Source organism: Primulina tabacum, chromosome 3 (genome assembly GCF_025594145.1).
Source record: "Primulina tabacum isolate GXHZ01 chromosome 3, ASM2559414v2, whole genome shotgun sequence".
Taxonomy (NCBI): domain Eukaryota; kingdom Viridiplantae; phylum Streptophyta; class Magnoliopsida; order Lamiales; family Gesneriaceae; genus Primulina; species Primulina tabacum.
The window spans coordinates 21,042,287-21,114,375 of record NC_134552.1 but is presented as its reverse complement, the minus strand read 5'-3'; the positions used below and the strand labels follow the sequence as shown (position 1 = coordinate 21,114,375).

Here is a 72,089-nt window from a genome sequence, read left to right as displayed (position 1 = left end):
TGAATAACTGAAAAAAAGTAGATTAGTTTTTGCATTCATCAGTTCAGTTACGTTGACAACTGAACTGACGGATACTCTAACTGATCCAAACAATTTGAAAACAGCAGTTAATCAGTTAAATAAACAAGATATTTTTATGGATGTTCGGAGACTTCAACTGCTCCTACGTCACCCCTTCTACCTCCACGGGTAGGATCCACTAGAAGACTTTGATTTATACAACTACTTGTACAAACCCACTCAGCTAGGACTTACACTACTGTTTAAACTGAACTCCTAGCTACGACTGAAGGCAGCACTTTCCAGCCAACACTTCTTTAATGTCTATGTGTCAAAGACTACATAAACAAGTTTAACATCTTTGTGCAAGACTGTATTTGAGTGGTGGTATGTGTGCGTGTGTGTAAGAACTGAACAATGAATACACCAGAAAGATGTTCTCACACACTGAGGGAAAATAGCTTCTATACTAAGCTGATAAATCTTGAAGTGTTCCCTCGCAACTGGGCGTAATGCTTCTGAAAGCTGATTTGCAATGTGCGTGCCCTTCTTATTTTTCCACACTCTCTAAATCTCTGTATGTTGAGTCTTCACTGATCTTCTCTTTATGTAGGCGGAAAAACTGATCGTACAGTGAGACTCAATTATTGTATCTGTTGCATCTTGAATTCGTTTCTTGGACTTTGTGTCTCGACTTTCCGACTGCCCTTCTGAAACGTTTGTCTTTAATGCTCTGATGCAACGTCCATTATTGTCCTTTGACTGGACAATTACTTTGTACCTTTGTGTATAGCTGGAATCCACTAGAAAGAGCTTGTCTTGATCTACAATTGAAAGATTCTGACTGATGCTTCTAACTAGTCAGCTGAACTGATCTTCAATTGGACTGGTGAAATCAGTTGACTCGTCAGTTGAACTGATTTCACTCTCGTTCAGTTGAACTTATCAGCTGAGTTACTTCATCAGTTGAACACTCATTCGGCTTGCCAGGCTTATGAGATTCTCCTGCTGAACCACCTATCAACTGGACAATCAGCTGGACTGCTCAATTGACGTAACAGTTAAACTGATTCAGTTTGTGCGATCAGTTGGGTCTTCAGTTTGCGATGTAAAATAGCTCGAGACTGATCCTAGCCTCTGCACACTAAGGTAGAATATTAGTAACACAAAATAACATTTTTTATTAACATCAAAATCAAGATTGCGAACTTGAAAAGTTCCAGCATGTAACAATGATGATGTATACCATGTAATTTCCTTTTCGATATGTTTCTTTTCTCCCCTTAACATTGGGAATATTTCCTCATTAAAATGACAATCAGCAAAACGTGCTGTAAACACGTCGCATGTCTGAGGCTCAAGATATCGAATGATTGATGGGCTATCATAATCGATATAAATTCCGATGTTTCTTTGAGGTCCCATTTTTTTCGTTGAGGCGGCGCAATAGGCACATATACCATACATAAAAAATTCTTAGATGAGAAATGTCTAGTTCTTTACCAAAGGCAAGCTACAATGGGGAGTATTTATGATATGCACTTGGTCTGATGTGAATTAATGCAGCAGCATGTAAAATTGCATGTCCCCATATAAAAATAGGGAGTTTTGTTTTCATAATCATTGGTTTAGCAATCAGTTGTAGACATTTAATCAATGATTCAGCTAATCCATTTTGTGTATGTACATGAGCAATAGGATCCTCAACAGTGATTCCCATTGACATACAATAATCATTGAAAGTCTGGGAAGTAAATTCATCAGCATTATTAAGTCTAATTTTCTTGATTGTATGATCGAAAAATTGATTCCACAATTTTATTATTTGAGCAAGTAATCTTGCAAATGCCATATTCCGAGTTGATAATAAACATACATGTGACCGTCTGCTGGAGACATCGATCAATACCATAAAATATTTAAATGGTCTACATGGTGGATGAATTGGCCCTCAAATGTCACCATGAATACGTTCAAGAAACATGGGTTATTCAGTTTGAATTTTAGCTGGTGATGGTCTTATAATAAGTTTTCCGAGAGAACATGCTTTGCATTGAAACTTATTGCTTTGAAAGATCTTCAGGTTTTTTAGCGGATGACCATGTGTATTTTCTATAATTCTTCACATCATTGTTGAACCAGGATGTCTTAATCGATCATGCCAATTAATGAGTATTGAAGAATTGTCAACTACCAGGTTTGATTCAATTGGACTTATATATGTATAATGCAATCTAGTAGAGAGCATTGATAGTTTTTCAACTACATATTTCTTCCTGATTTATATGTAGTAAGACACATATTTCTCATTTCCTTCATTTATTGTCTGAGTATCATACCCATGATAATATATGTCATTAAAACTCAACAAATTTCTTTTCGATTGTGGTGAATACAAAGCATCATTTATCAGAAATTTTGTACCATTAGATAACAAAAAATGTGCTTTATCACAACTTTTTATCAAGTCTACAGAACCTGATATTGTATTCACCATTGTTTTTGTTGGTTTTAGTTCCAAGAAATATCTTTTATCTCGGAGAATAGTGTGCGTTGCACCACTATTAGGTATACAAACTTTCATGAAATTAGTTCCTTGTTTAGCTTTGTTCATAACATTTTTCAAATTTGAACTTAAAAAAAATATATGCAATGAAAATTACTGACAATATATATGTAGTCAAACACATATCATAATTATACAATAAAACATTAGTATATGAGCACATGAAAAATAAAATATTTTACATTTTTATTCCACAATATATTGATCATTTTCAGAAAAATCATTAAGAAAATCTGCAGCATCAAAATGAGTTGAATCACTCAAACGGTCACTGTGTTCAATGAAGTTGGTCTCTTTTTCTTTCCTCTTTATCGATTCTTTAGAGAGCTTATAAAGGTGCTTGGGGGCTCGACAAATACGAGACCAATGTCTTGGAGTGCCGCATCTAAAACAAGAACTTTCAAATCGTTTTGAGTGATTTTCATTAACACTCATGTTCTCATGATGTTTTTTTAGTGGGTGGTTCGTGATGCCCTTTTGAGATGAGTTATAGAAGTAAATATCTCGATTGTTTTCAAAATCACGTCCGCGACCACGACCACGACCACGTCCACGTCCACGACCACGACCACGACCACGACAACGACCACGATCTCGACTTTGACCAAAACCTTGTCTCTGAATTTGATTTTGGTTTTCAGGTTTAAATTCATTTTTACTTTCAACATTTACTTCTGGAAATGCAGTTGATCCAGTGGGTCATGAGTGATGATTTCTCATTAGCAGCTCGTTGTTTTTTCCGCCACAAGAAGACATGCGATAAGTTCAGAATATCTCGCAAATCCACATACTCTATATTGTTGTTGTAGAGTTATATTTGATCCGTGAAAAGTGGAAAATGTTTTTTCAAGCATTTACAATTCCGTAATCTCATGTCCAATAAATTTTAATTGCGAGATTATTCGATACATCGCCGAATTGTAATCACTAACTTTCTTAAAATCATGGAATCTTAACGTATTCCATTCATCACGGGCGGTCGGAAGTATAACTTCTCTTATATGTTCAAATCTTTCTTTTAATATTTTTCATAAAGCCATGAGATCTTTTTCAATGAGATATTCACATTTTAATCCTTCATCAAGATGTCGACGCAAAAATACGATAGCTTTTGCTTTTTCTTTTGATGATGAGATGCCATTTTCTTTAATGATCTCACTTAGACCCAATGACTCAATATACATTTCTACATCGAGAGTCCATAGCATATAATTTTTTCCTGTAATGTCGAGAGCAACAAATTCGAGTTTTGCCAAATTTGACATGGTGGTACTAGAAAAATAACAATGCATTTTATTAGTTAAGTTCTAAATCTATTAATATGACAATAAAAAGTAACGGATAAATTATAAGTACAAGCATTCTTAAAAATAAAGAAAAACGCGAGGCGGATATTCTCCAATAAATACAAGATTAGTGAGTATAATAACCAAAATAATTGTACAAAATAACCTTGAAAGAACCATCTTTTTCTTCTTCGAAAATTTTGATGAAGAAATTTTTTTAGGGAGGAAGAGTAAGTTTGGAGTTATTGAATGTGTTTGTAAAATCATATTTATAGTGTAAAAACTACCCGTTTATGACCGTTACAAAATCTTAAAAAATTAAATGTATGTATATGTAAATTTTATGGTAATAATATGATATATAATGTTAATCATGTTTAAATAATTATGTATATTACATCACAATATTATAATGAGGTGTCAGAGAGTCCTTTTATATAATAATGTGACATTATACAAATATATATATATAACTATTATATAACACAATAAAATATATAAACAATGAAATAATCACATCACTTATTATAATGAGGTGTCATAGTCTCTTTTATATAATAATATGATATTATTCAAATATATATACAATAAATAAACAGTAATACAATAAAATTATATAAGCAGTTTAATAATATAATCACATCACGTTATAATTATAATGAGGTGTCATAAACTTCTTTTATATAATAACATTATATTGTATATTAAATATATACACAATAAAAATAAACAGACAGTAAAATAAATATTCTTACTTTTGAATATTGTTACTTTTTTCTTGTGTTTTGGAGCTTGGAAAAATATAGAGAACCGAACCTTCGAGTATCGTGCTGATAACGTGTTAAAATTAAAGATTTACGGTAAAAATCTCAAACTTACAAAATATATTAAACTACACACTTTATAAAAAAATTTCTACTCAATTGTGTTCTTCTTCACAAATTGAGAGACATATTTATAATTTTTTTTTTGAAAATAATCCAAAAATAAATATATCATTACGTACATCATCACACATTAATTTTCAATATTTACAACTCTTATTTTAAATATTCAATAATTTCAACTTTTTATTTTCAACCATTATAACCATTTTTCTCAAAAGAGGCCTCGTCTATTTTCATCTATTTTTTTTAAAAAAAATTACTATTTTAACTTTCGTTCAAATATTCACAAATGTACTAGAATTGCAAAATGCATGTACACAAGATAGGAAGGAAATATCCACATCTCCATTGTATAAAAAAAGATGGAGTACCTGTTTCTATATTAGAAGTTATGATTAAATGATAAAGATTTTAAACAATATCTAAAAAGGCTTGAAACTTCTGTTGTAGCCACCAACTCTACAAGAAATAAATAAATAAAATTTCACCTCCTGAATTTTTAGAGTTCGTGCTGTGCCTGAAATTAGAAACTGATATGGCTGCAATGGGTCAGACAAGAAGCTGCATGCCATGCTACTTCGACAAGATTATAACGTAAATCAAATTTCATCACCATTAAATTGTCTGAGAATGAAAAAAATCTTGCAACTTCAAGATGCTAAGCAAACCTAAAAACACATGAAAATATAGGATGGGAGGGCCAAAAAAAAAATCTCTCTCTCGCCATCGAAAACCCGACACAAGAACTAGTAATGATCTAAAAGTTAGGGGCGGACGATCTTCTTGAATGAAAGAAATGAAATTTTGAATGAGGTTTCTCCAAAGGTTTCTTTAAAAATGCTCACTCGACAGGATCCGTAGGTCGTTCCCGGCCAGCTTCAAGTTGGTTTCAAATTGTGAAACATTGTTTTCCACTTGATCTCTTCAACTGCAGGAGACCAATATTCGTCATAATCTCCATCCACTTTCTCATCATCCTTTTGAAAGTCATGATACACCGTAGGGCTCGAGAAGCTGTTGATTCTTGGAGTAGCCAACAATAGGGGGCTCCCATTCGTGAGCAAAAGTGGAGCCCGACCCGTCGTATTACTAGTCGCCGCCAGCCTTCTGTTCCTCTTGAGCTTGAAATCCTTCCACCTTGCACTATGAGCTCGACAAGGCACTAGGGCGAGTGCCGGTTCCTTGTGATGCATCCAGGTGCGCAAGTACTTGGAAAAAGAATTCTTCGTCCGCTTGATCGCGATCAAAATCCTTGACATGGGATGTGGGAAGTTGCCATTTTCTTTGCTAGCAATCTTGAGAATTTCAAGCCTGTGTTTCGCTATGGAAATTCCCATACTTTGGAGGAATTCGTGATTGAAGTAAGGTATATCTTCTTGTTCTAGCTCATTTTGCGCAAACGCTAGGCCATACTCGTAGACCAAGGACGGATCTAGGCTTGTTTTCGAGAGCCAAGAAAACCAATCCATGGCCTGATATGTGTGTGAAAGGTGATTGAGTGTGTTCCAAAATATGATGCCCAAATGTTTTGTGGGCATATATATATGTAGTAAGTGTAAAGGGATTTTTGCAGTAATTTGACTTTTTTTTCTTTTGTTTAATGGGGATGGTAGTTGAAACTCTCTTTTTTGTTTTTGAAACTTACGGTAGTTGAAACTTGAATGTGACTAAAAGGAAAAAGGAAAATTGGGGATGTGGGGACTTAAAGTTAACAGTTATGGTTCCATACAATAATCACATATAATGTGAATCAAAACTTTATATATGAGTAGGGATTAAGAAATCTTGGATGTGAGAATTGCCTTGAATCACGCTTCGAAATATAATGGGTCATCCTTCACCTTTTGTTTTCTGGTCTGCGTGTGGCTAGGGACGACAATTTCATCCGAATTCGAATGAGGAATGAAGGAGGATGTTGAGGATTTTTGGGTACGAGGATGAAAACAAATCTTAAATAAAATTGAATATCCGATGGAGATGATGATATGGAGACGGAGATCAAAAAATCTTACTCGAATCCTACATATTGTCGTCCATATGTGTGGGGCAATGTCCAGAAATTCTTTCATGGCATCAAACATATATCACATTATATAAATATAATATCTCAAATCTTATAAATTTATTTTAATCTATATTTTTTTACGATCTTGCAACCACTATATTTTTATACGTATTGAGTGAACGAGCTTATAAATCATACAAGTCAGATAAATCATACAGAATCAAACATATATTAATCTATATCTTTCAACATAAGCAATCGTTTCTGGTTCGATTCACACCCTTTCCATAAATATTCCCATTATTATATAATATTTTATTTCTTTACATTACTTTTTAATTTTTAGAAGTTCTCGTATTAAATTAAATTACTAAATATATATGGTGTCACATCACTAATCCAATTAATTACATGACACAAACCGAATTTTTTTCTCAAGTTACTCCGAAAACAGCATCAAAGATTACCTATCCTATTTCTAGAAAAGGTCTAGTGGAGGCTAACGGGACAATTCTTTTCCTCTTTCAAAAAATAAAATAAAATAAATACAATATAATGTTACAAAATAATATAAATTGAGTATAACACTAAAATATAAGATCGTAACGCTCCCACGCGAAAATGCCTCGGGTGCTTCTTAGTTTTTGTTTGTGTGTGCAGACCCGATCCGACTTATCCCACCATTATTGTAGCCGAGATGACAATGGGTTTGGGTTGGGACGGGTTTGGCCAAACTTGGGACTCGTTCCACAAACGCGGTAAGTCCAATATAGTTTAGACCCGCAAAAAAATATAATTTTATATTTATTCTATAAAAATTTTAAAAATTAGCGAATCATTAAACATATATGTCCAAATTTATATTAATAATATTTACGACAAAAACAATATTATCATAAGTTAAAATATATCGATTTGTATTCAATTAATAACAAAAAAAAAATTGTAATGATATATTTTCATATTAAACATATAATGATAAAATAAAACAATTTCAATCCCAACTATTATAAACTAAAATTATAGATAAGATATTATTAATTAGCAAAAATAATATAATTATATCATTGATAATATATATACATATATATTTTATATTTTTAAACATATAGCATATTTTGACGGATGGATCCAATGTGGGTTTGACCAAAGCCGAGACCCACCCTGGATCCGCTTTTAGACTCGCTAGGCCGGGTCTAAACCCATCTTGATGGGACGAATTTAATATGAGACAGAGTTTGAATCCTACCTGTGCCATCTCTACCCCAGACTGAACCCGACAAAATATATATAACATCAATGAAGACCCAACTTGGCTCATTCCACACATCATATGCTCGGAATACTTTGCATCTACTGAAAATTTTGATCTATAGAACGTATATTTACCGACAAAAGACAAATCAATTTACAATTTAGCTGTAATAAACTCTTGGTCATCTACTTTGTCTGAGATTTAATGAAAGATCCACTACTCGGTTTCTTAAAACGTGCTAGAAATTTTTTTTTCCTCCTTAATCTCCATAATTCGAAATATACATATACATACTTTAAAATAGCTTGACACCATTTTAAAAATAAAACAATCAACTAACGTTTAAAAATCAAAGGAAAATAGTTTGAATCATAAAATCGTTAAACGTTTTACTCAATCCTAAAACATTATTTGAAAAGTATAGCCAATACTATAACATCTCAAAAACTCTCATAACCTAAATAAAAAGTCATCAAATATCTTTAACATAATCTTAAAATCATAAATCATAACTAGTGCGGAAAACTAGCGTTGGTTCTCGGGTTATGTGCACCTTCAGTCCAGCAAAGTCAACCATCAAGACCTCCAATAATATTATTATCATAATCACCAGTATCAATCACACCTAGTGAGTCTAATGACTCAACACACCATAATCTTGATACAAATACTACATAAATAGATCACATACAACAGTGAAAATACTTGTACTTAAAATATCGTTTTCATGAAGATACATAAACTTTAAACATGAACATTTCGTAAACATTTTCATAATGCATAAACTTTGAATAAAAACATTTTAATATCACCATAAACATATGTATATTCATCGTATTCATATTCATATTCGTATTCATATCCATCATAAACATTTTCATATTCATATTCGTGTTTGTTGAATTCAGATTGTGATTGTGACTCGTATTCGTATTGGGCGATGAATCCAACCACAGTATTAGGCGGCGGGGACATCAGCGACACTCTCACCCGTCAACTGAGCTTTGGCCAACGTATTAACATATTAACGTATTTGAATCCATAGAAACACGATCGTCGGGCTCCCACTGAGACCTTAACCCTCACGATATATCCAACATATCATCTTATTAGTCACAATCCCTTCACATCCTTCAACAATTCGTATTTTCATCACTTTACAAAAATTAAACATGCATATAACATTTTCTTTTAAATCAAGCATGCAACAAGTCTTTTAGCGTTTTCGTTTAATCATAAATCTCATAAACATTTAAAATAATAAATCATAACATATTAAATCATAAAATCCATAAACATTTAAAACCAACATTTTAACATATTAAAACATAACAATTCCATAAACATTTAAAATCAACATTTTAGCATATATAAATCCATAAATATTTTAAAATAAACATTTTGGCATATTAAATCATAAAAACATCCATAAACATTTAAAAATCATAATTTAACAGATAAAAATTTGTAAACATTTAAAATAATCATATTAGCATATAAAACAGCATTCAGGACACTGTCATGACGTTTACTAATTTTCGGGTGTAAAATTATCGTTTTGCCGCTAGACGTAAAATTTCACGTTCTTGACATTTTGTTAATTCTGTCGACTTTAGATCATCCGAAATAATTATTTAAGCTTACATAAATTTTTCCATATTTTTATTTAGATTAAATTGAGGACTTTTACATTAATCTTTAAATGTAACGTATTAATACGTTCTAATCCTAAATTAAACCAAACTTTAATATAAAATTTTCATATTTAAAACTTAGACTTTTTATAATATTTGGCCCTCGTGAACCATGACTCGACCCCGTGATCCATGTTTCGAATTATTAGTTCATTGAAAACCGTAACTTGACCCCTACATGTTGACCTCGAGCCATCTCGATTTTTAATCGAGCCACCTTCGAGCCATCTTGTGCCAACATCAAACCAGACCTCCTATGGACCCTACTGGAACCTTATCACCCTTAGGATTCAACCCAAGCTCCAAAACCGAACACCCAACTCAGCAGCACATATGGCTGAGAACTCCTACAAGGCAAGGACTCTTGTTTTCTTGCTTAACCACTTACCCAACGAGCCAGCCCTTGAACCAGCCCCTCCTGCACCCTCCTAGAACCCTAAGGACCTAACCTAGCCCAGCCCAAATCCCTCTGGCCGAGCCATCTCTCCTTGCCCAGTTGCTGAACCCTGCGCATATTCCATGAGGCTCACGGGTTGAAGTCCTAGCTTGCTAGGACTCCTTCTAGGACTCCTTCCCAGCCCTGGGGTCCTAGCGTGGTTAGGACTCTCTCCCTGACTCAATCATGACCCTAGCCCAGCCCTGGTCCCATCTGAACCCAAGCCAAGCAACAATTCCCAAAAAAACCGAGCCCCTTGATCACCAAACATAAAATTTCGGTTCCAGCTTTTGTTCTCTACGTGTGAAGCCGGTTGTGGTGTTCTAGGACTCTTATAAACCATATAAAACATGTCACTAATAAGTCCTAATCATGACAGCCCCTTTAACAACAATTTAAACAAGTTTTTGAATCCAATATCAAGAGTTACACACATGCATATGCATAGTTACGAAAATTGTGAGTTGTGTGACTTGTTTTCATTCAAAACATGATCAAAGAAATACTATGGTGTGATAGATGATTTGAATGAAGAATATGGCATGCTTTTGCGTGTTTAACGCACGATTGACGGATCGAAGAACGACGACGAACAACCTAGGCTTGAATTTCCTTGCAAATTTCGAACTTCCTCCTTGATGATGCTTGTGTGTGTGTCGTGTATTTGTTGGAAAAGAATTGTGTTGCTTTTGGGGTAGGGGAGGTGTGTGAATTGTGTGAATTATGGGGTAGGATAATAATTAAAACACTAACAAAGATTTAGGCCCATTAGAAAAGTTAATTAGGCCCAATAGTCCATTAGTGCTTATTTAAAAATATTATCTTAATAAAATTTGTGAATTTATTTGTCGACTTGCCAAAACGTTCGTGTTTTTGTTGAAAATACAACACCAATAAAAATTACGTCCCGGCGTATAAAATCAACTCAAAACTCTTTATTTTCAAAAATAAGAAAAAGCATCGCCCATCATTTAAATAATTAAAAACAATTATATAATAAAAACATTTTCTATATTTCAGCACTCGGTCTCTGTTCCTCGATCGCAACTCGAATAACCTTTAAAAATATATTTTAATGCAACCATGTAGAAAAATATATTTTAAACATGTCAAAATGCACAACATATTTAACCTATGCAATTAAAACATTTAATTAAAATACAAGAGAATTTAATAGCTTACACGCATGTGGTTTACGTGGACCTTTAAATTTTCGGGGTGTTACAATCTTCCTCCCTTAAATTGAATTTTGTTCCCGAAATTCGCTTATCCTCGATAAACAAAATTTTAGACTTAGTTCTAGTATCTCAATAATCCACGCTTCCGCTGCGCTACTATGATAAAACTTAAGTTTTAGAATGTCCTTATGTCTCCTTGATCCCAATCAAATTTTCCTTCTAAATCCTTATTTGCGAATTGCAACTTAAAAATACCCATAATGACTTAGTGTTGTTACTATTATAACTTCGAATTTCAACTTTTCTTACAATTCCTAATATTAAAAGATGGATTACCATACTTATCATATATTACTTTCCTTATTTTATACCCAAAATATTCATCAACTTATCATATTTCGACATTAAGATCTCAAACGCATCCGCTAACGCTTGAATTTTTCAAACCTAATATTGTTTCATCCTACAACACCCTTGATAGAATTCCTTATAACGTTATAACCCAAGATATCTCAAGGTTCTAAATATACTTTCGAGCCTAAATCATCAAAATTTCATATTATTTAAACCATTCAATTACCGCTTATTATTAAACTAGTCCCCAAATTCCTTAACATTTGCAAAGTAAATTCTTAATTTCCTCAAAAATTATCCAATTGATCCTTAATTTCGAAAATCCTATAATTAACCCATAATTTTTGGCATTCTTAATTTCTTTATACATGTTTCCCATAACCAAATTTCTCAAATTTTAAACTTATTCACCAAAAAATTAATTCTTATGACCAATATTACATTTTCATCAAAACTTAAAATCTCAATTTATACATTTTCTTACTTCTAAAATCATTGCAATCCTCGAATCATTATTCTTTAAGTGTAAAATTAACTCAACTAGTACCCACAAGTCATCAGTATTTTCTTAGAAAAATCTACGTGTCTCAGAAGCATTCATAATATTCACGATTAACTTATGACATAAAAAGTAGAACGTCAATACTAAAACCCAAAAATCAACATAGTCCAATTCTACCATAAAGCCAACATAAATTGAAATCATATAATTTCTTATTTCATATCGTATCACGTATAAAAATTCTAGATCATATAAAACATATATCCTCGTAAAGTTATTAAACATGTGACGTAAACATATGATTTATGTAGTCATGCAGGTAGCATCATAAAAATCATATAGAGCATGTAAACTTACAAATTTGAGGCTTGACGACTGAGCTTCCCGGCACTGATGGTGGCACAACCCTTTACAAAATCATTGCTTCTAATACCAATTGAAACATCCACTACTCAATTTTTAAAACGTGCTAGAAATTTTTTTCTCTCCTTAATCTCCATAATTCGAAATATACATATATATACTTTAAAATACCTTGACACTATTTTAAAAATAAAACAACCAACTAACGTTTAAAAATCAAAGGAAAATAGTTTGAATCATAAAATCGTTAAACATTTTACCCAATTCTAAAAACATTATTTGAAAAATATAGTTCATATTGTAACCTCTCAAAAACCTCTCATAACCTAAATAAAAAGTCATCAAATATCTTTAACATAATATTAAAATCATAAATCATAACTAGTGCGGAAAACTAGCGTTGGTCTTCGGGTTATGTGCACTTCAGTCCAGCAAAGTCAACCATCAAGACCTCCAATAATATTATTATCATAATCACATGCATCAATCACACCTAGTGAGTCTAATTACTCAACATACCATAATCTTGATAACAAGTACTACATATACAGATCACATACAACAGTGAAAATACTTGTACTTAAAATATCGTTTACATGAAGATACATAAACTTTAAACATGAACATTTTCGTAAACATTTTCATGATACATAAACTTTGAATAAAAACATTTTCATATCACCATAAACATATTTATATTCATGGTATTCATATTCGTATCCATATCCATCTCAACTTATTCATATTCATATTCGTATTCATATTCATCATAAACAATTTCATATTCATATTCGTGTTTGTTGAATTCAGATCGTGATTGCGACTCGTATTCGTATTGGGCGACGGATCCATCTATATAAAACCACAGCACTGGACGGCGGGGAGATCAGCGACACTTTCACCCGTCAACTGAGTCTTGGCCAACGTATTAATATGTTAACGTATTTGTATCCATGGAAACACGATCGTCGGGCTCCTACTGGGATCTTAACTCTCACTGATATCTCCAACATATCATCATATTAGTCACAATCCCTTCACGTCCTTCAACATTTCATATTTTCATCACTTTATAAAAATCAAACATGCATATAACGTTTTTCTTTTAAACCAAACATGCAACATGTCTTTTAACATTTTCGTTTAATCATAAAACCCATAAACATTTAAAATAATAAATCTTAACATATTAAATCATAAAATCCATAAACATTTAAAACCAACATTTTAACATATTAAATCATAACATTTAAAATAACATTTTGACATTTTAAATCATATACATTTAAAATAACATTTTGACAAATTAAATTACCACCAATTCCATAAACATTTAAAATCAACATTTTAGCATATAAAAATCCATAAACATTTTAAAATAAACATTTTGGCATATTAAATCATAAAAACATTCATAAACATTTAAAAATCATAATTTAACATATAAAAATTCGTAAACATTTAAAATAATCATATTAGCATATAAAACAGCATTCAGGACACTGCCATGACGTTTACTAATTTTCGGGTTTAAAATTACCGTTTTGCCGCTAGACGTAAAATTTCACGTTCTTTACATTTTGTTAATTCCGTCGGCTCTAGACCATCCCAAATAATTATTTAAACTTACATAAATTTTCCCATATTTTTATTTAGACTAAATCGAGGACTTTTACATTAATCTTTAAATGTACCGTATTAATGCGTTTTAATCCTGAATTAAACCAAACTTTAATATAAAATTCTCATATTTAAAACTTATAATTTTATAATTAATTGGCCATCGTGAACCATGACTTGATCCCCGTGAGGCATGTTTCAAATTATTAGTTCATTGATAACCCTAACTTGACCCCTACATGTTAACCTCGAGCCATCTCCAATTTTTATCGAGCCGGCCTGAGCCAACATTGAAACAGACCCCTATGGACCCTACTGGAACCTTAGCACCCTTAGGATTCAACCCAAGCTCCAAAATCGAACCCCTAACCCAGCAACACATATGGCCGAGAACTCCTACATGGCAAGGACTCTTGTTTTCTTTCTTAACCACTTACCCAACGAGCCAGCCTTGAATCAGCCCCTCCTGTACCCTTCTAGGACCCTAAGGACCTAACCTAGCCCAGCCCAAATCCCCCTGGCCGAGCCATCTCTCCCTGCCCAGCTGCTTAACCCTGCGCATATTCCATGAGGCTCACGGGTTGGAGTCCTACTTGCTAGGACTCCTTCCCTGCCCTAGGGCTCGAGTCCTAGCGTGGCTAGGACTCTCTCCCTGACTCAATCATGACTCTAGCCCAGTCCTGGTCTGATCTGAACTCAAGCCAAGCAACAATTCCCAAAAAAACCGACCCCTTGATCACCCAACATAAAATTTCGGTTCCAGCTTTTGTTCTCTACGTGTGAAGCCGGTTGTGGGGTTCTAGGACTCTTATAAACCATATAAAACATGTCACTAATAAGTCCTAATCATGGCAGCCCCTTTAACAACAATTTAAACATGTTTTTGAATCCAATATCAAGAGTTACACACATGCATATGCATAGTTACAAAAATTGTGAGTTGTGTGGCTTGTTTTCATTCAAAACATGATCAAATAAACACTATGGTGTGATAGATGATTTGAAGGAAGAATATGACATGCTTTTGCGTGTTTAACGCACGATTAAACGTTGACGGATCGAAGAACGACGACGAACAACCTAGGGTTTAATTTCCTTGCAAATTTCGAACTTCCTCCTTGATGATGCTTGTGTGTATGTCGTGTATTTGTTGGAAAAAAATTGTGTTGCTTTTGGGGTAGGGGAGGCGTGTGAATTGTGTGAGTTATGGGGGTAGGATTTTGGGTTTAAATAATAATTAAAACACTAACAAAGGTTTAGGCCCATTAAGAAAGTTAATTAGGCCCAATAGTCCATTAGTGCTTATTTAAAAATATTTTTTTAATAAAGTTTGTGAATTTATAAACGGGTTGCCAAAACGTTCGTGTTTTCGTTGAAAATCCAATACCGATAAAAATTACGTCCCAACATATAAAATCACCTCAAAACTCCATATTTTCAAAAATAAGAAAAAAACATCACCCTTAATTTAAATAATTAAAAACAATTATATAATAAAAACATTTTCTATATTTTACCTATCGGTCTCCGTTCCTCGATCGCAACTCGAAGAACCTTTAAAAATACATTTTAATGCAAACATATAGAAAAATATATTTTAAACATGTCAAAATACACAACATATTTAATCTATGCAATTAAAACATTTAATTAAAATACAAGAGAATTTAATAGCCATCACGCATTTAGTTTACGTGGACCTTTAAATTTTCGGGACGTTACATTTAATCGTAGCATGTTACGTTCAAAATCTAAATCTATAGGAAAAAACAAATATAAACAAGAAAACAATTTAAAGTATTTTTATCATAAATCGGGGTTTTATCGGGCTAATTAATTGAAGGAGATCTTTGTTTCCAGGTTCGGAGTGAGAGCCCCAAGTGAGGTTAATGTATACCTACTCTCCTTAATTGTTTTCTTTTCCTGATTCAAACTCAACAAGAATCAGTATCTCTGCCACGCCCCCAATAACAAATAATTCCATAACAAAGAAAAAATAATTCCATGACAAAAATCATTATATAATCCACAGGTACGCAACCAACATTTATTTACAGAATTTGTGGAGATGACAAGCATTTTTTCCAGAGCTCCACAAGGAAAATGTGTTGAAATCCATGCCAAAGGAAGTTCTTATATACATTTCTTTCACAATCACGAAGGAGCGATATGAACACTTCACAAGTGGCACGGAGGGATGATCATTATCTACAGCGTTTTCAGATACATGATTCTTGATTTTACACGTACACCTTAAGATGGATTACTTTATTCCCGCCATCTCGTAGATACAGCAGTAGCGGGTGCTATTCGGGCCTAAAGCTCACCAGATTCGGGAGATCTACAGACTTAAGCTTCTGTATATCATTGGCAGTCACTTTGCAAGACTCCAACGTCAATGATTTCAAGTTTTTAAGTGACATCAGATGCTTCAGACCAGCTGCTGTTACACGGGAATTTGAGACATTCAAAGAAACTAGTTGTGTGAGTCCTGCGTTTACAAGTGCAATTTACAGTATAAGTGCAATTTACGGGGGAACATAAACAATATGAATATTTATGCAGGTTTAAGTACCGGATATTGATTCCAAGCTTTTATCCGTCAAATGGTGGTTTTGGGATAGATTCAAAAACACGAGGGATGTAAGATCTTTGTATTCTTCACACCCATATCAGTTAATCCACCACCGCAAATTTCAAGAGATCGCAGGTTCTTGAAATCTGGAGGACAAAGGACAAAACAGCACAAGCGACCAGGAGTATATTACACGACAAAAATACAAATATTATAGACTCATGCTTGAAAAAGATCTAACCCAGTAACCCTCATCTACTTCAAGTTTGGTTCACCCCCAAAAACACACGTCCACAAAAGGAGACATGAAGAAAACGAAGAACAATTTATACATTATTAAAAAAAATTAGCCAATTTTTAAAAATAGTCAATTTGCCTAATTTGGAGAATTGACTTCAAATTCCCAACTGCATATTTTCAGTGGGAAATTGTCAATGACAGTTAATATTGTCTAACGAGCCGGGGTTAGGGTTGGAGGAGTGGAAGAAGAGAGTTAATACAACTCAAATGACTTCAAACAGAGTAGCATACATCGCAAATAACTAGTTCCAGAATCTGTAATCCGTGCTCCAAATAGATCCAGATGAGTCAATCCAGTCAAACCTGCAAAATAAATAGACCCCATGTTTTAAAATTTATAGAAAAGGAATTATTTGTCTACTTTTACAAAATGTATGCCTAGCAAGAAGATGCAGAAACATGAAGGGTGGCTGCCTTTCTCGCACATAACAATTCTCTTACGTGAAAAGAGAAGACAAACTACAACGATATAGAACTTCAGCAAACCGTCATCATCATTAGTATCTCGCTCAACTATCAGCATCAACAACAAAAAAAAATTAAAATCGTTTCTGGGTTTTCTATTAGAGTTCCTGAGCATAATGGTTTAGATCACCCAACTGCAGCAACTTCCTTGCAACTTGCCCTTGTTTTATGAGATTGGGATTACTTGATTGTCATTATAAAATAAGATATTTAATAGTATATGATCCACAATGATTTCTAAGATATTACAATAAGGAAAATAAACAGCCGCCAGTACATCTAGTCATGTCTTTGGTACCAGGAGAACATGGAAATGTCATCGTCCAATTTCAAGCCTCTGACAAACACAAGAAGCAATGGGGAGAAAATCATAAACTAATTTGCCAGGAGACCAGTAACATTTAAGGATAAAAATAAACTAAGGATATGAAAAAAATTTACTTAAATAATTATCTCAGAAATTTAATTCTCTTATTTCAAAAACAGAAATTTAATTCTCAATATTTGGAAACAAAATGCCACATTTTCTCCTATCATAACCTTTGTGGGACATTAAGGTATATGCCGACAACTGATGCGAGACTTGAAGACATGGGCCATATTGATCCAGTAAAGCCCATCATCAAACAAGTCTATACTAGAAGAAAGAACATGACCATGGGCCATGCTGTCAAGCCCAACTACAAGAAGAATGAAGATTGGAAGCACACGTGAGGAGGAGGAATAAGAGGGCAGAGGAAAGTTTGTTGAGGATGTAATCATTTCTTTTCTCAGTGTCAATAGCAGAGCTAGGGGAAGGGAATATTTCCTTTGTAAAGAGAAGTATCTCTGGGAATATAAACTCTATATTTCAGTTATTTTTAATCCAAATTGATACCTATATTTCAGCTTCACTTTTGGTGTTTGATCTTATTACATTACTATTGCATATCTGAATCATCCTAACAACAGCACACAATTATGCAGCCATTTAAAAACCACTTACTTGTTAGAGCAGCAAGACCAGTATCGGTGATTTGACCAACATCCAAATTGAGGGATTTGAGTGATGATAAGCTAGAAAACTTTCTCAAACCACCATCAGTAACACTGGTGAAGGAAAGATTCAAACTCTCAAGAGTAATCAACCCTGCAAAAATGATAGTAAGACTGAATGAATTTCGAGCAATACCAATGTGTGTATATAGTATCATAAAAAATATACTTCTTGAAAGATAATATCTCTCGACAGGATATCTTACCAGAAAGATGACGTATTCCACTGCTTCCAACTTCAGTATCAGACAACTCCAGACATTTCAGACATGATAGGCCTACAAATCATTTCCAGAAAAAAAAAAGTCAGCAACAGAAAGAAACCGGTTACCTTATAGGCTTATAGCTTTTCTAGATCAGAGAGGATCTCTTTCCTTCTTTTCCGGCTTTCTTCCCCAATAAAATAAAAAGAACTTGTACAATACAGGAAGGAAGTTCGAAATAAAAATCATTCTCTCATATGTTCCCCTCATTATCTTGCCCCACCATCCAGGATTCAAATTAAGTGCGGTGGAAACTCATTACCTTGTCTTTAGGTAGACTAAAACTGGTTACTGAATAAAGTAAACACAATACCAATAATAAACACACAAAAATTAAAGGAAAACAAAAGGTTACTTTTAAAAAAATAGAAAGAAAACGAGAACAAACAAGACCACAAACCGACGCAATGAGGAAAGACAAACAGTTTATACGAAGGATTCATATGTAAAAGTGGCTGAACCCGAAAACGAGGTATCCTCCCTGAATTTTTTCAGTCAGTCCCTTAACAGTGATACAGCAATCGATCAAATTGTCAATTTCAATGCCCTTGTTTCCACCACTTTTGTCAAACTTTGAAACCAGCAACTGCAGAACTGTGGGTGACATTGAAACTCCAAGAATAGGATGTGCCTCTCTCAATTCATTCGAGGCAATCATGCCACTCCTGTCCTCATCAAATCTCTTAATGATAGCCCTCCAGTTTCGAAGAATGTAAAAGCCTGGAGTAAATTCCTCTGATACTGATCTTTCTGGTGTTAGTGCAGGTTAAGAGATGCATAAGAAGATGGGTGATAAGTGCAAGAATTGCACCTAATTTATATGAGAATCCATTTGAATTATGTTAGTTTTGAACAAAATTACGTGTGGTATTAGTTGTTTTCGTGTTGTGCAGGAGATAAACGACTACTGGAGGATTGATGGCGATTAGGGGCATTTTTGGTCGTGAAATGTTGATGGACAAGCGCCGCAGCGCTAATGCGCCACAGGAAAAACAATCCAGCGCCGCAGCGCCAGCAAGGCCGAACATCCTAGGCGCTACAGCACCACCGCCGCGGCGCCAGGATCACCGAACAACAAGCGCCTAGAAGCTGCTTAAGCACCTGCGAAGGAAGACAAATGGGCTTCAATTTATGGGCCCGCACGATGGATAAAAAGAGAATAGGGTTTCAACATGGGGCAGCCGTTTTTTGGGAGAGAGAAAACGCAGTGAGAGACACAAAGGATACACGAGAAGAAGATCTGGAACGCCAGGATTGATCGCAACGACGAAGACGACGAATCTGGAGACAGAGACGCCACTTCAGATTTGTTATCTAGTCTTTCGCTTTTTTTTTAATTCGTGTATTGAGATGTCTAAATCTTCAAACATGCTTAGTTTTTGTTTAGATTTCATTATGAACCAACTTTTCCATTCTAGAGGATGATGTAGCTTTGTTGACACGATAATTTTGACTCAGTTGTTTATATGATTGAATTATTTTTGGTTTAATTGTATTTCCTAGTTCTTATCGATTTCAATTTACTGGCCATAAATGGTTTGTTATCTTATTAATTCTACAACTCAGGAGAGGGATTAGAATTATGGATCATCTGGGACACTGTCGTTAAATGTTTACACGTTTGGAAGACGTATAACTTTAGCGAGGCCTAGGTAAGATCATCGTTTGAATATATATCATTTAAACTCATATTTTCATTACAACATCAACACAAATCATTCTCAAACCTAGTTAATCTTCATATCATAGCTCACATACCAAGCGTCCTTTGACTTGAGGATTTCAACGAGAGTTTTCAAAACGAGTCGTCCCCGGGCGAGTTGCAGCATATTTCGGTCACCCATCACATGGTTAATCGTGTTTGGTGATGTGATTCTTAATTTTCATGATTTGAATTTGACGGAATTGAATTTTTGAGTCATGCAATAAGGTGTTAGATGAATTGCTTAAGTGAGGTTGTTGCTTGAGAATTATTGGATTGGAGTGTCAATATATTGAATATAGTAGAGACACTAGTGATTGAAAGATTGTTTTGATATTGTGATAGCTATATTGTTGAAATATTGTTGTTGTGTGAGACGTTGTTGTAGAGATAATTATTATCGACTGAGGTGGTTGTTCGAGTTGAGTCATGCTACCGAAGAAGAAAAGTAAACCTGGTCAAGGTGGGGATGGTGAGTCGTCTTCTGCTAGTTTTGACAGACGACGGTTCTGGGATGCTATTGTTGCTGAGAACTATACGAAATTGCAAGAAAAAAATATGCAGCGGGAGAGGGGGATGGATCAGAGCTATCCGGATTGTGATACATTGGTTCTTGCTCGGGAGTCGGGGGTTACACTGGGATGAATTTGTAAAGCCGCATGCGGATACCGTGATGTCCCTTGTTAGGGAATTCTACGCAAATTTAAAGGTAAAGCACGAGGACTATCACGTGAAGATCAGAGGGCGGATGGTTGCCTTCGACAGTCAGACGATCAACTCGTTGTGCTCGATGCCCGACTATGACACCGACGAATACACAACATTCATAAGAGAGGCCCACCCATACGAGGCGATCATTCCTACCCTTTGTGAGCCGGGCACAGTTTGGAAGCTCGATAATCAGCGAGCCCCGGTCACATTCCCGGCTACATCAATGAAGAGAGAGGCGTATAACTGGTATCATTTTGTAGCCTCGAGGTTGATGTCATCTGGACACGTTTCGGATGTGACGAAGACTAAGACATCTTTAGTTTATTATTCACATTCCCGGCTACATCAATGAAGAGAGAGGCGTATAACTGGTATCATTTTGTAGCCTCGAGGTTGATGTCATCTGGACACGTTTCGGATGTGACGAAGACTAAGACATCTTTAGTTTATTATATTTTCGCCGGCAAAACAGTTGATGCAGGCCGGGTGATTATGAGTTCGATCTTGCAGGCTACCCGGGGCACTTCAACAATTAGCATGCCCCATTCTTCAACAATCACGGACCTCTGTCACATAGCGGGTGTCACATGGGATGACACTGAGCAGGTGTTACGGACGAAAGGTGATATCTTACTGGTTGAAGACCTCCCGAGAGACGAGACAGAGACAGATCTCCCGAGAAACGAGACAGAGACAGATTGCTAGTGGCCCGGGCGAGGCTTCAGAGAGTGGAGCACAGCCGCAGCCCTGGCCACGGGGACCACAGGTACGATAGGCAGGTACTGGGAGGGGACAGACCGCGCACAAGCGTCTCGATGATATGGAGCGTATGATGAGGAGACAGTGGCGGATTACTCGCGAGCACATGGATTATATGCACTATTTTATTCGTGTGCTTGCGCAGCGTTTTCCTGCGACCATCGCCTCCGACGAGCCATTGCCGCCTCCGCCAGCTTTTTCACACCGACTCATCGAGGACGACGACGAGTATGACTCTGATGAGGATGAGGTGGTCGAATTGTCAGGCGAGGACAGTGAGTCCTGATGCTCGCTGTACGTGGTACGTGATCTCATGTTTTTCTTGGTTTATTACCGTACATTGGGGACAATGAATGTACTTAAGTTTGCGGGGTTGTGAATTTGCTTTGCTTGTTTTAGTTAAAGTTGATTAATTTGTTTTGAGGACTGCATGATTAGTTATTTTCTGCACAGTAGTTAAAGTGTTTTAATTTCGTAAGGAGTCTAGTCGAGTCGTGTTGGAAAAAAAATGTCATTTCAATATTGCATGCTAGATTCGTTAGAAAAGAGTCATGGATAAGTCATTGTGTGGCCGATGATGAGAATGAAGTTGTGGTTCTGAATCATATACGTGTTCATGATAACTTGGGAGTCACATCTTTTGCACTGTAATGTATGTTGATGTTATCGATGCTTAGAGACAATTTACATACCTATGATACTAATAGACAATGGAGGTCGTGATTTTTAGTGATTCTCGCATGACATTAACTGATACTTTTGCGAACACAGAAATGATTTATGCAATTTTTTCAATATCTTTGGGTCTGTTTTCATTGTATTATTATTGAGCCTCGAGTTGATTGAGATGCTTGAATTTTTTGTGTACCTATCTCGAATATCATTGTGGTTGAATAATGATTGTGATTGACCTGTATTTGGGTAATCTAGAACTCGTTTGAACACTTTTCGAGGTGTAATACAGATAATATGTGGCATATGAATGATTTAGGCAGTCTTTGGAACCATTTGAACCTTCGAGCCTACCAAATGAAAATAAAATATCCCTAGTGTCCCATTTTGATCTTACTAAAAATCAAGCCGAGTGTGTCAATAACATACAATTAGCCCTCACTTGTATCTATTCTATATCCCACAACAACTACCAAATGAAACTTATACACTTACTATCCAACCTAATTTTGAAAAAAATAAGTTCATTGGTTATGAAATGATTCAACTACTCCTTGAAAAGGAAAAAAAAACAAATGTGTATAAAGGAGTTGAAAAAGAAATAAAAGAAGAAAGACAATGAAAAGAACGAATCAAAGTGGTAAAGAAGAAACATATGGAAAATTGAGGATGGGAATGATGAGAAAATAATAAGTGGATGGTGAATGAAAAGTGAAAATGAGTGAAAATGATGAAAGTCAAATATTTCTCTCAAATTTTGATTTTCATACCCTTCATTGTAACCATGAACCGTAACCTACCGTTATAAGCTTGCAAGACCTAATAACCTCGTCACATTTATCCAATACACTAGTAGAGAAAAGTTGTTCAAGTCAAGCTTATGGATACCTGAGAAACATAGTTAGCAAGTATGGACTTTTTAATCATTTGCATGTAAGCGTCTCATTGTTTGACATCATTTTTTGGTGTACTTGTGTTGAATATCTTATGAGCCAAAAAATACCATTAAAGTCTTTTGTGATCTGTGTAAGCGAATTTGTATCTTAATGAAGTGTGGGTTGAACTGAGCTGAGTATTTCTTGAGTTTACAAAAAATTCAAGTTTAAGGGGTTTGATAAGTGCAAGAATTGCACGTAATTTACACGAGAATCCATTTGAATTATGTTAGTTTGTGACAGAATTACGTGTGGTATTCGTCGTTTTCGTGTCGTACAGGAGATAAACGACTACTGAAGGATTGATGGCGATTAGGGGCATTTTTGGTTGTGAAATATTGATGGACAAGCTGCAATGAGCAGCCCTCGATCCAAAGTTCCGAGGTCGGAAGTGTATCCTGAAGGTCCCTATCATCAATAAACCCACTTCTACTCTGATCCACAACCTGGAAGCGTGAGACAACTTTAGGATCTGTGCCTCTAGAGGAAAAGCCGAAGGTACGAGCGAAGCAAAGGGGCAACTAAACGGCAACGATGGAGAGGGGTAGAATATCCGCCATATGGTCACTGCGGAAAGTCAATGTAATTATTCAGAGGAGATGAAGCCGCTGAGTGTGGAGAGATAACGAGTGCGCAAGGAGATGATAGGTTGGGTGGGGGCAAACCTTCCTGGTGGCGAATGGCCATATGGGCTAAGGAGGCTGTGAGACTGCGCAGGGGAAACCACCCATTACCTTGTCTTTAGGTAGACTAAAACCGTTTCAGGATAAAGTAAACACGGTACCAATAATAAACTCACAAAAATTAAAGCAAAGCTAATGTCAAAAAATAAGTAAAGGAAAGCAAAAAGTTCATTATCATCATAGCAAATTCCCGCTAGTTGCGGTGTTGGCTGTATGGATATTAGTTTTCCAAACTAAACGATTTTCTCCCATGTCAATCTCTTAAACCAAGATCTAAAATATCCTACTTAAACAACTTTATCTAAGTTTTCAACTACTTACCCCTCTTTTTACTCCTATTAACCTGTCAATCTAAGATATGTCGAATTGTGGCCGTGTTAGACGTCTCTCACTAATTTTATCATCTGTTGGGGCTACACCTAAATAGCTCATAATCCTTTCATTCATAATTCTATATTTGCACGTTTTGCCACATATCCACTTAACATACGTGTATGTGCTACCGCCATATTATGCATATTTAGTCTTGTAGTGTCCCAACACTCCGAACCATAAAGCATAGCTGGTCGAACAATAGTCTTGTAAATTTTTTTTTCAATCTTGCAAGCATTCTTCTATCGCATAAGACTCATGATGTCATCTTCCATTTCATCCTACCAGCTTTAATCCTATGGTCAATATCCTCTCTTATGTCCCCAGTCTTTTGGATAATAGATACTAAATAGTGAAAAGCTTCACACTCAGGGACTTCTCGACGTTCAATCTCAATTGGGCTATCCATTCGTCTAGATTTAGAACCAAAGTTACAAGCTAAATATTTCGTTTTTGAGCGACTAATTCTAAAACCTTTACTCACAAGAGCTTTGCGTCATCTATCTAATTTTTTATGTACACCTTCTTTAGTTTCGTATATCAGGACAATATCAACAGCAAACAACATACGCTAAGGAACCTGGTACCCATCGTGAATATGTCCCGTCAGCTCATCCATAACCGAAGCAAAGAGGTAAGGGCTTAAAGCCGATCCTTGATATAGTCCTAGTGCTAAAGGAAATTTACATGACATCCCTCCAACAGACCTAACACTAATTGCGACACCTTCATACATATCTTTAATGGTCTCGATGTAGAGTATTGAGGCACATGCTTCCTTCTAAGTACCTACCAAATTAATTCTATGGGCATTCTATCATAGGCTTTCTCTAAGTCGATAAACACCATATGCAAGCTCTTCTGTTGTTCTCTATATTTTTGTATCATTTGTTTAAACAAGAAAATAGCTTCCATTGTAGACCTACTATGCATAAAATCAAATAGGTTCTCTGATACCAAATTGGTATACAATAAAGAGAGTAAAAAATGGCACAACATATTTTGATACCCAAGCATTAAAAAAAGATTAACCTGCAAGATGAACCATCCCTTCATCCTTGATCCTGCAAGAATCCAGGTTTAGGCTTTCCAAATTTGTTAAACCTGTAGCACGATAAATCTGCATGAGTAACAATTACTTATAACTCAAAATAATTCCACTGCCAGCACGCATAACAGCAGTTTTGCAAAGACATAGTCAAGCATTAAGCTAATATTGTTGGGGGGAGAAAAATTCAACACCGTTTTATCACATGAGAATAAATTTACCTTTTAGGTGTACCAAAATAGCACCAGAGATATCATTGAATGCCAAATTCAAAACTTTCAAAGATTTCAGCTCTGTATGAAGCACAGAACAGGTTAAACATTACTTCACATTGAAAAATGAGAATAAATGAATGCTTAAAAAGCAAGAGTATCATTCATGATGCTCCCCGCACAGGAGTATCATTCATGATGCTCAGAAGACAGGAAGCAGCTACTATTTTAGCTTCATAATATAAGTATCTTGAGATAGAACTCACCTGAAAATTTACCGCAACCATCGTCAGTCAAATCACATCTGCTGAGATTCAAAAACAATAAGGCACCAAGAGCTGCAGGAAACAAAAAATCATTTAATATAGGTAGAACAGCATACCGCAAGTAAACAGAAAATAAACACAATATATACCTGTAAGTGACTCTAGACATAGAGTCGTGACAGGACAGCCCTCCATATTTAAAAGAGCAAGCTTCTTCAATGCTGCAACTCAAATATTCGGATTCGAAAAATTCATTTTTCAGATAAAGTACAGTTATCAGAAACATGAAATTGAGAATTTTCTTTTGTACACAGTGAAATGGTTTCTTATCATTGCACTATCGTAGTAAATTAAACAAAAGAATGACAACATTAATAACTTCATCAACATTTCTCTACGTCACAGAAAAATATCATCTGGAAACAGCCAAATTACCAGCTTTCTTTCACCTCAAGCGCACAATCTCTCAGAAAATGATTGTATATAATACAAAAAATTTCCACACTACAACTGGATTTCATACAACCAAGACCATAAACAGGTCATTACACACGCGACATGAATTTTATGTTGAATCACACTGGAATAGCCTCCCAAATAAAAGTAGAGCTCCAACAGGTTAAATTGCATCAATCATTTTGTTTTACTTAAAGCATTATACCTCTTAGAAATGCAACACCATTATCTGTAACCTTACTTGATGCAATTTGCAATGACTTCAAGTTTGTAAGCCCTGCAAAATAAAGAATAAATTTTTTGAAACAAAAACACAAAGATGCTTCTTTTTTTTTTAAGACACCCCCAAAAAGTAACCATAAACTGATAGAGCGAATGTTTATTTTGCATGCTCAACCAAATTCAATTCTCTTTAATGTATTTTTTACTGGTCTCAAGTAAGTGACAGTAATGAGATAAATAATGATCATCGGCACACATTAAATGCGTGAGGCACATTGCGGATATTACTTTTACGGCATGCGCCTACGCCACGAATATTATTTTTTACAACGTACAAAAAATTTGCGCTGTTAATATTTCCGCCCAAAGATATATACCCACACTTGGTAAATAAGGAACTCAATCCCTAGACCCCAAATCCCGTCACCCTAATCCCTCTCCCAAATCCAACCGTTTAACCGCCGGTAACAGCTCATCGACCACCGTGAGTAGCAGCCCAGACATAGATGACTCCAATTGTGGTCAGAATCGAGGCTTGTGAGCTCCAAAATCGCGAGCAAAACCCTTGTTCACGCTGGGCATTGTAGCTCTATTTCAATCGCGTTTTTTTGGAGTCTTCTCCGGCCGATTTCTGGTTTGTTTCAATGATTTTAGGCCGGGAATAGATTGTTCATGAGCTTGAGGAACAATTTCGAAGCTATACCTGCCTCTTCCTTTAAATTCAGCTATTTCTAGTTGCGACCAGCTTCTTCTCCGGTGAGTTCTAATCATATGTCATTGCTGTTTCGAGCTCTGCTCACCACTGCTTGGGGCTTCCTACTTGCTGTCTATCTAGCTTGATATTATAAAAAGGTCGTGTGAAAGCGCTCTTCGATTTCATAACTTAGTTACCCTCGCAATTTTCTGATGCGATCAAGACGATATTGTAATCTAGAATTCTAATAACCATCTTATAACTCACAGTATTGCTCATTGAGTGAATTGATTTTTACTTATTTCAATGGAAGAAAAATGGAATAATTGAATATTCATATTTCATTTACAAGTTTTTGTTCGATGCTTTATGAGTATGAAAGTTAATTTTGCGAGTAAATTCTTTACATCATGAGAAAATGCTGTAGTTGGTTGTTGTAGGACTGGAGATGTAATGGAAAAGGTTATGTCGCCTACCGTAATTTGATTAATAGGCCAAGAAATTGGGACAGCATGCAGACACCAAGCGACCCGAGCACTCCAGGAGATAGGTATGTAAAATCTGATTTGATTTAGGTACACACAAAGTTTTCACCGAATGAGTTTTAACTTATGTTTGCTCGCCATTGTAAATAGCACACAATTTTGTGTTTGAACTTTTAGTTAAATGTTGTTAATAAGTTTACGAGGATGCTTCATTCTTCATGTATGGTTATTTATTAAGTTTTTCTTCCACACGACTCAAACATCGGGTTAATTTACTGGTTGATGCATCAGCGGATGATGTATATCATCTCCCCCGTCTCTCTCCCACATGTTTGACGTGAGCAGCTGGAGTATTAGCAGGGTATGGAAAATTCATCTATGTTTAAAATGCACTTTTCTATATGAATGCATAAAACTGTGTTTTAAAACTTATTCAAGACGCGATCGATGAACAGAGACCGGGGGCCATATAAGAGAAAATATTATATTAAATAATTATTTTTAATTGTTTAATATATGGTATATGTTGTATGGTATTTTCGAAAATGAAATGTTTTGAGGTGATTTTATATGCCGAGAACGTATTTTTAAACGGTATTCGATTTTCGACGAAAATATGAATTTTTTGAGAACTCGACTATATTTTCACAACCTTTTCTAAACAAAATATGTAAAAATTAATTAATGGGCTGAATGGGCCTAATATACTAGGTAAATGGGCCTAAGCCTATGCTATGAGTTTTAATTCAAATAAAAGGCCCTAAACCCTATCCCATAACTCTCATAACTCTCGCCCCTCCCCCTTTAATTAAAACTAGGACTCTTCCTAGCAAAACACACGCACACACGAAAAGCTTGGAGGAAGAAGCCACGTTTTCTAGAAGAAAATTACGCAAGTCCCTCTATACATCGACGTTCTTCGCATCTCAACTCGTTTTCGTGCGTAATAAAGGCAAAAACACGCCTTAATCTTCCTTTTTCTCATCTATCACTCCATATTATATGTTTAATGCATGTTTGCATGAAAAATAGGTAACCCTTTGGTTTATTTTCGTTTTTATGCCATGACTTGCCTATAACTCATGTTTTTATGTTCTAGAACTTGTGATAATGATGCATAAATGGGCTGCCATCATAGGGCTATGGGAAGGGATGAGTTTAAGAGAGTTTAAGGACCTAGACAAGCTGACACAAGGGCTGGACATGAAGGAGGAAGGGGTTGCTCAAAAATAAAACTCTTGTGGGACAAGGACTCTTCGGCTAGGACACTTTGAGGGCCACGGTGGTTAGCTGCTATTTAGGGCTTGACCAGGAGACTTAAGAGGGCTGCATGATGGTCTTAGGGTGGCTGCACAAGGGTCGGTTCGAGGGCTAGGGGGATCGCGTGAGAGGAAGGGTCGTTTGCATGCTTTCGTTGACAGGTTGAGGGGCTAAGGCTTCTAGGTCTTGTAGGCTCGGTCCAGCAGGGTCCCTGGGGTTCGGACATGGTCCAAGGAGGGTTAGCTAGGGGCTGGTCTAGTTGGATAAGGGCAAGAGCCGAAGCTTGCATGGCCATAGGAATTAGGGTTTCTTTCGAAAATAGGGCTGAAGTTCAGTAGGAGTTCTGGCCGGTTCATGGGTCTTGATTGGCTTGGCTTGGCTTGGCTTGGCTTGGCTTGAATATGGTTTATTTAGGTGTTATTAAACTTTGGTTCAAGTTTGGTTAAGTTTCGAGTCAATACGAGTCAAAACCGGGATGTACGTCTAAGTTAAAAAAACTAATAGAGGAAATTATCGAAAACCTAAATTTTAAGCCTAAAGAATATTCAAAGGAGTGTTTTAAGGTAATAGGGTAAGTTTGGAATGATTTTGGACGTCGTTTCAAGGACTAGTGATATACATGGAAAGTTATGCTTCTAGGGGTAAAACGGTCATTTTAGACCTAAAATTGTTAGAGATCCTGACAATGCCTTGAATACTGTAAATAATGTTAATATGTTTATTTTAAATGTTTATGAAATTATATGATGAAACGTTAATGCTAAAAGACATGTTGCATGCTTGGTTTAAAAAAAATGATTTATATATGCATGAATTCTTACAAGTGATGGAAGTATGAAACGTTGAAGGATGTGAACTGATTGTGACTAATAAGATGATATGACGATTAAAATGATACGATGATATGTAACGCCAAGGCTCAGTTGATGGGTGAAAGTGTCGCTGATTTCTCCGCCGCCCAGTAATGTGGTTACAAGTAGATGGATCCATCAACCTTCAACTGATACGAAAGTCACAATTAACGATCTGAATTCAATAAAAAGAAAACGTATACGTATATGATGGAAGGAAATATGTTATGATATGCTGAAAGGAAATATGATATGATGAAAGGGAAATGTTTAAGTTTATGCATGCTCATGAAAAACTATTTTAAGTAAAAGTATTTCCACTGTTGCATGTGGATTGTATATGTATTACTTGTTATCATGGTTAAAGTTTGCTGAGTCAATAGACTTACTAAGTGTGATCGATGGAGGGGAGCATGATATTGATGTTAATGGAGAACTTGATGATTCAACTAGCTGAGCTGAAGGTGCACACAATTCGAGGACCGTCGCTAGTTTTCCGCACTTATGTTTATGACTTATGCTAATGATTTAAGTTACTTTTAAGATTTTATTGCTTATGATGCTTGTGAGAGGTTTTTGAGAGGATGTTAGAGTTAAGTTTATTTTTGAAACAATGTTAGATTATATTGGTCGACGATTTACGATTTTACGTTTAAATTACTTTCTTTTGAATTTTCAAGTAATAATTGGTTGGTTTATTTTAAATGGTGCAAAAGTGTTTTTAAAATATATATGTATATACATAGTAAATTCGGCCTAATGGTTGGGGAAAAAAAATTCTAACATATTTTAAAGAAAAACGAGTAGTGGACGTTTCAGTAGCAATATAAATTAAATAAAAATATCGGTTTTTTTCTGCGGCGTGCATTGCACGCTCCTCGGGCGGATTCCTCCTTTTGTTCCTCAGCCTACGGGGTATTAGCAGCCGTTTCCAGCTGTTGTTCCCCTCTTGATTTCCTTTACCACTATTGATTTTTTTCCGCAACGTGAATTGCATGTTGTTGATTTTCTTTTACGCGCAACTTTCAACAGCTTTTAATTGTGTGCAGCGTGCAATGCACATTGCGGAAAGTAGATTTACACGCTGCAAAAAGTCATTTTTGTTGGAGTGCCAAAATCTATCGAAAATAAGGCTACTAGTCTCTAACATATTCGAGTATTTTTTTGTTAATCATTTCCTAAGTTGAAGGGTACATAAATAAAAATTAAAAAAGAGCTACCTGAGAGAGCTTTCATATCTGGGTCAGTGATGCAATTGCAACAATTGACATTCAGAGATTCAAGCTTTGCAAGTTCTGCCAAATGCGAACATTATATATCAAATAATAAAAAAGTATCCTTTATGCTGACAACAATTTTTAAGTATAACATTCAGACGGCAAACTCGTTGAGCGCAAACATACTAATAATCACGACCAAGTGTTAATGTTAAACCACCAACGTAGTTAGATGACCTATTAAACGGAGAATTACTTAAAAAGAGTTCATAATATCAAAGAAGCTCTTTTGTTCTTTGTTTCTTTTTTGCTTTTTGTCTCTCATTCACCTTTTGTTTTAAGATATGATTAGCCCACACCCCCTATACACACTCAAACCAAGAAGAAATTTGCAACGCATAGTACTTGATAGTGCAACTCTAGAATTATATATTTGCATTTTGAGTCTCATAAAATAATCAGCTTGCAAGATCTTTATCAAATTTTGAGTGTCAAACTTTCTTTTATTAACCCAAAAATAAATATCAACTTTCTGAATTAAACTTCAATAACACTTCGATGAAAAATTTATTGTAGAAGTCCCAAGTAGCACTACATTGAGATAATGAATTAAACTCGGGAATATAATTTCCACAACTCAGAAAGAGTTCATAGTAATAACAAACCTTTCAAGTGAACTAATCCTCCACTGATTTTCGGACATCTCTCCAGGTCCAACTTTACAAGATCGACTAAGCCAGATAGGAAACTCATTCCTTGAGCGGTGATCGAGTTGTTTCTTTTAAAACTCAAAGAATTCATTTTTGAAAGACCTATTAAATAACAGTAACATACATCAGACAATCGGTTATAAGCATTCGTTCTGCAGTTCTCCACCACAAAGTTACCTCCTGCCCCCACTACTAGAGGGGAGAAATTACAGTTATACAATCAAAGAACATGAGGTAACTCAAAACATTGACCTTTGCTCAGAGGACAGAATTTCACAACAAAACTGTATCATTCACAAAAAATGAAAATATTAAAGATAACAGCTCACGAATGGGCTTGAGAGATGAATTGTTTTCAGCATCAAATAACTAGAAAGACTGCTTCCTTCGGCAACACGGGATATGAGAGAATAACAAATGGCAATAATTATATACTTCTTTATCCATTGTGAGCTCTTTGTCATTAAATCAAGTCACTCTCTTCACAAACAAGAGAGCCTTTCCCTGACTTATCTTCGAGGGAGGGTTAAGGAAAAAAATGAAGAATATGTTGAAGTTGAAATCTTGGTTAATCCTCAAAGAGGATCTTCATAGGATATGGCAGAGGACAGAGGTAATGCTAAATTATCATGAGACCAGATTTGAAATTTACACAAAACCCCAACTACCAGTGGAACAGTAAATACATTCACAAGATATCAACGACCAATGGTCTAACAAATGATGAAGTTTTCTCGAAAGATATAAATATCGGTGGCGCATAGGAAGGGTCTCATAAATGAGAATCCTCATCCAGGAAAGAGAAAAATTTACCACTTATATGTTTCAGGCCCAAGTCCGAAATCTGCTCGCAATAATTACAAGTCAAGGCCTCAAGATTTCTGCATTCTTTGAGACAAGATAATCCAGAATCAGTGATATCTGAACTGGATAGATCCACTGACAGTAAAGAAGAATTCTGTGAAGAAATGACATCCATCCAACTGTCATTAAGTCCTGGATATACTCCTAAATTGATATCCTGCAAATAAAAAAAAACACGTGTCACTAGAAGTAACCTCTTAGCATCCAGGTGATTTTTAACGCCACCCACTACAAAGTTTCAAGGTTAACCTGAAGAGCACAATCACGAAAAGCTTCAAGTAAAGTATCAGTTAGACACTGAGAACAGATCAACTCGTCAAAAATCTGTTGACTGATATCACTTGGCAGCATAGAGAAGTTGTTATACTTGCTTATGTCCTTCAATGAAACGTAAATCCTTAACAAGACAATACAAGTATTTATGATTCTACAATAACTATTAGCTAAGAAAACATACTTCTCGAATCTTATATATACACAAATTCATGAGCGAGGGACAGCTTCGTTTCCCTTGGCTGATATCCACAGTCGATGCTCTAGAAAATGAGGTTCCAAGCCATTTTGAACTCCCACTTTTATTATATCTTCCACAAGCTCCTCTGTGTGAGCTATCCTCATTGACCTGTTGGTCTTGTTTCCTGGAACAAGCTCCCCCCATTCAATGCTATATTCTGATTTATTCACATCAGTGTCGCTGCAGACAAGAAGGAATGTCCACAAATAATCAGTGTCAGAGTTACAGGTGCAACATCACCCTGGAAAACAAACGTAATCATATAACACCCTTGGCTTTTATATCTGAATTTATCCAAGATTGTGTTCCCCAGCCCCCAGTTCCTTAATATTTTTTATAAAGAGGCCTCTTTTTCACTAATGGACAGATACATTAAAGCTGCTTATGCATTCTGAGGGGAAAAAGACTGAAAAACTTGTGGTTTTTGTAAGCAAGCTGCCCCAAGCCTTTCATGCACTTGAACATAAGCTTTATTCCATTGTTCTTCACCCATAGTTTTAATGCTTCCAACAGCCAGGAGTTAGCAAAGAAAACGAAATCGAACATAGAAGACATTGGCCAAAACATATTTGCCTCATATCAATAAAAGTTGCACTTCAGATCACCAAGTTCAAAAAATAAGCAAAAGAATATCTCTTGCTTCTAAAGAAATCCATAGTGGGCACACACAATTACAGATGCGATAAAACATAAGCTAGAAATTTCATCGCCAAGAATATGCTATCAATTGCAAGAATTACTATTCCATTACTCCCTTGCTAATTCAAGAAAAAGTATAAATCCTCATACATCGAGGGTATAACTTGATTCCGAACCCATTCAATGAACAGAAATGAAGAAACAAATTACAATATAAACAAAAATAAATTACAGAAGACGGATACTTTACCAAAAGCAGGGATCACATCTTTGTAGTCATCATGTCACGATTAAACCATGGACCTTGGGCTCAAGGAAACACTATGGCATTAATCAAAGCCAATTCTCAAAAGTTACTGCTACTTGCACCTTATACCAGACAACACGAATTGGAGACGTAAACCAAAACGTAATTTAAAATTAACTTATTCTAACATTTCTTTCATTAAAACACAAATCTTCCTTACGACAGCACACAGGTTTACTTCCTTTCAACAAAAGATTTAACTCCAAAAGCCCACGAACAACTCTGATTACCAAAAATCAAAACCCAAAAAGGAATCATCTTTAACAGAAAACTATACGATTCAGCTTTAAGATCATACACGAGTTCAAGCTAAGCAGGTAAAAAAACAACCCACTTCATCTCCCTTGGTGATCAAACATTTCCATCACTCAAAGTCCTTAAATTAAAATTAATAAACGATAATACACCACAAACCCCACAGTTTATTTCTCGAATATCATCAAGTATATATAAAAAACTCAACCAAGAGAGTAAAAAAAAAAAAAACTTTACTCTTCCTAAAACGTCACAGCAACTAACAATTTTACGATTATCGGAGACGAAATCGGTCTACAAACCACGCTGGAACATTAGAAAATGAACATATTATTTTAGAGAGAGAAAGGAGAAAAAAGTGTACGTGGGGTGAGTTGCAGGCTTGCAGCTAAAGAAAAAGATAGAAGGCAGCGTATATGGAGTGAAGGTTTCTCGCTTCGGTAGCTGCTTCCGAGCCACAAGCCGAAGCTAGTGATGAGCGCCACGTGGCGATAAAGGGCAATGGTGATCAAGGAAAGAGGTTTTAGGTTCGGTCGACCCTACCCCTGCGGGCACTGTCTGCAGGGGTCGATCCGACGGCTCGGATTTTTTCGAGCCAAATTTTTTTTTTTTTTTACAGGGAGGTGGGCTCGGATCACTCATGTGGAGTGATCCGGGCCGTTCATTGCCCGTGCAGGCAGTGCCTGCACGGGTAGATTGAAACAAACCGAGGTTTTAATGGTTTGCAACGGGGCCCACTTATTAGTTTATATATTTTATTAAATTATTATTATTAAATTATAGAATATTTAATTGTCAATTTTTGTGAGACGAAGTCAAACTAAAAACTATTATTTTTTTTATCGAAATTTTTTATTTTCATTATAAATAGTTTGGACAAAAATTTGTGTGAGACGGTCTCACGGATCGTATTTTGTAAGACGGATATCTTATTTGGGTCATCCATGAAAAAATATTATTTTTTATGCTAAGAGTATTACTTTTTATTGTGAATATAGGTAGGGTTGATCAGTATCACAGATAACGATTCGTGAGACCGTCTCATAAGAGACATACTCAATCGTTTGGCGGTTCCGTGTCCAGTAATAATCGAACCAAATCCATTCGTTGATTTGAATTGATTTTAATTTAATTAAATCGAAAAAATTGATGCTTCGAATTTTAGATTACATAAAAAAAATAGGTTTTTTATGAGATAGTCTGAAGAATTTTTATCCGTGAATGGATCAACCATATTCATATTTACAATAATAAGTAATAATTTTGACATAAAAGTATATTTTTTCACGAAGTATCCAAATAAGAGATTTATCTCACAAGAATGACTTGTGAGACAGTCTCACGAAAATTTTGTGATGAAAATATAATTTTTAAAGTATATATATTATGTAGTTTATGTTACATCATTAGCAATATGATAAATTGACAAAGTGATGTTTATTTGGGTTATGATACATAAATTTTTATCTTTTAACCTACAAAATTTGTATTTTTTGATACGAAATGTTTAATGTCATGCATGAATATGGATATTTGCATATCTATAGTGGCAAAAACTTGTGTGATACAGTTTCACGGGTCGTATTTTGTTAGACGGATCTTTTATTTGGGTCATCCATGAAAAAATATTACTTTTTATGCTAAGAATGTTACTTTTTATTGTGAACATCGGTAAGATTAACCCGTCTCACAGATAAAGAATCGTGAGATCGTCTCACAAGAGACCTACTCATCTATAGTTTCTAGTTTAGAAATTTTAAATTATGTTTAAAAATAATTATGTGAATATAAGCTATAAATGTGGAATTAGCAGGGATGTTAATAATTTTAATTAAGCCTGTTTATATAGTCAATTTTTACAATTTGCACACTAATTCTGAATATTTTTATTCTAAAATTTATCAACATTTTAGATACTTGCACAAAGCATCAAATAATCAATGCTTTTTAAATTCTATTTTAAATTTTAAAATTATATTTAAAAATTATCCAGGTGGTACATAATATGCTATCTCAATTTCATATTCCCTTATAAAAAAAAAAAAAAACAATTTCAAACAAGTTGCAAGTCAATAGGAGATGTCTAAGTTGCTATGTAAAAAAGATTAACTAGGTTAAATAACTAACTTCCCAATTGAAAAAAATCGCTCCTTAAATTTTAATATTTTGGAAATTATTTTAATTATTAAAAATAAAAGATGCAAAATGATGGTTTTAATTTGATTTGAGGGTGGGAATCGAGATATTTTAAAAATAATTTGATGCGGTGTGTACAAGAATGTTAGGTTATAGTATGAAAGTTGTCAAATACCTTTAAATTAATGTAAGTTGAAAAACAACGAAGGTTAAAAAAAAAAATGCTTAAATCCTGTGCATAAACTTATGGTTAGTGTAATCACACGAATCGGGCTAATGAGTGAAATTGATGTGTCACCATGTCAATGCTTCGACCGCCACGTGCGGCTTGTAATTCGAGAGATATTTTTTCATGATCGTATAACTTTTATATTGAATAATTTTCTAAATTCTAAACGTATCAAAACGATGCTTCGATCATCAAACAACAATACATCATAGTTCAACTACGAATATTTGTTGGGATCAGGTTAGAATTTAGAGGAGATACATAAACTCTTATAAAATTTTCTTTGTTTTGAACCGTTCTTAAAAGTTTTTCAGACTGTTAAGAAATATTCTTGAATGATTAGACTTACTGGAGCACTAAAAATTTAAAGTGCGTGAACGATCTGGTCTGATTAGTGATATACTATATTTGACAATTTAACAATATACAGTTGGAAATGAGATTTTCATAATGTGAGTGTATAATATAATAACACAAGTATTTTTATACATGGTCGGAGATAAAACACATACATCACTCATTCTTCTATTAAAAAGGTTTTCACTAAAATACTTTGGTTTTACAACGTCTTGTAACAACCTATTTCAGTTAGGACTTATCAGTGCCTAAATAAAACTTTTAGTGATCACTTTACACTTTTGTATAACTAAGAACCCTCATTTCACCAGACAACATGTGGGGCCCCGGGTCCGATATCTAATACTAATAATTATAATTGTAACAAACCAAATGATTTAGTAAATACATAATTTGTGGTTAACAAATTCACATAAACATCATCAAAATAATTTAATGGTCTCAAATGTTTGAAATATAATTTTAAACATGCCAACAAAAAGTAGTGAACCAAAAAAATCCAAACAACATCACATAGCTCCTAAGACCCGAGAATCTCACTCTAACTCGTATCTCCTCGCCTGGAGCTGGACTCTGGCATCCTAAGCCTCGCCTCACCTACCGTCAAGCACATGAAAACAAGAGGTAGCCGACGTGCCGGTGAGTATAAACCCAGTATGATACAATCAATAACATATGAGAATTAAAATTTCAAATATCTCATATAAAGTTCATAAAGATACAATATAATGCAATGCATGATCAGAAGCTGTGGGCTATCAATAAATCTCAAGATCAAGTGAATCATCTGGTCATAGGGTACCCAAGGGAAGAGAATCCCCCAACAACATCCACCGACTCATCCGCTCGAGGTGGTGTGTTGTGTTCTACAATCCCAAGATTATGGTGCGCCTATAGAGAGTGTTCAGGCCATAGCAGCGACCTCCGCATACACTATGCCAACTCAACTATAGCCCCATACGTCCAACAAATCAGTAAATTAAGGCGACCTCCGCCATATCAAATCTGAATCGACAAGTGGCTCAATATGCAATGCAATGATGCATTTCAATCTCATCAAGTCAATATCATAATATGCTCATCTCAAAAGATCGATCATCAACAAATCACAAGTAATTCATCAAGCCATCGAATTTTCAATTTAAAATAAAAATGATACTTTTACCTCGTATGTTACCGACCGTAACATACCTTTCAAATATTACCAAAGGAAGATCGAAATGTGTAGGCGAGAAGTCTTGAACCTCTGAAATCTACTATAACTCAAGAACTCGGATCACTTATCAAAACAGAGGTGTTTCTGTACAAAATTCATAATTAATTCAATACTGCTTCGAATCAAGATCTGTAAATTTCTTAACCGTAATATGCCATAAAAACATTTATTGAATCATTTTATCAAACACGTGGCGTGCGTGCTAAAGAGTTAGCTCCTCTACAATTCCATTTCTTATCCAAAATATCAATACATACAATACCATCAATCATTATATTAAAAACTTTATCTCAACACTCAAACCAAACAACTCATTGTTTTCCCTTCAATCACTAACCCAAGGAAATAAGCTTTCTTACCTTGCTTCTAAACTCTTGAGAAAAAGAACTTCAAATCTCCAAGCAAATATTAAGGCTTCAATCAAAGATTAATGTCCTGGAAGAAATTGGATTGAAGGAGAAATGAAGAACCCTAGCTTCCAACCCGATAGAGAGAAGAGAAGGAGAAGAAAAATGAGTAAAAAAATGATCTCATTCGATTGTATGCCTTCCCAAACACCAAAACACGTTTTTTAAAAATCGCTGGCCGCCCGGGCGGACATATTTTTCCGCCCGGGCGCGGAACTCTCGGCCAAAACACCATTTTTCCCGAACAAGACCCGCCCGGGCGCACATTAATTACCGCCCGGGCGCGCACTCTGTGCACATCCACTACAAAGATCGCTTCCGAAACGCCTCTTCCCTTCATAATTTGGAAAAGTGGTAAACTGAAAAGTTGTAGCCCTATGTCTTTTCTTGAATCTCCCCAAATTTCAGGTCATTTGGAGGTCTGAGTAAAAAGTTATGCCCATTCTCCTCAACATGTGTCATTGTAGGAACGACGATACGCACGACACACTTCGGGGCGCTTTTGGCTCATCTTCCCTAATGATTTGAACAAAACTCAAAATTGAAAGTTATAGCCTTATGTCTTATATTTCTAATGGAAGTGGCCTCACATCAATTGGATCAATATACAAAATATTATGCTAAAAACCACAACTACTGCCACATTTTTCATAACGTTTCTGCACTTCCATTACCTATTTAGCTCAAATTTCATCTTTGATTCTACCCATCCATTATCTATTCCATTCTATAACGTCATTATCATTCATACCATAACGTAAAGCCATAAACCATCACAACTACTGCCATATTATATCAAAATTCGGGCATTACAATTCCTCCCCTCTAAAAATAGATTTCGTCCTCGAAATCAATCATCTCTTTCAATTATAACATATAATAATCAATACTGAAATTAAAACCGAGAATAGAAGCGTACTTCATTTGAATAACTCTGGATATTTTTGTCACATTTTATCTTCTAATTCCCAAGTTGCCTCCTCGACACCATGTCTGTTCCACTGTACTTTAACCAATGGTATCAATTTATTTCTGAGTTGTTTATCTTTTCTGTCTAGAATCTGAATCGGTCTCTCAATGTAGCTCAAAGTCTGATCTAACTCAACTTCATCGGGTGGAAGTACATGAGAAGGATCTGGATGATATTTCCTCAACATAGACACATGAAAAACATCATGAATACCTGATAATGCAGGAGGAAGAGCTAATCTATAAGCCAAATCACCAACACGTTCCAAAATCTCATACTGACCTATGAATCTCGGTGATAATTTACCCTTCTTTCCAAATGTAACTGTACCACGAAAATGAGATATTTTCAGAAAAACTCTGTCACCTTTCTCAAAAATCAACGGCCGTCTCCTGATGTTCGCATACTTAGCCTGTCTATCCTGAGCAGCTCTCATACGAGTCCTGAATCAATTTCACCTTCTCTGTCATATCTCTTATCATATCAGGTCCTACAATTGGTGCTTCAGATAAATCATCCCAATACAGAGGAGATCGACACTTCCTGCCATATAGTGCTTCAAATGGAGACATTCCAATGCTCACTTGATAACTATTGTTATAAGAAAACTCGACAAGTGGTAACGAATTCTGCCAACCAATGCCAAAATCCATAACTACAGCTCTCAGCATATCCTCTAATGTTGAATAGTACGTTTTGACTGTCCGTCTGTCTGAGGATGATATGCTGTACGTACGCAAATGCAAACGAGTACCAAGGGCCTCTTGTAAACTCTGCCAAAAATGAGAAGAAAATCTGGGATCACGATCCGATACAATGGACTTAGGCACACCATGCAATCTCAAAACTTCTCTGATATACAATCTGGCCATCTGATCATGCCTATATGTCATCTGATAAGGAATAAAACATGAAGACTTGGTTAATCTATCAACGATAACCCAAATTGAATCGCAACCCCTCGACGACCTCGGCAATTTCGTGACAAAGTCCATGGTGATATGGTCCCACTTCTATTCTGGAACCTTAAGGCTATGCAAAAGACCTCCTGGTCGCTTTCTTTCTGCTTTCACTTGTTGACAATTCAAACAACGAGATACAAATTCTGCTATGTCAGATTTCATTCTTTTCCACCAAAATTGTTTCTTCAAATCATTGTACATCTTTTTACTTCCAGGGTGTACACTGAACTTACTGCAATGAGCATCACGCAAAATCTGTATCCTCAACTCTGAAATATTAGGAACTACAATACGATCATTCACAAACAAAATACCCTCATTATTGACATGAAATTCTGATTGATGTCCTGATCTGACGAGTTCAACTGATTTCTGAATGCTTTGATCTAATCTTTGGGCCTCTTTAATTTTAACAAACAACTCGGGCTCTGCCTGAATCATAAATACTCTTATAAGTTGAGTATCTACCACAAAATCCAAACCAGAAAGACAACATTCTTCTACTAGATCAGATACACTGCTAGTGATCAAAGACATATTACATACTTTTCTGCTCAAAGCATCGGCTGCTGCATTAGACTTTCCTGGATAATATTTTATTTCGCAATCATAGTCTTTCAACAAGTCTAACCAACGTCTTTGTCTCATGTTCAGCTCCGCTTGTGAAAAGAGGTATTTCAAACTCTTATGATCAATGAATATCTCAAATTTCTCCCCATACAAGTAGTGACGCCAAATCTTTAAGGCAAAAACCACTGCTGCTAGTTCCAAGTCATGCACTAGGTATCTAGACTCATGTGGCTTCAACTGTCGTGAAGCATAGGCAACCACACGGCCATGCTGCATTAATACACAACCCAGTCCTTGATGTGAAGCATTAGTAGTGCACTGTAAATCCTCCTACACCTGATGAAATAGTCAGAACTGGAGCACTAGGTCAATCTCTGCTTAAGTTCAACAAAACTAGCCTCACATGCTTGCGACCAAATAAATGGTACATTCTTTTGTGTCAGCTGGGTAATTGGCCTCGCAATCTGTGATAATCCTTCAACAAATCTGCGATAATATCCAGCCAAACCCATAAAACTACGTACCTCAGGAACTGATGTCGGTCTAGACCAATTGATGACTGCATCAACTTTACTCGGATCAACTGATATACCAGCACTTGAAATCACATGTCCAAGGAAAACCACTCTATCCAACCAAAACTCGCATTTCGATAATTTAGCATACAACTTTTCAGTTCTCAAAATTTGCAAAACAGCTCTCAAGTGCTCGGCATGCTCAATTTCAGATTTTGAATAAATAAGAATATCATCAATGAAGATCACAACAAATTGATCTATATACCTTTGAAACACACGGTTCATCAAATCCATAAATACCGCATGTGCATTGGTCAACCCAAAAGGCATAACCAAAAATTCAAAATGCCCATACCTGGTACGAAAAGCAGTCTTAGGCACATCTGTCTCTCTAACTCTTAAGTGATGATATCCGGATCTTAAATCAATCTTAGAATATACTGAAGAACCCTGCAATTGGTCAAAGAGATCATCAATCCTTGGCAAAGGATACTTATTCTTTACTGTGGCTTTATTCAACTGTCTATAATCGACACAAAGCCTCATAGACCCATCTTTCTTCTTCACGAATAAAACCGGAGCACCCCAAGGAGAAACACTTGGTCTTATATATCCTTTAGCCAATAGATCCTCAAGTTGTTCCTTTAGTTCCTTCAGTTCAATTGGCGCCATCCTATAAGGAGCTCTAGAAATAGGCTGTGTACCTGCATCAACTCAATGTTGAACTCAATCTCTCGGACTGGAGGAAATCCTGGAATCTCATCTGGAAATACATCTGAAAGTTCACTAACAATTGGAATATCTGTCAATATAGGTACTGACCTTGAAATATCAATTGCATAAACCAAGAAACATTCGGCTCCTTTCTGCAACAAACGAGTCATGGACAAAACAGATATCAAATGAATCTTAGCTCGAGAACCTTTACCATAGAATGTCCAGTGATCTGTCATATCAGGCCTAAACTTAACAATCTTCTGAAAACAATCTACAGTAGCCATGTATCTTGTCAACATGTCAATACCAACTATGCAGTCAAAATCAGACATCTCCAACACAATGCAATCAATCTCAATGACATTATCCTCATAACGAAATTCACAACCACTTATCATTTCTGGTGACCTCATCACTTTGCCCAGTGGAGTAGAAATAGAAAATGTAGATGATAATGACATAGAATGCAATGAATGCAACGAGACAAAGTGCTCAGCTATGAAAGTATGTGATGCACCAGTATCCATCAAAACATAAGCAGGATAACTTGAAAGAAAACAATTACCTGCAATAACATTATCTGGAGCATTATGTGCCTCATCCTCAGTGAGTGCAAAAACTCGAGCCTGCTGTCTAGGTGGCTGTCCTACCCTGTGGCCACCACTCTGTTTGTTCTGATCTATCCGGTTTGATTGCTGATAAGAATGAATTGTAGGGGTCTGACGATTCTGGTGAGGTGTCTGTCTCGATGATCCCCCACTCTGAGATATTTCACTGCCACGATTAGGACACACTCGAGCATAGTGTCCCACCTGGTTACACAAGTGGCAAGCTCCCGAGATTCCTCTACACTGATTGGTATAATGTCTACCACCACACTGACCACAAGTCGGACCTGAATAACCAGTGCTCTGAACTGAACCAGACTGTCTCGATCCACTAGAACTCGAAAAATTACTGCCATGCCTCTTAAATTGCTTGCCTCTAGCCTTGAACTGCTCTCTTATGTTTCCACTGTTACCGCCACTATTACCCTGTCTGAAATGCTGTCGGAACTGTGGCTGTTGGGGTCGTTGCGAATACTGAAAACCTCTCTGCCTAATGATTCCAGTTTCAGCTCCCTTTGCTCGATCAAGAGCCTCAAGCAAAAGTGTTAGGCCTTCCGGTATTAACCAAAGTAAATATATCTGGGTTAAGACCATTTATGAAGTGATCGGCCTTAGCTTCTTCATCGGATGCTACATGAGGAGCAAATCTCAGTAAATTCGAGAACTTAGCAACATAGTCCTCAATATTCAGATTTTTCTGTTTTAAATTTGCAAACTCGGCTCCCCTATCTTTACTATAAGAGGTAGGAAAGAAACGCTGATAAAATTCAGATTTAAAAATATCCCAGGTAACAATCGTACATCGACCCTCTAAAGCTTTCTTGGTCATTATCCACCAACTCTTAGCAACATCTAATAACTGATGAACAACTAACTTTATTCTACGATCATCTGGATACTCAAGAGATTCAAATAATTGATCCATATTCTCCAACCAGTTCTCACACTCTAATGCATTCTCGGTACCCTTCAACATCGGTGGGTGCAAAGACTGAAATCTGACTAATAGTATCTCCATCGGAGTCGGAGTTATATCCATCCGAGTATGAGTAGCACTGCCCTGATCTTGTGCCACTGGTATGTCCTGTCTAGGTCTACCACGACCTCTACCTCGAGTAGCCATGTCTGATATAAAATAAATCAAACACATATAAAATCACAATATCATAATCATCTCAATCTTGTATCAATCATCTCTGGCTCTTGAGACTCAACAATCTCAAAATCTCGAATAAAACTCAACAATATAATATCTCAATTTAAATCATGTATTTCACATCATAGCACAATGAAAATGCTAACAAATATATCACATGATCAAGCAATTCAAACTGACTCGATCTACCCTGTTCCCAAATATCTTAGGCTCTGATACCACCTGATGTGGGGCCCCGGGTCCGATATCTAATACTAATAATTATAATTGTAACAAACAAATGATTTAGTAGATACATAATTTGTGGTTCACAAATTCACATAAACATCATCAAAATAATTTAATGGTCTCAAATGTTTGAAATATAATTTTCAACATGCCAACAAAAAGTAGTGAACCAAAGAAATCCAAACAACATCACATAGCTTCTAAGACCCGAGAATCCCACTCTAACTCGTATCTCCTCGCCTGGAGCTGGACTCTGGCATCCTAAGCCTCGCCTCACCTACCGTCAAGCACATGAAAACAAGAGGTAGTCGACGTGCCGGTGAGTATAAACTCAGTATGATACAATCAATAACATATGAGAATTAAAATTTCAAATATCTCATATAAAATTCATAAAGATACAATATAATGCAATGCATGATCAGAAGCTGTGGGCTATCAATAAATCTCAAGATCAAGTGAATCATCTGGTCATAGGGTACCCAAGGGAAGAGAATCCCCCAACAACATCCACCGACTCATCCGCTCGAGGTGGTGTGTTGTGTTCTACAATCCCAAGATTATGGTGCGCCTATAGAGAGTGTTCAGGCCATAGCAGCGACCTCCGCATACACTATGCCAACTCAACTATAGCCCCATACGTCCAACAAATCAGTAAATTAAGGCGACCTCCGCCATATCAAATCTGAATCGACAAGTGGCTCAATATGCAATGCAATGATGCATTTCAATCTCATCAAGTCAATATCATAATATGCTCATCTCAAAAGATCGATCATCAACAAATCACAAGTAATTCATCAAGCCACTTAAACACAACAAACACAAAATCCAATGGCCGGACTTGACGGTTTGATTTTTTGTTGTAGCACAAATTTGATCTTTGATGATCTGATATAATTCTAATAAGCGAGTGTTGTATTAGCAAGCTTGAAGTATTTTTCTAGCAATATTAAGAGATTTTGATAATGCATATTTGAAATATATGCGAGAGTTGTGTATGTCATATTTCTTGAAATTGAATCTACATCTATATATAGCTGAAAGCTTCCAATGGTCGGATAAATTTTTTCAAGCAGACTAAGTACATTTCATTAAATGTTCATTAAATGTTTATCTGCTTTTGTGACTTATAGATCTTAGCTTCTGAAAAGCTGTTTTGACTTTGGATAATTTAAGAAATTATCTGTCATATCAGGAGTTGGTGGGATATTGTTCCGCATAATATAACTGATTGTTTTCAAAACGGGTGGAAGTAAGATATCCATTTTGCTTTGCACATCTCTGACCAAAGATTAGATAGTAACGGTCTTTATTTAATGTGGGGCGACCATAAATTAGATGATCTACATCTGGTGAAGAAAAAACACTTGAGTGACTGGAATTTTTATTTGCGGTCGGAAACCTGAAATACAGAAAAATATAGTGGTTGGTTTCCTGTAACGGCTTCATGCTATTATTATTTTGTCAATCATAAAAACTTAAGGAAAAAGAAATACTATAACAACTTTTTTATTTTTTGGTGATGACAAAACCAAGTTGCATGTCTATACAGAAGTTACATAGATTAAATTTTGCAATGATTTCAATAAAAAGAATTTCATTAAGAAAATGAAATTTCATTCTACAAATACATAAAATTTAAACAAATCCTATTACACCTACAGAAGAATCATATCTTCTATGGCCTGAACTGCTGCTATCACCTCATCTTCTTTTTCTTCTTCAAGTTTCCTTCTTTCATCATTGTGCTTAGACTCTTTATGCATAGTCCCTTTTCGGCTCGCTACTTTTTCTCTTCGAGCTTCTTGGGTCCACTAATTCCTCTTTTTGATATCATCTCGTTGCATATGATCAAGAATTTCTTGCAATTGGCTACCAATTGTGGTCTGAATATGATCGAGTCGGGATTCTAAGTGTTGTTGGGATTGTATTATTTGACTTGATGGAGTTACACCCAAATTTTCAGTCTGACGCATGGCTATGGATTGATCAGTGGTGAATATCTTGATGTTTTTCTCTAGATAACCAAAATCACGTAGAACATCTTTCCGAAAGGTTTCAAAATCAACTGTATGAGTAAACTTCTTGATCTCGATATTGTTGACTGTTTTGGAGAGATTTTTGATTTGCGTGTGATCTTGATCGAGCAGAACCTTGGAAGAATTGTTGTTGAACTTAGAGAAGATATGTACAGTTGAGATCCGAAAGAAAATCTGATTGAAGCTGTAATTGATGGAGGAGAGGAATAGAAGAGCTTTCTTCTTCAGTTGAGTCGACGATTGGAATTTGTGAAGCTTCATTCCGTTGTCAACCACATCTTTCATGCCGCCAGAAAATGAAATCAAACATGTATCTGTAGAGAAAATGAATTACAAAAAGTAAAAAGAACACTTATTTTAGCAAATGTTCGGGATTCACACCTTTGGTTGGGAGCTAAGCCTTCCCCAACTGAGCTAAGTAAATCATCGTAAAAAGAACACTTGTTTTAGCAAGTGTTCGGGATTCACACCTTTGGTTGGGAGCTAAGCCTTCCCCAACTGAGCTAAGTAAATCATCCTATGATAACTTTTTGTATGGGAGATAGAACGTTCATTTTGTCATTTATAGCCAGATCTCACTCACAAGGCTCAGGTATGTAGCTGACCTCGGTAACACTACTAGTCTTTTTGGATACCACTATTTTTGTGTGCCTGACTTAGAAAGTTGAAGAGTCGTTATCACATACCTCCAAAGATTACAGATCTTGGAGGATTCAGTTCCCATTTACAGATTTGAGGTTACGTAAAGCCTCAATCCATGTTAGGCACATCATCACCTTCCACTGAGATCCTCTCGATCACTGAGTTAGAAGGTCGCCTAGCTAGGAGCTCAACAAGTGAGGAGATTGGCTAACTAGGAGCTAGGATCTTAGGTAAGTCAAACAATTAATATCTCAAGTGAGGAAGACAGCTAGCTATGTGCTAGGCCAAGGCATGGGAGCTCAAATTCATAGTAGAACAAAGGAGATCCTTCTTAGATGATTGTTAGTTTACCCAAGCTAGTTCATCCTCTGTCATTTGGGCAAACTTGAATAGGGCCAACATGTAGGCTTTTGCGTAGGATCTTTCCTATGGGGTATCACTGTATTCCCCTTTCAAGTCTGAGTTAATCGGAGCTTAAAACTCATATTAGTTGCTCTTTCAAGAGAACGGCACACACTTAAACATAATTTACAAAAAAAAAAAAATCAAGTAATAACATGTTAGGTAGTCACCTTGAAAGGTATTTGTTGCAGGTGGGGCAAATGAGCATGTCCGTAACCATGAGCTAGACTTAAATAATGAATAGTAACCAAGACCACCAGCTCGACAATGAATATAGAACCAAACACGATATTTCTTCAACAATTAAACCTTGGAGTACTTGGGGTTACCAAGGGATCTAAGCAAGGACATAATCTGAGCTCCCCATCACCTATGCCTCACAGGCGGAAAATACTCCAACTCTTAAAATACCACCTTGGAGCTCTTGGGTCACCAAGGGCTCCGAGCTAGGATGTATTCCTAACTCCCCATTTCTGACCCAAGGGCTCCGAGCTAGGATGTATTCTTAACTTCCCATTTCATTTTCTTCTTCATTGGAAAATACTTGAAATTTTAAATCTTGGAGTTCTTGGGGTTAGATACGGCTCCAAGATAGGATATAGTCTGAGCTCTCAATCACCTTTGCTAGATCTCGCTTAGCACGAAACATTTCAACAAATTTTTGAAATTTAAACCTTCGAGCTCTTGGGGTCACCTAGGGTTCCGAGCAAGTACATAGCTTTAGCTCCCCGTCCAAGCTCCCCATCATCTCACCTAGATCAAGTTCATCCGAAAAGTAGTTCAACTTTTAAAATTACACCTTGGATTTCCTGGAATTAACAAGGGCTTTGAGCTAGACATAGCCTTAGCTCCACATTGTCTTTGCTAGATCGTTCTTAGCAAGAAACACTTCAACAAGTTTTTAAAAATTAAACCTTGGAACTCTTGGGGTCGCCAAGGGCCCCGAGCTAGGACTTAGCCATAGCTATCCGTCCTAGATCTCCATCATCTCATCTAGATCAACTTCAACCGAAAAATAGTTCAACTTATAAAATTACACCTTGGAGCTCATGGAATTACCAAGGAATCCGATCTATTACACAACCTTAGCTCTCCATCACCTCTGATAGATCTCCCTTTGCAGGAAACACTTCAACATTTTTTTTGTAAAAATTAAAAATTGGAGCTCTCGGGGTCACCAAGGGCTTTGAGCCAGGACATAGCTTTAGCTCCTCGTCCTATCCACACATCATCTCAACTAGATCAACTTCATTCAAAAAAAATAGTTCGACTTTTAAATTTACACCTTGGAGCTACTGGGTTTACCAAGGGCTCTGAGCAAGGACATAGTCTTAGCTCCTCATCACCACTGCTAGATCTCCCTTAGCAGAAAATACTTCAACAATTTTTTGAAAATTAAACCTTGGAGCTCTTGGTGTCACCAAGGGCTTCGAGCTAGGACATAGCCTTATCTCCCTGTCATAGCTCCTCATTATCTCAACTAGATCAACTTCATCAGAAAAATAGTTCAACTTTTAAAACTACACATGGGTGCTCCTGAAGTTACCAAGGGCTTTGAGCTAGGACATAGCCTTATCTCCTCGTCATAGCTCCTCATTATCTCAACTAGATTAACTTCATCAAAAAAATAGTTCAACTTTTAAAATTACATCTGGGTGCTCCTGAAGTTGCCAAGGGCTTTTAGTTAGGACATATGCTTATCTCCTCATCACCTCTGCTACATCTGTCTTAGCAGGAAACACTTTAATTTTTTTTTTTTTTTGAAAATTAAACTTTGAGCTCTTGAGATTACCAAGGCTTTGAGCTAGGAGATAGCCTTAGCTCCCTGTCCTAACTCCCCATAATCTCACATAGATCAACTTCATCTGAAAAATAATGTAAATTTTAAAATTACACCTTGTCAAATATAAATAATCAATGAATCTTTTAATCTTAAACTTCAAACATATTCTAAGACTTGTCTATCAAGTTTTCTCGAACACAAATTATGTATAAGTATCTGCGAAATTGTTGTACTAGCTCGCAAATAATATTGTAGCACACTATTGTTGAAAAGTCGGCTAAGAGTTGCTCAATCATATTATTTATAGTTCGAATAAATGATCTTCAACTGATATGTGTTGTAATTATACATTGATATGGATACTTGAGGTATCTAACGTTCAAGTCCACAAGAAATGAATGTCTGGAAATTAATTGGTTAAAATTTCATCAGTTTTCCAGATAATTTGAACTAATAAAGTAGCAGACATACTGTTTTATGCCATCTCCAACCCAAAACTCTATTTTAAAGCAACTCTACTCTAAAATAGTGCAGTTTCTGCACCAAATACAATGTTCATCTCCAACCCATCTACTTCAAATCCCACTCTAAAAAAGAATATTCTCGAAATTTCATTTTTTTATAAGTTATTAAATATATATTTTTTAAATTTAGTGATATAATTATAATTACATTTTATATTGAATATATTTAATATTATATTTTTAATAAATGTGATAATATTACAAAAATGATTAATTTAATTATTTTAAATATATTATTGAAATATATATTATACGAATTGAAATAAAAATAATTTCAATTGGTGAAATAAAATTAATACATGACATTAAATTAAATAACATTGCACAAATACAACTTCAAATATTTGAACGACCATATTCATCCCATAAATGATCAATTAAAGCATTTCGTAATGTATAATGAGCGTCTTTGTCTTTTATTTTTTTATAACGAGCAAGAAATTCTCGAAATCTGATATGCTCATTGACAGCCATTTCTACCATTGGAGTCGGTGCTTCCCTAGCATCTTCAATCGGTGCACTAAGATCACGTTCATCTTCGATTATCATATCGTGCATTATAATACATGCTTTCATTATATCATTCAAATGATTTTTCTTCCAACCACGTGCTGGAGATGCGACAATCGCAAATCGTGATTGAAGAACGCCAAATGCACGCTCCACATCTTTCCTGCATGACTCTTGTTTCATCGCAAAATACTGCTTCTTCGGACCACGCGGATCATGTATAGTTTGCACAATAGTTGACCATTTCGGATAAATACTATCAGCTAAATAATATCCAGTGTCATATTCTTTTGATCAAATAGTATAATGAGCTGGAGGAGCAATTCCTTGTGCAAGATTGGAAAATAGACTGGAAGACTCTAAAACATTTATATCATTATTGGTTCCAGGCATACCAAAATATGCATGCCATATCCAAAGATCGTAATCAGCTACCGCTTCTAAAATGATTGTTGGAGAACCACTACGACCTACATATTGTCCCGCCCAAGCCGTGGGGCAATTTTTCCACCTCCAATGCATACAGTCGAGACTTCCCAACATTCCAGGAAAACCTCGTTGTTTGCCAATATAGAGAAGTCCTGGCAACATCATTGGCAGTAGGTGATCTCAAGTACTGATCCGCAAAAACTTCCACTATAGCTCGACAAAAGTGTTGCATACACTGAATTGCAGTAGATTCTCCTATTTGGATGTATTCATCAGTAGCATCCGCATGTAAGCCATATGCTAGCATTCTCAATGAAGCAGTTGCTTTTTGATTAGTCGATAGACCGAGCCGTCCCAAACTATCACTTCTTTGTGTGAAATAAACATCGTGATTCTTTACGGCATCTACTATCCGAAGGAAAAGATTTCGAGACATTCGAAATCTTCGTCGGAACATTGCTTCATTATAGACTGGATTCTCAGCAAAATAGTCGTTAAACAACTTTTGATCAGCAATTTCACGTTCGCGTCGGATGACTATGTGACCTGGAATTGACCCTCCGTGTGTGACTTCTGGTTCTTGTTGGATGATGTAGGCAGCAACTAAATCTTGTTCTCGAGCTATAGTTGACAGTATTGCTCTTCTTCTATTTTCAAAGCTTTCAACAAATTGAATATCATCTTCATTATCTGACAATGAAGATGAGCTACATGAGTTTGCATCAAATAGAGTATGTGGATTCATTTTTAATTTAGAAAGAAGGTAAAATATGTATGAAAGTATGATAATATAGTTACATTATATAGATGTCTTTTAGATGCATTTTGGACCGGTAGATACGTTTTGACTGGTAGCTGAGTTTGGATTGGTAGATATGTTTGAATGGTAGTTGAGTTTGGACTGGTAGATACATTTTTGACTGGTAGATGCACTTTGGACTGGTAGATACGTTTTGAATGGTAGCTGAGTTTTAACTGTGTACTTGAATGTTTAAATATTATTCAATAAATTTGTGTGTTAGATGTTTAAATATAATTAATATTTTATATAATTTATATAATTAAATATTTTAATTTTTATAATTTTATATTTAATAGATATTATCTAACTATAAATTAATATAATAATATTATTATTATATGAAAAATATTTATAATTTTTAATATAAATATTTATAATTAAAAAAAAATTAAAAAAAATAAGAAAAGAACCCTGCGCCACATTTGGCGCAGTGGCGCAGAGAAGAATGGAGCTGCGCTATTTGCAAAATAGGGCAGCTCCATTGGAGAAGCCCAAGCAGCAAAATGGCGTGAAACGCTATTTTGCTGCTTGGGTTGGAGATGCCCTTAGGGTGAGATCGTGGGAGGAAGTCATGAATAATGGTAGACGTGAAAAATCTCCCCAAAGTTGGACAAAAGATAACAATCAGCAAAAGCAACACAAAACTTGACTCAACAATACAATTTCTGCAAAATATTTAGTTTTCTTCTTCAAGCAATTTATCTTTTTAGTTTAATTTCAAGCATTTTATGTATTTTTGATTCCAAATTTCATCAAGTTTATTGTAAATTTCATAATTATGGATTCTTAATTATTTATGAAAATAAAATCATGTTAGAAGTTTGTTTTCTTCGATTTCTAGTGTCGTTTCAATCAATTTCTTTTTTTTGGTGCATATTAGTTAAGGAAATTAGAAATGACGAACTAATTAAGGATTCACGCCGCTGAATAATTAGAAGCTATATTATTATTATTTTTCATTTAAGTTGGTGTTTGTAGCACTTGGCATGCTGCATTCTCAAGAAATTTTGCAAACAATTTTTGCCAAGCCCGGTGAGACACTGAATATGACGCCAAAAAGGAAAGAAAACTTTAAACAAGGGGATGGGGAGTCTCTACCAAACCAGGAAGACACTCAAGTTCCACCACCAAAACAACATACTGTTGAAAAATCAGTCGGGAGTCGGACTTGAACTCAGGTTGTATCCAGAGGTGTATGCTCACATTTCACACCGCTTGGTGGAAGAGTTGACGACAATGAGGATTGAAGATTCACAAGTTCTGTCCAAAGCCATGTTTGAATGCTTGAAAACATTTATAGATAAGCCAAGTCAATCCACTCAAGGAGAGCATAATATCAACGACAAAGAAGGAGTTTAGGGAAGCAATAAATTGAATGAACTCGACAAGGGAGTGGGAAATTCAAAGGCTGGTGATCATCGCCGCTCAAAGTTCACTCTTCCAAATCAGCATGAAAGTAGGTACACACCACCACACATGAGGGATGAGAACTTATGGGGGAAGAATCCAACCATATCCACGTGCTAATGGAGTAGACAGTACAAAACAACCTGTCAATCAAGGGTACAATGTAAAAAAACTCTCTGTTCCAACCATGGGCTTATGATGACATGACACATGAATTATCAAAGAGTGGATGGGGGTTTCCTAGGAGGTAAAGTCGGTTTCAATGCAGGTTTCCAAACTCGAGGGCGCATTATTATCATCATTCACTCGTAGCCTAGAATTTCTCAGTGATAGATCCAAAAATGGTGCGAAAAACTGTTCAAGAGCTATAAGGGTCGGCCTTGATCCAGATTACATGGATGTTAACAATCCATATCCCAGAGGTTACAGAATGTGTGACTTCAGCCTGTTCTCTGGGGAGGACAGTCAGTCTAACACATAGCACATTGCTAGATTCACTATCTAGTGTGAGGAGTTGGACAACTTGGAGAATTTCAACAACTTAAAGCTGTGATTATTCCCGAATTCTCTCACAGGGACTGCATTTGCATGGTATTTCTCGCTCCCCAAAATTCAGTGATGAATTGGCAGGAGATGAAAAGGCAATTCCACGGTCAATTTACATAACTTTGCCAGAGATATGCATGAATTATTTGTCTAGAATCACTCAAATGAAAGGAGAATCTGTGGAATGTTTATTGACATGTTCAAAAAGATGAAGAACATGAGCAAATGTTCTTACTAAAGACGGGGTTCGTGAAAATGGCACAAAAGTGTCTATATTTTGAATTGAGGAAAAATTCCAAGGCATGGGGTTCAAGGACTTCCTTGAGTTGGTTACGAAAGTTGTTGAATATGAGGAATTATTGAGAGAATAATCACACAAAAAAGAAAACAACTATGAGTTCCTATTATCAAGAAATGGAGAAAGTTGTGTTGGTTGAGATCTGATCAAGTGGTTCACGTGTTGTTCCTTTGCTAAAAAATAAACTGACACAAGTAGAGAAGAAGAATAGCCTTCAACTACAGTAAGATATGCAGTACATTTTTTTATGTCTCGAAGACTGGTGATGTTTTTGATTCCTTAGTACTAGAGAAATTTATCACTTTCCAACCAGATCATAAAGTGTCATCTAAGAAGAGCCGAAGGGACGGAAATATTTTAAATAGCACAACTCATATAATCATGTCACTAAGCCTTGTTGGGATATTAAGAATATTTTGCATGATAGAATTAACAAGAGATTTTTTAAGTTTCTTGACAAACAAGAGTCTATGGCGGTGGATGGTGATTTATTTTTCCATACAAAATCTATCAATGTGAATGTGACAAATCTTAAGGACCTTCTAGATGATAAGAGGTGCTGAAACCATAGTGTTGTTGAAAGAAAAATTTAGAAGTGTTGGGTACTGAAAGGTCTGATTTTTGAAGCTCCTAAAAATATAATGTGTAGGGATTCTCCAAAAATGTTGGTGCATATACGGCATTGGGATCAAGGAACAAACATTTCCATAGGAGACCAGTTCAGTAGTTCAGATGGGAGCCATCTCACCAAAGATATGCGGATAACATAAACTTGTCCGAAAGAGAGTCACGGCGAGTGCAAGCCAAGAAGAATTCAGTTGACCATGGTAGTTATCAGCATGTGAACCAAGCTCTTATAAGAAAATATATTGAGTGTCAGAGAGCAAGGGCCAGATTCATCCTTCCTACTAGAAATTAGTTTAGCGAATCCTAAAGAGTGGACTAAGACAGAAAGTTCCCTAGGCCACTCAGTAGGACCTGAAAAGAAGAATGCTAAAAGAAAGGGCTGCTTCAAAAAGAAGAGAACTTGCTAAGATGATGAATGAACTCATACTAGACATGACAGCCATTGAAAATCAGGTGGGAAGTAGATCCAACTTAGATAAGTCGTCTATTGAAGTTAAACTGGTGGAAGAAGATGAAGATTTGTTGAGTGAAGAAGACAACCACGAAAGAAAAACTCTCAATTTTTGTGTAGGAAAGCTCCACGTCTCAGTAGATTTTGCCACAGAGGTGGTGATGTTACCAGAGAAGTTCAAACTTGTTGAAGAAGAGTGTGGAAAATCTGCACCTAAAGTATTAGTTCAAGAGATAAATAATAGCAGCAAAGTCCCTGAAGGTGGTTCAGGGGTTATCATAAGAGAAGATCACTCAAACAAGCCTAAGGAGGTGGTTCTTGAGAAGCCAACAACAACTATGACTAAGTACATAAGGACATTATATATCAAGGCCCGTGTGAATGTCAAGCCAATGTCCAGGTGCTAATCTACAAAGGCTTAGAAATGAATGTCTTGACGGTGAGGGTGTTAGGAAGCTTGGGCAAAAATGAAAAGACCTAATCCCCACAGAAGTTTCTGTTGCTGTGTTTACAGGGGAAACCACCAAGACCATTGAAGTTTTCCCAGCTAATGTTACTGTGAGGAGTATGTCATCTTTGTGAGTATTTTTCGTGGTGAATCCATCTGCCACCATGCGTTTTTATTTAGAGATTGGATCCATGCAAATCAGTGCATCACATCCTCTATGCACCAACTCCTATTATTTTAGAAAGGAAATGATATGAACATTGTGGAAGCCGATGCATAGCTATTTCAAGCCAACGCAAGTGCGGTTGAAGCTAGATACTACCATGGGGATTTTGGCCTCATTAAGGTTCGTAGCAAAAGAGTGAGAGAGAGTCCAGTGTACATACAAACACCAATTCCAAGCATGGTACTGGAAAAAATCCTCAAGTCAATTGTTATCGTGCCGCCTAGACCGATAAAGCAGCCACTGATTGAGAAACTTGATTATTGTGTTCAACCAAAGGGAAAAATAGATAGATGCAGTAAAAGGTTCATGTACAGCTAGTACTAAAAAAATTGGAAGATGAAGAAGTATGAGACACTCATGGAACTGAGCTTATCCAAGAGAAATAATATGAAAAATATGAACTCCAAGTTGATGAGTTATTAATAGCGTTATCTCAAATGGAAGATGACCAGCATGGGTTACAAGAACCATTAGAAGAAGTAAACTTGGGAGAACTTGGAGATCCTAAAGTAATATATGCAAGTGCATTACTGGAAGAAAGGATCAAGCTGGATCCGATTGGCTTGCTGAGGGAGAGAGAAAAGAAAGCATGGAAATTGTATGGTTTGGGTCACTTGCATATATTTTTATGTTGATGTTATTGTTACTTTTGTTGAACTTTATAAAATATTGTGGAGAAAGCAGGCTCTATAGCCACTTTTACTAATCTGTTTTTCTTATTTGTGCAGTGGAAACCCATGGGGTGGGCCTTTGGGTTATTTGAAAAGCATAACAGAAGATGGTATAAAAGTGGGGAGCTACACTTGCTTTGGACAATTGTAAGATAAACAAAGAAGAAGTGGAAGATGAGTAGATTACGCGGGATATTTTGTCACTTTTGAAAGTTTCATATTGTATAGAGTAGGCTTTCTAGCCACCTTTATATTAATTTTGTTCTTTATTTAAATTTTACTCCGAGTAGGTCATAGGGTCACTATTGTAAATAGTTGATGTTTATTATTCAAGGATGAAAATTTTTGAATGAGGCCACTTTTATCATATTGGATGTATTTTGATTAATTATGAAATCAATGGACAAACTAAGTAGGAGTGGGGAGCTGTGTAGGCAATTATGATTTTTGTCAAGAAATGGGAGAAGGGAGTTTTCTGGATTAGCTCAGTATAAAAAAACCAACATAATGACTCCCCTCCAACATCAACATCACATACAAACATATCTTAACTCCTCAACCAACATCTAACAATCACAATATCAAACCAATTGTCACCAAATGTAAATACAACCACCGCATGTAAGATCAGTAAATAAAAATGTATACGGGTAAGAGGTCCGACTGAAGTGCAATGCATAGAGATGTATGCGGGAAAGGAATCCAACTGAAGTGCTATACAGAAATGCTAGGGGCGAGAGTTGTTTTGAGTGAATGCACCATACAAGTTCAAACATAAGGTTAGAATTACCTATGTTGTGAGTTCAAACGTATATGTTAAGATCCAGAAACTCACCAATACATGAGCAACAATCACCAAGGAGTTTATGCCAACACATGACTTATAGTTGTCATAGGCAAAACCCGCAAGTGTAATATGCAAAAAAATATGCATGGAAACAAATGAATGATTGGGAAGGGGGATGTAACTCAGATGAAATGCGGCATGTATGTTTAAATATAAAGAAGACATAACCTATGTTAAAGATGCACTGGATCATGATGAAGCTGCCATGGGGGAGTTCAAAGAAAATATGTCATATCAACACTTGTCTTAGTGATACTTGCCACCAACAAAAAAGACCACGGAATCACTCTCATTATGCCCACAATTCCAGTCCATTTGCAACAACCAAAGGGAGCTCCTAGATTCATGGGTTGGTCAAATTTTGACAAGGCTAGGGAAAAGGTAAACGTATCAAAAATAGCTCAAAGATCAACGAGAGTCATAAAAGTAAGTTCGCAATAAAACATCAAAGGCCACTAAATTTACAACATAACAAATTCATGCATAATGAATACAAAAATATTGACAAAGTCCAAGGGAGTAAGCCAACAATACCGAGGAGGAGTCCATTTACATGTAAGTTCTAGAGGCCAACTAATAGCTTAAGTAAGTATGGAGGTGAGAGACAAAAGCGTCGGATGTACTGATCAAGAAAAAAGAAAATGACAATGAAGGCCTTACACATTTCGAGGTCAGAAGATGATGGCGAGCCAATCAAGTGACAATGACAACAATGGTCGAATTGGGTTAGCTACAAAGGGTGAAACCACATCTTAATGGTGTAAGAATCTATCAAAGGATAGCCAATAAATCCTCAATCTATAAAAAGGTCAATCAATGGCCGAGCTCTCATAAGTGCAACTCCCAATTGCAAATATTAATATCACATAAGCAAAAAAAATGTAAAGGAGTCTACACTAGCAGATGGATGGAAAAAACTTTGTCTAGACTATCTTCAAACCTAGGACAAAAGCACGGGACATAGCTTCAACAAATAGAGTTATCCATCAAACTCCCTCGTCAGACAACAATTAAGTAAAGCTGCAAAAAGGCCAACCAATGTCCAACAATATCCAAATACATAGGTTTACACAGAGTGAACATCCTAGGGAAGCCAGTGATATACCTATCACAACTGGTGTACAAGAATGACAAGTGGAGTAGCTAAGATGGAAGCCAACGTGTCAAGATAAGCCAAAGGATAGGTGGTAGCCACAGACAAGAGAGCGATCTTTAATGGTGGAGTTGATGATGCTCCAACAACTTGGGATATGGAAGTCACCCCAGTTGTAGACATATGAACCAGAGAATTCAAGGTTAAGATCGAGTAACTCCCCCACTCCCCATTAAGTCCGGAACAAAACAAGAAGAAGTTTATACATACTGCACAGAATAGTGGTTTCCTTGACCACGATAGCTAAGGCTAATTAATGGCTAAATAGCACAAACCGCCCTACTCCCCACAAGAATTTGATATAAGCAAATAAACAAAGGGCCGTGGGATATAAACATGTCAAGAAAGAAATCACAAGGTTACTAGAGCGACATAGATGGACCATGAGACGTGCAAATTTCCAAGAACGAAATCAGAGTTAGTATTAACATATAGCATAAGCTCCCTGAAGAGGCCAAGAAAACCAGAACGGAGATATACACGTTTGATTATTCATTTATTGAACTGTTGTGCTTCAAAGAAAACTTGGTGCTTTGATCTTACTTGTCCTGGATTTGTTCAAATCAGCAATGAGATATCTCTTGGTGCTGCAATCTATCATATTACAAATCGTACAGGCCTCCCATATCAAATAACCATTTACATCGACAAGGATTCGATAAGAAGAACTGGTGGGTGCAATATGGATAACGAATCAACATTGGATACTGGCCGCCCAAATTCTTCAATGCGCTCAGCCACATGGCTGAAACCGTACAATGGGGCGGCAAAGTACATGGTTCAAGAGTCGGAACACATCCCCACACCGCTATAGGCATGATCATCTAGTCGAGGAATGGCAGGCATCACAATAGGAGCGAGGAGCGATGACTGAATCAATCTAAAGTGGGGCAAGTGTAGCAGCAGAGTGTCATGTGACCAGAGTAAGCGCATTGATGGCTTGGGTCACAAAAGTATGAATCACATCAGCTGCACAACGAGTGAGAGGAGCTAGGTCGAAGCAAGGATCATGGTGGCTAGTCAGGTTGCAAGCGGTGACGTGGCGGGCTACTGGTTAACATATTATTTGGGTAAAAGATTGTTCAATGTCATCCAGGTAGTGTGCTCCAGCGTGGTGACATGAAGATTTGGGGTTGGACTTTTGGACAAAGAATAGGGAAGAAAAAGAAATGGGAAAAGAAAATTTTTGAATCTGACTGTTATGATTTCTGAAAGAAGACTTGGGTTTCATGGGCTTCACCAGTAAAAGAATTGAATTGATGATTTTTAAACAAGCATTTTTGTCCAATGGACCAATACTTGCAGGGTCATTTTTTTGGGTTAAAATTATCTTGGCCCGAGTCCACAAGAAAGGAATGTGTGACAATTAATCGGTTAAAAGCCCATCAGTTTGCAGTTAATCCGAATTAACAGAGCAACGAACATTCAGTTTTATGGGGAGACTGTGAGAGGAAGTCATTGATAATGGCAGACGTAGAAAAGCTCCCCAGAAGTTGGACAAAAGAGAATGAGGCAAAAAACAACACACGACTCAACTATACAATTTCTGCAAATTCTTTGCAAAATATCTAGTTTTCATCTTCATGTTATTTATCTTTTAGTCTAATTCCAATCATTTTACGTAACAAGTTTATTGTAATTTTCATAATTGTGGATTTTAAGTATTTATGAAAATAAAACCATGTTGGGAGTTTCTTTTATTCAATTTACAGTGTCGTTTCAATAAATTTCTTTTATTTTGGTGCATATTAGTTTAGGAGATCAGAACTAATTGTTGAATTTAAGATTAACTTCGTTTAAATAATTAGAAACTAGTTTTTTTAAAAAAAAATTTCATTCAACTCGATGCTTTTAGCACTTGTCACGCTTTCATTCTCAAAAAATCGTGCAAACACTGATATATACATCAATTCCATGAAAACTTCTACTTTTGTTGACTGTGCCACATATTTCGTTGAGAATGTTTGGCTCAAATCTTCTGCTAAAACTAGTGGTACAGATATATACCAAATCCTTTTGCGTTACTTAATATTTGGTGCTTTAAAATTTAAGGAAAGCATCAATAAGTATAGCAAGTGTATAGAATTAAAGAACATTTAGATATACAGGTTTCACGTGAAATATATCCAAGGACATGTCATGTTTTTATTCATCCAATGATGCACCATATACAAGTGTTTGGCGGAGATATCTTCAATTACACCAAGCCAAGCGCATAATTTTCAAGCTTGAATGTACAAGAATCTTGAAAATAACATCCCATTGTTTTAGTCGAAGTAGTGAAACAACAAAAACAAGCGACATGTCTCATTGTCTACCTTCTTACCATTTTATATATGCTCATTTTGTAAAAGAAAATTTCTTGTACTGGCAGCTGCCAAAGCTGCTATGAAATTGGGGTCCTTGGTTAAAGTCGACACCATTTGTTCAACAAGGTAATGTTGAAGTTCTGATTCATCATTCTTGCCTCTTGAATTTATCGTCTCTTCATGGGGCGGTTCTGATGTCGTTAAATCAAGAGTTATAGTTGGTGCAGAATAATGCGGAGACGTTGAATACGGTGAAGTGCCGGGTGTCAAGCTCTTGTTGGACCCGGAACTCGTCTCTGCTTTCAAAGGCGGAGGATGGTTGTGCTCCCCTTCATAAGTTGCCACTACAATTGATTGATTTTCTATGCTTCTTTGCACCTGAAATAAAGAAAATAACACATCAGAAAAAGACTAATTGGTATTCTAGTTTATAGGTTTTCATTTGATTAGTTGATGAGGAGGTCTTAAATCTTGAGTTGTTACCTTCTTTTTGACAGGACAGCTTGGAGCAAAAGAACACTTGAAGTAAGCTCTTGGGCATGGGTTATCCCTGGTCACCTTCTGTCCATATTTCCTCCACTGATACCCATCCTTGACAATCTACAGTTCGAATAAATGGTTTTTCAATACAGGAACAAAGACAACAAAGACTTTTTAGAATAAAACCAATTTCTTGTGGATTTAAACAATGAACTTTGTCAAGCTTAAGCCGTTAGAAACAGGCCAGCAATATTAATGGTCCTATAAGCTAATGTCTGTCTTAATCACGGAGTTTCGTATCGATTGTATTGTACCGAGGTCACAAGACAAGAGATTCCGAGATTATCCATAGAAACTGAATAACCAAGGCATTGACAGTATTCATGACAACTTACAAGGCTTGTATCAGATGCTTCAGTTTTTGTGTAACTATGCGAAATCTTCGTTTTGATTTGTTTTTCCTCCCTTGGTTTCTTGGATGAATCTTCATCACTAGAGCTACTTTCAGAAGGCCCAATATTGTTATTGATGCTGGTTTCAGCTTTCCTCTTCTTCGATGCTCCAGGATTCTTGGTTGTCTGCTCCATTAATTGGTTTCTCAGTTCTGTGTAGCTCTCACACACCACTGTTAGCATGTCTGTCAACTTCTTGTTTTCAGCACTCACCCGCTTTAGTTCTTCAATCAAAGCGCCCCTCTGCAGACGGGAAAAGTTCAGATCATTACATAAACCCCTCAAAATAACCAATAACACTTGTTCATTCCAGTAGTAAAAGGCTCGCTTCTCAAGTAAAATCTCGGTTAATTTCTTGGAAGAGCTTCAATCACAATAGATATGACCCGGCTCGACTGCAGATTAATTCGAATCAATATAATAATACCAAAAAGAACGCACTTATAAGCACTAACCTCTTCGTTCACTGTTAAATTTCTTCCCAACTCAATGAAATCGTTCCCCACTTCTTGTTTCTGCACAAACAAAAAGTTCAGTACTGAGCAATAATATATATTCATTTTGCATTTGAAATCCTAATTTCTCCACTCAAATTGGATCCATAAACTTACCCATATAGGAACTTCATCCAGGAATCTGAAAGGTTTGATATTAAGATTCAACGAAGTGTCCAACAGACTTGTGAACTCCATAACTTCTTGCGCAATCTCTTTTTCTTCCACCTTTAAAAAAAACTCCAAATTTGCTTAAACTTCTCTCTGTTTTCTGCGTGTACGTGCAATGTTGCAGCAGCAATACGTCAACCAAGGAAGAGAAGATTCGTAGAGAGGATTATATAGAACACGGAGAGCCGCACATTTTGATGGTAGGATAGGAAGGTGGGGAGGAAGATGGCGAAGAAAACGAAAATGAGTTGTAAATTAGAATCTAAAGCCGTATGTTGCCAAGAAAAAGTCACCTAGTTGTAACAGTTGGGATATGAAAAGATAAAGTATGCAGTTGTCATGAAAAACCTAAAATTTGGTATAAAAAATCTTGTAAAACCTTCTATCCGATCCAAAAGTAATTTTTTAGGAAAAATTGTTTTCTTGCTTTGCCATTTTGAGATTTTACGTCGTCAAATTTCAATTTTATTCATGCATATTTTGATTTTTGATAATTTTAGTTTTTTTTATCGAGATTGACACCAAACAAGTCAGCTATAAACTTTTACGTCAATAGTATTAATTTTTACTCTATTTATAAACTGAGTCAACATGTTTCACTAATGCTGGTACCTTAGACTCTACTAGACCAACTCAATTTGGACAATTATGGGGAAAAAATGGTACATAATCATATGTTTTATTATATGATAATCTATTTTACGCTCATTTATATTTTATATGGAAAATTTTAATATTTTTGCAGGTATGGTCCTCGAATGATAATGTATGTTTGTATCTTTACTATCCTTATTATATTTGTTATAATGATGAAAGTTTTAGACTAACTAATTTCAGTTCACAGTAAAAAAAAAATTCCTAATTTTGCAACTCCATTTACTTATAATAATTTCAAAATTCTCACTAATTTTTTCCCACTTTATTATATGTTATCTCCATGTTAACTAAATCAAGTATTTAAACTCTTTATTTCGTAAAAAAAAAAAATCAAAAAAAATCAAATAATTGTCACATATATAGTGTGTGCAGTTACATCAATAACAACACTATTTAGATCAGGTCTCTCGTGAGACGATCTTACGAATCTTTATCTGTGAGACGGGTCAACCCTATCGATATTTACAATAAAAAGTAATACTTTTTCATAGATGACCCAAATAAGATATCCGTCTCATAAAATACGACCCGTGAGATCGTCTCACACAAGTTTTTGCTCACTATTTATCGGTTCAATCTATGCTATAAATTAATGTTATGAATTGAAGTAAAAAAATATAGTGAAATCAACGAGAAGATCAATATATATTCTTATATAAAATGACCATAGACCGACCCTGTTTACTAAAAGTGGACAAGAGATTCAAAATTTTGGGTGATGAAATTCTTCGTATTTAGTCAAAGTCAAGCCGACCTTAGGGAGGAAGACCAATCTCTCTAGGCGAAACGTGTTTTGGGTTTTGTCTAATCGAATATGTGGGCCCCGCGATTATAATTGTTACTTTTATTCTCGAATTTAAATTTAATTTATTAGCAATGCAGTTCGTTTAAATTTATTGTATGAAATAATATCTCGTTCATAACGACCTATATACTTTTGTCCGTATATTTAAAAATACCACTTAGAGATGGTCTCTTTTATTTATCACTAATTAATATACATATTTACTATTATGTAATATATCTTATAATATATATATAAGATAATATATATATATAAGATATAAAAATAATAATATATTTTAATAAAAAACTTTTTAGATAGTTACTATAAGATAAACCGGTCAAAAATCGGTTTGACCTTTTTCACCATTTTTTTTTGAAATTGAATATTTTATTACATTTAAAAAAAATATTTCTTATATTCTAATTTTTTTTTTGTATTTATATATATGATTATTTGAATTTTACTTTTGTTAAAAATATTATTTTAGTACTATTAGAGTTTATTCAATTTTTTTAAAATAAATAAATTAAATTTTAAACTTTGGTAAATAATAATAATAATAATTATTATTATTATATATATATTAAGATCTTTATAATTTTAAATAAATTTTTTCACTATATTATATTATCACTTTTCCAGGTCTGACCGTCCGGTGGAACCATTTTTATAAAGTAGAATGGTTCGATCACTAATTCATTTTGTTTTAATGGCACTTTATCGCTTTTTCCTCATTTTATTAATTAATAGGTCATATTTTCTGAGTTAATTTTCATCAATTCTCATAGCGAAAATTATAACACAAAAACTTCCCGTAGATGATCTCATAGATCAATTTTATGAGATATATTTTTGAACTAACCCGACCCGACATGTGAAAATATTATTTTTATGTTCAAAGTATTATTTTTCGCTGCAAAATTATTAATTTTTTGTTACTTATCATGAATAAATATAGTGTAACATATGATGATTTGAATGAAAATATCATTTTTTATTAGAGAGTGTAAAAAAATAAACCTTACTTGATAACTCGATACGAGTAAACATGAAAAAAATAGTGGGTTAGAGTTGTGGGTTTTAGGGTTCGGGTAAAATCGGGTTGGATCCAAAATCTTATCCAAAAAAATGGTTTGAGTTCGGCTTGACCTGAATTAAGAATCAAGTCACTCATCAACTTGAACCCACCCAACCCATTTATATATATTTTTTTCAATGTTTGACTCGTACAAAAAGATGCAAAAGGATGGAAAAGTGAAGATTGAAACTTGAAAGTTACTTTATGATGTTTGAAATTTTTTTGTTGTATGTTGATATCATAAATATTTATTTGATCAATTAAGTTTTGGTGAATTAACAAAGGTTACTGAATTAAAAAAATAATTAAAATAGTCTAGCCGAGCTAAACTCTTTATGGGAAATTGAATATTCTTGAGTAACTGATTATTTTTCGAGCCAACTGATCTTCGAGCTCAACAAATCTACGAGCCTAACTGAGTATTGAAAAACAGACTAATTATAAGGCCACTGATTCAGTGATCACCAATGACCCTACCTAACTAAATCAATCAGATTTTCCAGCGGATATTCTCTGAGGAATACCGGATCATTCCTTGTTAGTTATCATATTCCAATGGATGTACCAAATAAAGTTTTCCGTAGAATCCATACGCACTATCCAAAGTGTATTAGCTATCAGAAAAGACGATGAATTTTTATTCAATGATAATTTTTACATAATAAAAGAATAATGTTGCATACTAAAAATCAGATCAAGTTGGTCGGTTTGTCCAGGTTCGGGTTTATAAATGTAGGGTTGGTTCAGTGATTTTTTTTAATACCGTTGCTTCGAACCGACCTGAACCCACAAGAATTGACATCAATACTTTTTATGTTCAAAAGTAAATTATATGATGATTTAATTAAAAATTATTTTTTTGATGTCAAAAATATTATTGTTTATTAGATGTATGGATCATGTTAACTTATCTTACAGATCAATTTTACGAGACGAGTCTCCCATCGACCCAACTAATGAAAAATATTAATTTTTATGTCAAAAACATTATTATTCACTGAAAATAAATCATTTTTCAGTTATATTATGAAGAAATATTATGTAATATATGATGCTTTGAATGCAAATTATTATATATTGATTTGAGTGAAAATATTATTTTTATATTAAAAAATATTACTTTTCACTACATGTATAAATCAATTAGACATGTATCACATATATAGATTCGTGAGATTGTTGCATAGAGACCTACTCAAATTTTAATATTTTTCTAAAGGATGTACATATATTTGGGAACATTTCATTTTTAATCATGTATATTTGTTTTTTTCATTTATTATTTTGATCTTCAATGTTATTGAATTTAAGTCTTATTCATGTATCTTCTAATTGTCAGTAATTTTAGTTCCTATTTAATCGGGAATACTTATGTGACTCACATCATAACTACATCAGAATTATTAATAAATTTCCAAAAAAAATCAAAATTGAATTTGATTAAATCATAAAAAGACTAACATAAATGATAAAAATGCAAATTTTCTTATATATTGTAAAAGTACAAGTGAAATATAGTTATTTGGAAATTGATTGTCGCCAAAGTAATTTTTATTCAAACTAAATATTTCAAAATTTGTTTGTTTGATAGATATGATTGGGAAATATTATATTAATGAAGAATTTTTTTTAAAGAAATTGTTAATATTATTTTTTATAAAATATAAATTATTAGGTATTCATAATTACAAAGGGAAACGATTTTTCTTTTAAAAGTTAGAAGTAGAAAATAGAAAAATAATGGAGGGTTATAATTACTTTATCTTGAAAAACAAAAAAAAAAGATACTTAAAAAAAAAATATCCTACTTAAATAGTTATTCTAAATAATTATGCAAGAAATTTTTTTGCTTTTAATATAATCTAGAAAATTATTTCGTACAAAGAATTATATATATATATAAATAATTTATATGAAATAAAATATAGTTAATATTGGTACCAAAAATAATAATTTTAAAAGAAAATTAAATGACCTTTAAATAAAAAGGACCGTGGGGCATTCATTAAGTACGTCATATTCCTGATGTCATTATCTAAATAAGTGCGTTTACCTACATTACAAATGTCATTAATTAAATTATATTTTTGATTTATTATTATTATTATTATTATTATTTTGAGAATATATTTTGCAGATTCGTTACACATGGCCGACTTCGTTTGAACCAATATTGTCTATTATATCTTTTGAATGTGTATTTTCTTTAAAAAATTGCATCTGCAATATTAAATTTAGTACATATTATATAATTCCGTGCATAATTATATTGCTGATCTTCTAATTTTTAATAAATGACTTGTTTTACACGCACCCAAATTCAATAATTTATAATATTTTTCTTCCCGAACATTAATTTATAATAATTTCGAGAACTTAGAAAATAAATGTGGGGACCCGAACCTAATCCATATTCTTAATCATTATTAGGATCATTTAATTAATTTGGGTTTAATTTTTTTTTTAAATACAAATACGGAAACGTAAAGTAATCAATCTGATATAAATATCAACATAAAGTACAAATCATGTACAACATATGTTTATCGCAACTAGAGTTCAGCTACTACATCAAGTACTGAAAGTCAATCTACTCTAAGTCCGGATCTCCACGCTAATCTTGAATCTCTCATTCTCTTCGTGACCCTGATCCTGTCCCACCTGTTGTCATGCACACATACAAACAAGACAACAGCCGGATAACTCCGGTGAGAAATAAATCCTAGTATAAACAATGTAAACATACAGTCATATAAAAGCATATATAAAAGCATGAAACACATATCCATATCATGTATCAAACCAGAAGACATGTATCGATATAAAGCTGTAAATAAAACTCTGGACTCGTCATCTCCGACTCGACTCATCTCTAATCTAGGGATCCCGGTTGAATAAGAACGCAACGTTCTCCCACCTACTTTCCCCAGCCAGATGGTGGTACGTTCTTATTCCCAGACTTTGGCTATCTATATCGAATATCTGCAATAGAAGTCGATCTACTCCTAAGCACATCGATATATATCCAAAAGTCCAGTGACTTGGCGGTTCTGCCAAAGACTAGGCATATCTGCCAAAGACTCTAACTCATGCTTTGCAATAAATCAATAGAATAAGCATATCAATCGCAAACATTGCAACATATCGAGGCAATGACAATTCAGTATGTGATTTTGGGAAACTCAAGTTAAATCAAACTCGAGTTGTGCAATCCCGAATCAACATTGATTTATACCTTTCTTTCTGTCAATCTGACTCTGTCGAATTCTCGGACTCAATGCCTGTCAATACTCAATCTGGCAATGACAATATCGAGGGTATCGTATCAATATATAACTCAGATCAATACTGGATATAATCAGAACTCAATCAAATTCTGTTTCAACAGCATAACTGCACAATCTCAATATACCCAGCAATACAGTCTCAATCAGATAACAATCCCAACATCTCATAATCAATAAAAATACAAATCTGGTATCAATCTCAATCAATTCAACTCTGAAATTCATAACAATTTCATACGGCATCCGTTTCTCAATGCGGTTTCGATTATACGATGTCTGATATCGCAAGAACGACATATATGAATCATATCTGATTCCTTCAATACCATATTTTCAAAACATTAAAAAACGTAATAAAACTTACGTCCAGTTGAAGCCTGTGTCGATAGGAATGCGATACTGAAGTCGGATTGAAATTCTGACGGGCGGATCTTTCACAATCACAATCTAAATATAACAAGACGTAAGGATTTTTCGTAATCTTCTTCGACCTTTTCTCGAAAATCTGAAGGAGGAATGAACTTGTTATATATATATATATATATATATATATATATATATATATCATGCATGTCAAGGGCAAATGGCTCATCCTAAGTGCAACACGTCTCGCGCATATGCGCGACCTCAACCGGCGCATATGCGCGAGGCCTACTGGTCTCGGCAGTTTCCTTCTCGGCAGCTCGCGCATATGCGCGCACCTCTTCCGCGCATATGCGCGAGGTACTTCACAACTCTCGGGCACCCTCGCGCACATGCGCGGATACACATCGCGCATATGCGCGAGGTTCTCTGCCTGCCTCGCGCATATGCGCCCTATCCGGTCGCGCATATGCGCGAGGTGTTCTGTCCTCGCACATAATTCAATCTTCTTTTCGCCTGTCCCGGTCTGATCCGTTTCGTCTATAACCACATCAATTTATCAACAAATCACATCAGATTACAGAAATCAAATCTCGGGCATTACAATAAATGAGAAGCCGACTTCTTGATTTAAGTATATTTGACTAGTGAAGTTGGCTTTTTGTTGTTTTCATTAACGAGTAGGTCTCTTCTGAGATGGTTTCACGAATTTTTATCTGCGAGACGGGTAAACCTACCGATATTCACAATAAAAAAATAATACTCTTATCATAAAAAATAATACTTTTTCATAGATAACCTAAATAAGAGATCTGTTTCATAAACTACGACCCGTGAGACCGTCTCACACATTTTTTGTCTTCATTAACATATTAGGTCATAGGAAAAGTTGGGTTGATTAAGTTAATCTCATGTAAAGCCCATAAAATCTCCCTATACATTTAATTTTTCCAAATTATTTTAACTATAAAATGCATTTCATTATTATGTCGCTGACATACTCGAAATTCCCGTTTGAATATTTAGATTTTACTTCCAATTTTTTTTGAAACGATCAAATATTGGGAAAAAATCCGTCCCTTGGTTATGTGTTGATGGTATGAATGAATGATTATTTACCTATTTTCCCATTTGATAACCTACAATGGATATGAAATGAGCAATATAAGGCTAGAACAAAACTAGAAAAAAGTAAATACTCATGTTCTTTGTATTTTACGTAATGCCAAGATCATGAGCCAATATTTTTGTTTATTGTTGAATATTACATCTACTTTAGCAAAAGGAGGATTTTATGGCATGGTACTATAGTCTTTAGTAAAAAAAAGTGTTTTGGCTTATGTCTTTACTAGTTAAAGTGGGAAAAACCTGGATTTCCCCCCACTTATAGTCACAATTAGACCCGCTTATTTGAGTAGCTTTGAGTTAAATTAAAATACAGTTGTTAGTGATACTTGAAACTTGAAGGCGACAAATGAAACAATGATGAGTTTAGGCAAATGTTGAATACTTTTTACTCAAGAAGACTTTGCCATGCTCTGATGCTTCGGTTTTGTGGCATTCATCTCCTAAGATACATAATTTCTTTCTTGCAATTATAGCGTGGTAAACAGGAAGAACAATAACATATAAATATTGTGTACTCATTTTTAACTGAAAGAAGTAGAATGAATAATATGAGTGAGGAAATTGTTCAAAAAAATCTGATGATAAAGTTTTTCATATTGATCAATGATCATGATTTTATAGATATCAGTCTGTATAGATATGTCGGATTGAAACTTCCTCAGCAGAATAATATCAGATTTACTAGACCACGAAGTGAGCTTGATGTTTTGAACTTCTTGTCAGTTTATGTAAAATCAGACAACAATATTTATACGATAAATTCTCTACCATTTCTTATTGGTTTTTTCTGGTTATGTCCGTTTTGGCTATGAAACACTTATTGATGCGAACACGGTTGGTCAAGCCCCAAGGAAAGCATAAGATCCTTTAGAGTTGCCGGAGGGATCAATCACGAGGAGACGACTGAAGAGGTTCAAAGAAGCATTGCATGGGCTTATGAGCAAAGAAGAAGGATGTACAAGCGAAGTACAGAGTGCGGAAGGGTGCGTGATGCATGAGAGTAAGTTTGGGAGTTATATGAATACTATTCAATCATCCACGCAAAGCAAAGCACAAATCTGGACAGAAGACCTCGTGCACATGCGTGAAGACAAGGCGCGCATATGCGCGAGCCTCACGCACATGCGCCAGACGGGGCGCGCATATGCGTGAGAGACACTGCCACCGAAGTGTTGAACAGAGACATTCGCGCATATGCGCGGAACTAGGGCGCGCATATGCGCGCGAGGGAAAATTATTCAAAGCTACAGACAGAGACTTGCGCGCATATGCGCGCGGTGCAAATGCGAAGACAGAAACTTTCGCGCATATGCGCTGAGCTCAGGGCGTGCATATGTGCGCGGCGCAGATTTTTCCTAATTTAGGGTTTTCATTATTTTGGTAACTAGATTTGATATCTTTGATTATATGTAAACATATTGGACAAAATTTGGGACACAATTTGATCTTATTATTGAGTTTATCAAACTTTTGAGAATTTTTCTCTCAAGCTTTTCAAGGCTTTTGCTTTGTAATCAAATCAAACTTATCAAAGTTTTACTTTGTGGCGTTTGTCGGTTGATTTCATACAGATTGTCAAAGACATGTTCTTTGAAGGTTTGTTTGGTTTTCAATTGTTTCATTGTGATTCTTTGTTACTAAACCACGTAGTTAGGGGTGAAAATCACGTCAGACTTGAATCAAAAGATCGGGACACAAAAACAATCTGTGTTCGTTATTGAAATGAGGGCGCGATTCTAGATTATTCGTGTTTTCTATTCTTACGTACGTGAATTCATATCACTTATTGGTTTTATAAATATTTCATTGAAGTTATTTTAAGCTGATTGACTTTGAGCAGTTATATGAGGCATGAGAACGATATAAGGAGTTGCTGAGGAGGTGCTCAAATCATGATGTTGAAGACTGGGTACAGATGAATTATTCTACAATGGTCTGGATGGACAGACACGGGGAGCTGTGGATGCAGCGGCTAGTGGCGCGATCTTTGCCAAATCTCTTTATCAAGCTTATGACTTACTTGAGCAGATAACTATTAATAGCTACCAGTGACCGTCTGAAAGGTAAGGTGTGAAGAAGACAAGTTGTAGTTTATGCTGTGGATCATATTACATCACTCACTGCACGCAGATAGCAGCTATGAATAAGGTGAACCCAATAGAGGGTGAAGGTGCACCCGTTGTTGTTGAAGAATCATATCTTCCTGAAGAAGCTCATTACATCAACAACAAGAATTTTGGTGGCTATAGAGGTTATCGAGGTAATCCTCCCTCTATTACTTATCATCCTGGTTTAAGAAATCAGGAGAATTTTTAAATGCAAATAATAAGAATGTATAGAATTCTCCACCGGGGTTCAATACATCAAAGGGGGGAATGAAGCC

General features: G+C 35.5%; 2 protein-coding genes, 1 long non-coding RNA gene and 1 pseudogene across 3 annotated transcripts; 1 reads left to right on the top strand and 3 right to left on the bottom strand.

The window, feature by feature from the left end:
- Window positions 1-5,242: 5,242 nt before the first annotated feature.
- LOC142539080 (uncharacterized) lies at window positions 5,243-6,324 on the bottom strand. The gene has a single exon (XM_075644372.1). It carries the CDS (start codon window positions 6,275-6,277, stop codon window positions 5,618-5,620), a length of 660 nt encoding a protein of 219 aa, XP_075500487.1. The 5' UTR covers window positions 6,278-6,324; the 3' UTR covers window positions 5,243-5,617.
- A 9,819-nt stretch (window positions 6,325-16,143) lies between these two features.
- Window positions 16,144-35,013, bottom strand: LOC142540995 (uncharacterized; annotated as a pseudogene).
- LOC142540996 (uncharacterized) lies at window positions 27,529-56,817 on the top strand. Its single transcript, XR_012819199.1, has 3 exons — window positions 27,529-28,362; window positions 55,276-56,427; window positions 56,558-56,817. It is a non-coding gene; the product is annotated as an uncharacterized LOC142540996 (long non-coding RNA).
- Window positions 56,818-60,621: 3,804 nt separating this feature from the next.
- Window positions 60,622-62,668, bottom strand: LOC142540993 (putative WRKY transcription factor 40). The gene is made up of 5 exons (XM_075647518.1): window positions 62,353-62,668; window positions 62,197-62,256; window positions 61,685-61,984; window positions 61,293-61,409; window positions 60,622-61,187 (listed from the first exon to the last, which is right to left on the bottom strand). The coding sequence occupies exons 1-5, from the start codon at window positions 62,431-62,433 to the stop codon at window positions 60,831-60,833; spliced, it is 915 nt and encodes a 304-aa protein (XP_075503633.1). The 5' UTR covers window positions 62,434-62,668; the 3' UTR covers window positions 60,622-60,830.
- Window positions 62,669-72,089: the final 9,421 nt, after the last annotated feature.

What these genes read in the sequence shown, in the direction of transcription:
- LOC142540993 (XM_075647518.1), bottom strand. Translation starts at nt 62,433, where the DNA reads ATGGAGTTCACAAGTCTGTTGGACACTTCGTTGAATCTTAATATCAAA. An exon ending in TGGATGAAGTTCCTATATGG is followed by an intron (nt 62,257 to 62,352) that starts GTAAGTTTATGG and finishes TTGTTTGTGCAG; the next exon opens with AAACAAGAAGTGGGGAACGA. An exon ending in ATTTAACAGTGAACGAAGAG is followed by an intron (nt 61,985 to 62,196) that starts GTTAGTGCTTAT and finishes TCCCGTCTGCAG; the next exon opens with AGGGGCGCTTTGATTGAAGA.
- LOC142539080 (XM_075644372.1), bottom strand. Translation starts at nt 6,277, where the DNA reads ATGCCCACAAAACATTTGGGCATCATATTTTGGAACACACTCAATCAC.